Source organism: Aegilops tauschii, chromosome 5 (assembly GCF_002575655.3).
Source record: "Aegilops tauschii subsp. strangulata cultivar AL8/78 chromosome 5, Aet v6.0, whole genome shotgun sequence".
NCBI classification, from domain to species: domain Eukaryota; kingdom Viridiplantae; phylum Streptophyta; class Magnoliopsida; order Poales; family Poaceae; genus Aegilops; species Aegilops tauschii.
Genome location: NC_053039.3, coordinates 155,006,881 through 155,078,969, shown reverse-complemented (window position 1 = coordinate 155,078,969; position 72,089 = coordinate 155,006,881).

Genomic DNA, 72,089 nt, shown 5'->3' with positions numbered 1-72,089 from the left:
TATAGCCTAGTAAAAATAATTTTACACTAGAGTTGAACTAGCTCTATAGCCTAGTACAAATAATTGCAGAGTAGAGTTGAACTAGCTCTATAAGCTTGTACAAAAAAATTTGCACTAGAGCTGAACTAGCTCTATAAGCTAATTCAACTAAATTTACACTAGAGTTGAACTCGCTCTATAGCCTAGTACAAATATTTTTACACTAGAGTTGAACTAGCTCTATAAGCTTGTACGAATAATTTTACACAAGTGTTAAACTAGCTCTATAGCCTAGTACAATTTTTTTGCAATAGAGTTGAACTAGCTCTAAAAGCTAGTTCAAATAATTTTACAGTAGAGTTGAACTAGCTCTATAGCCTAGTACAAATAATTTTACACTAGAGTTAAACTAGCTCTATAGCCTAGTACAAATAATTTAACACTAGAGTTGAACTAGCTCTATAAGCTTGTAAGAATAATTTTACACAACTGTTGAACTAGCTCTATAGCCTAGTACAAATTTTTTTGCAATAGAGTTGAACTAGCTCTAAAAGCTAGTTCAAATAATTTTACAGTAGAGTTGAACTAGCTCTATAGCCTAGTACAATTATTTTACACTAGAGTTAAACTAGCTCTATAGCCTAGTACAAATAATTTTACACCAGAGTTGAACTATCTCTATAAGCTTGTAAAAATAATTTCACACTAGAGTAGAACTCGCTCTATAAGCTAGTTCAAATAATTTTACACTAGAGTGGAACTAGCTCTATAGCTTAGCACAAATATTTTTACACTAGAGTTGAACCAGCTCTATAAGCTTGTAAAAATAATTTCACACTAGAGTGGAACTCGCTCTATAAGCTAGTTCAAATAATTTTACACTAGAGTTGAACTAGCTCTATAGCCTAGTACAAATATTTTTACACTAGAGTTTAACTAGCACTATAAGCTAGTTAAAATAATTTTACCCTATATTCGAACTAACTCTATAGCCTAGTACAAATAATTTTACACTAGAGTGGAACTTGCTCTATAAGCTAGTTCAAATAATTTTACACTAGAGTTGAACTAGCTCTATAGCCTAGTACAAATAGTTTTACACTAGAGTTGAACTTGCTCTATAAGCTAGTTCAAATAATTTTACACTAGAGTTGAACTAGCTCTATTGCCTAGTACAAATAATTTTATACTAGAGTTGAACTAGCTCTATAAGCTAGTTCAAATAATTTTACACTAGAGTTAAACTAGCTCTATAGCCTAGTAGAAATAATCTTACACTAGAGTTGAACTAGCTCTATAGCCTAGTACAAATAATTGCAGAGTAGAGTTGAACTAGCTCTATAAGCTTGTACCAAAAAAATTGCACTAGAGTTGAACTAGCTCTATAAGCTAGTTCAACTAAATTTACACTACAGTTGAACTCGCTCTATAGCCTAGTACAAATATTTTTACACTAGAGTTGAACTAGCTCTATAAGCTTGTACGAATAATTTTACACAAGTGTTAAACTAGCTCTATAGCCTGGTACAATTTTTTTTGCAATAGAGTTGAACTAGCTCTAAAAGCTAGTTCAAATAATTTTACAGTAGAGTTGAACTAGCTCTATAGCCTAGTACAAATAATTTTACACTAGAGTTAAACTAGCTCTATAGCCTAGTACAAATAATTTTACACTAGAGTTGAACTAGCTCTATAAGCTTGTACGAATAATTTTACACAACTGTTGAACTAGCTCTATAGCCTAGTACAAATGTTTTTGCAATAGAGTTGAACTAGCTCTAAAAGCTAGTTCAAATAATTTTACAGTAGAGTTGAACTAGCTCTATGGGCTAGTACAAATAATTTTACACTAGAGTTGAACTAGCTCTATAAGCTAGTTCAAATAATTTTACACTAGAGTGGAACTAGCTCTATAGCTTAGTACAAATATTTTTACACTAGAGTTAAACTAGCTCTATAAGCTTGTAAAAATAATTTCACACTAGAGTTGAACTCGCTCTATAAGCTAGTTCAAATAATTTTACACTAGAGTTGAACTAGCTCTATAGCCTAGTACAAATATTTTTACACTAGAGTTTAACTAGCATTATAAGCTAGTTAAAATAATTTTATCCTAGATTCAAACTAGCTCTACGGCCTAGTACAAATAATTTTACACTAGAGTTGAACTTGCTCTATAAGCTAGTTCAAATAATTTTACTCTAGAGTGGAACTAGCTCTATAGCCTAGTAAAAATAATTTTTCACTAGAGTTGAACTAGCTCTATAGCCTAGTACAAATAATTGCAGAGTAGAGTTGAACTAGCTCTATAAGCTTGTACAAAAAAATTTGCACTAGAGTTGAACTAGCTCTATAAGCTAATTCAACTAAATTTACACTAGAGTTGAACTCGCTCTATAGCCTAGTACAAATATTTTTACACTAGATTTGAACTAGCTCTATAAGCTTGTACGAATAATTTTACACAAGTGTTAAACTAGCTCTATAGCCTAGTAGAAATAATTTTACACTAGAGTTGAACTAGCTCTATAGCCTAGTACAAATAATTGCAGAGTAGAGTTGAACTAGCTCTATAAGCTTGTACCAAAAAAATTGCACTAGAGTTGAACTAGCTCTATAAGCTAGTTCAACTAAATTTACACTAGAGTTGAACTCGCTCTATAGCCTAGTACAAATATTTTTACACTAGAGTTAAACTAGCTCTATAGCCTGGTACAATTTTTTTTGCAATAGAGTTGAACTAGCTCTAAAAGCTAGTTCAAATAATTTTACAGTAGAGTTGAACTAGCTCTATAGCCTAGTACAAATAATTTTACACTAGAGTTAAACTAGCTCTATAGCCTAGTACAAATAATTTTACACTAGAGTTGAACTAGCTCTATAAGCTTGTAAGAATAATTTTACACAACTGTTGAACTAGCTCTATAGCCTAGTACAATTTTTTTTGCAATAGAGTTGAACTAGCTCTAAAAGCTAGTTCAAATAATTTAAAGTAGAGTTGAACTAGCTCTATAGCCTAGTACAATTATTTTACACTAGAGTTAAACTAGCTCTATAGCCTAGTACAAATAATTTTACACTAGAGTTGAACTAGCTCTATAAGCTTGTAAAAATAATTTCACACTAGAGTTGAACTCGCTCTATAAGCTAGTTCAAATAATTTTACACTAGAGTGGAACTAGCTCTATAGCTTAGTACAAATATTCTTACACTAGAGTTGAACTATCTCTATAAGCTTGTAAAAATAATTTCTCACTAGAGTTGAACTCGCTCTATAAGCTAGTTCAAATAATTTTACACTAGAGTTGAACTAGCTCTATAGCCTAGTACAAATATTTTTACACTAGAGTTGAACTAGCTCTATAGCCTAGTACAAATAATTGCATACTAGAGTTGAACTAGCTCTATAAGCTTGTACAAATAATTTTGCACTAGAGTTGAACTAGCTCTATAAGCTAGTTCAACTACATTTACAGTACAGTTGAACTAGCTCTAAAAGCTAGTTAAAATAATTTTACCCTAGATTCGAACTAGCTCTATAGCCTAGTACAAATAATTGTACACTAGAGTTGAACTTGCTCTATAAGCTAGTTCAAATAATTTTACTTTAGAGTTGAACTAGCTCTATAGCGTAGTACAAATAATTTTACACTAGAGTTGAACTATCTCTATAGCCTAGTAAAAATAATTGCACACAAGAGTTAAACTAGCTCTATAAGCTTGTACAAACAATTTTGCACTAGACTTGAACTAGCTCTATAAGCTAGTTCAACTAAATTTACACTAGAGTTTAACTCCCTCTATAGCCTAGTACAAATATTTTTACACTAGAGTTGAACTAGCTCTATAAGCTTGTACGGATAATTTTACACAAGTGTTGAACTAGCTCTGTAGCCTAGTACAAATAATTTTGCAATAGAGTTGAACTAGCTCAAAAAGCTAGTTCAAATAATATTACAGTAGAGTTGAACTAGATCTATAGCCTAGTACAAATAATTTGACACTAGCGTTAAACTAGCTCTATAGCCTAGTACAAATAATTTTACACTAGAGTTGAACTAGCTCTATAAGCTAGTTCAAATAATTTTACACTAGAGTGGACCTAGCTCTATAGCTTAGTAAAAATATTTTTACACTAGAGTTGAACTAGCTCTATAAGCTTGTAAAAATAATTTCACAATAGAGTTGAACTCGCTCTATAAGCTAGTTCAAATAATTTTACACTAGAGTTGAACTAGCTCTATAGCCTAGTACAAATATTTTTACACTAGAGTTTAACTAGCTCTATAGCCTAGTACAAATAATTTTACACTAGAGTTGAAATAGCTCAATAGACTAGTACAAATATTTTTACACTAGAGTTGAACTAGCTCTATCAGCTTGTTGAAATAATTTTACACTAGAGTTGAACTAGCTCTATAGCCTAGTACAAATAATTTTACACTAGAGTTGAACTAGCTCCATAGCCTAGTACAAATAATTTTACACTAGAGTTGAACTAGCTCTATAGCCTAGTACAAATATTTTTACACTAGAGTTTAACTAGCTCTATAAGCTAGTTAAAATAATCTTACCCTAGATTCGCACTAGCTCTATAGCCTAGTAAAAATAATTTTACACTAGAGTTGAACTTGCTCTATAAGCTAGTTCAAATAATTTTACTCTAGAGTTGAACTAGCTCTATAGCCTAGTACAAATAATTTTACTCTAGAGCTGAACTAACTCTATAAGCTAGTTCAAATAATTTTACACTAGAGTTGAACTAGCTCTATTGCGTAGTACAAATAATTTTATACTAGAGTTAAACTAGCTCTATAAGCTAGTTCAAATAATTTTACACTAGAGTTGAACTAGCTCTATAGCCTAGTACAAACAATTTTACACTAGAGTTGAACTAGCTCTATAGCCTAGTACAAATAATTCCACACTAGAGTTGAACTTGCTCTATAATCTTGAACAAAAATTTTTGCACTAGAGTTGAACTAGCTCTATAAGCTAGTTCAACTAAATTTACACTAGAGTTGAACTCGCTCTATAGCCTAGTACAAATATTTTTACACTAGAGTTAAAGTAGCTCTATAGCCTAGTAGAAATAATTTTACACTAGAGTTGAACTAGCTCTATAAGCTTGTACGAATAATTTTACACAAGTGTTGAACTAGCTCTATAGCCTAGTACAAATAATTCCACACTAGAGTTGAACTAGCTCTATAAGCTAGTTCAAATAATTTTACACTAGAGTTGAACTAGCACTATAGCCTAGTACAAATAATTTTATACTAGAGTTGAACTAGCTCTATAAGCTAGTTCAAATAATTTTACACTAGAGTTAAACTAGCTCTATAGCCTAGTAGAAATAATTTTACACTAGAGTTGAACTAGCTCTATAGCCTAGTACAAATAATTGCATAGTAGAGTTGAACTAGCTCTATAAGCTTGTACCAAAAATATTGCACTAGAGTTGAACTAGCTCTATAAGCTAGTTCAACTAAATTTACACTAGAGTTGAACTCGCTCTATAGCCTAGTACAAATATTTTTACACTAGAGTTGAACTAGCTCTATAAGCTTGTACGAATAATTTTACACAAGTGTTAAACTAGCTCTATAGCCTGGTACAATTTTTTTGCAATAGAGTTGAACTAGCTCTAAAAGCTAGTTCAAATAATTTTACAGTAGAGTTGAACTAGCTCTATAGCCTAGTACAAATAATTTTACACTAGAGTTAAACTAGCTCTATAGCCTAGTACAAATAATTTTACACTAGAGTTGAACTAGCTCTATAAGCTTGTAAGAATAATTTTACACAACTGTTGAACTAGCTCTATAGCCTAGTACAATTTTTTTTGCAATAGAGTTGAACTAGCTCTAAAAGCTAGTTCAAATAATTTTACAGTAGAGTTGAACTAGCTCTATAGCCTAGTACAATTATTTTACACTAGAGTTAAACTAGCTCTATAGCCTAGTACAAATAATTTTACACCAGAGTTGAACTATCTCTATAAGCTTGTAAAAATAATTTCACACTAGAGTTGAACTCGCTCTATAAGCTAGTTCAAATAATTTTACACTAGAGTGGAACTAGCTCTATAGGTTAGCACAAATATTTTTACACTAGAGTTGAACCAGCTCTATAAGCTTGTAAAAATAATTTCACACTAGAGTGGAACTCGCTCTATAAGCTAGTTCAAATAATTTCACACTAGAGTTGAACTTTCTCTATAAGCTAGTTCAAATAATTTTACTCTAGAGTGGAACTAGCTCTATAGCCTAGTAAAAATAATTTTACACTAGAGTTGAACTAGCTCTATAGCCTAGTACAAATAATTGCAGAGTAGAGTTGAACTAGCTCTATAAGCTTGTACAAAAAAATTTGCACTAGAGCTGAACTAGCTCTATAAGCTAATTCAACTAAATTTACACTAGAGTTGAACTCGCTCTATAGCCTAGTACAAATATTTTTACACTAGAGTTGAACTAGCTCTATAAGCTTGTACGAATAATTTTACACAAGTGTTAAACTAGCTCTATAGCCTAGTACAATTTTTTTGCAATAGAGTTGAACTAGCTCTAAAAGCTAGTTCAAATAATTTTACAGTAGAGTTGAACTAGCTCTATAGCCTAGTACAAATAATTTTACACTAGAGTTAAACTAGCTCTATAGCCTAGTACAAATAATTTAACACTAGAGTTGAACTAGCTCTATAAGCTTGTAAGAATAATTTTACACAACTGTTGAACTAGCTCTATAGCCTAGTACAAATAATTTCACAATAGAGTTGAACTAGCTCTAAAAGCTAGTTCAAATAATTTTACAGTAGAGTTGAACTAGCTCTATAGCCTAGTACAATTATTTTACACTAGAGTTAAACTAGCTCTATAGCCTAGTACAAATAATTTTACACCAGAGTTGAACTATCTCTATAAGCTTGTAAAAATAATTTCACACTAGAGTAGAACTCGCTCTATAAGCTAGTTCAAATAATTTTACACTAGAGTGGAACTAGCTCTATAGCTTAGCACAAATATTTTTACACTAGAGTTGAACCAGCTCTATAAGCTTGTAAAAATAATTTCACACTAGAGTGGAACTCGCTCTATAAGCTAGTTCAAATAATTTTACACTAGAGTTGAACTAGCTCTATAGCCTAGTACAAATATTTTTACACTAGAGTTTAACTAGCACTATAAGCTAGTTAAAATAATTTTACCCTATATTCGAACTAGCTCTATAGCCTAGTACAAATAATTTTACACTAGAGTGGAACTTGCTCTATAAGCTAGTTCAAATAATTTTACACTAGAGTTGAACTAGCTCTATAGCCTAGTACAAATAGTTTTACACTAGCGTTAAACTAGCTCTATAGCCTAGTACAAATAATTTTACACTAGAGTTGAACTAGCTCTATAAGCTAGTTCAAATAATTTTACACTAGAGTGGACCTAGCTCTATAGCTTAGTAAAAATATTTTTACACTAGAGTTGAACTAGCTCTATAAGCTTGTAAAAATAATTTCACAATAGAGTTGAACTCGCTCTATAAGCTAGTTCAAATAATTTTACACTAGAGTTGAACTAGCTCTATAGCCTAGTACAAATATTTTTACAGTAGAGTTTAACTAGCTCTATAGCCTAGTACAAATAATTTTACACTAGAGTTGAAATAGCTCAATAGACTAGTACAAATATTTTTACACTAGAGTTGAACTAGCTCTATCAGCTTGTTGAAATAATTTTACACTAGAGTTGAACTAGCTCTATAGCCTAGTACAAATAATTTTACACTAGAGTTGAACTAGCTCCATAGCCTAGTACAAATAATTTTACACTAGAGTTGAACTAGCTCTATAGCCTAGTACAAATATTTTTACACTAGAGTTTAACTAGCTCTATAAGCTAGTTAAAATAATCTTACCCTAGATTCGCACTAGCTCTATAGCCTAGTAAAAATAATTTTACACTAGAGTTGAACTTGCTCTATAAGCTAGTTCAAATAATTTTACTCTAGAGTTGAACTAGCTCTATAGCCTAGTACAAATAATTTTACACTATAGCTGAACTAACTCTGTAAGCTAGTTCAAATAATTTTACACTAGAGTTGAACTAGCTCTATTGCGTAGTACAAATAATTTTATACTAGAGTTAAACTAGCTCTATAAGCTAGTTCAAATAATTTTACACTAGAGTTGAACTAGCTCTATAGCCTAGTACAAACAATTTTACACTAGAGTTGAACTAGCTCTATAGCCTAGTACAAATAATTCCACACTAGAGTTGAACTTGCTCTATAATCTTGAACAAAAAATTTTGCACTAGAGTTGAACTAGCTCTATAAGCTAGTTCAACTAAATTTACACTAGAGTTGAACTCGCTCTATAGCCTAGTACAAATATTTTTACACTAGAGTTAAACTAGCTCTATAGCCTAGTACAAATAATTTTACACTAGAGTTGAACTAGCTCTATAAGCTTGTACGAATAATTTTACACAAGTGTTGAACTAGCTCTATAGCCTAGTACAATTTTTTTTGCAATAGAGTTGAACTAGCTCGAAAAGCTAGTTCAAATAATTTTACAGTAGAGTTGAACTAGCTCTATAGCCTAGTACATATAATTTTACACTAGAGTTAAACTAGCTCTATAGTCTAGTACAAATAACTTTACACTAGAGTTGAACTCGCTCTAAAATCTAGTTCAAATAATTTTACACTAGAGTTGAACTAGCTCCATAGTCTAGTACAAATAATTTTACACTAGAGTTGAACTAGCTCTATAAGCTAGCTCAAATAATTTTACACTAGAGTGGAACTAGCTCTATAGCTTAGTACAAATATTTTTACACTAGAGTTGAACTAGCTCTATAAGCATGTAAAAATAATTTCACACTAGTGTTGAACTCGCTCTATAAGCTAGTTCAAATAATTTTACACTAGAGTTGAACTAGCTCTATAGCCTAGTACAAATATTTTTACACTAAAGTTTAACTAGCACTATAAGCTATTTAAAATAATTTTACCCTAGATTTGAACTAGCTCTATAGCCTAGTACAAATAATTTTACACTAGAGTTGAACTTGCTCTATAAGCTAGTTCAAATAATTTTCCTCTAGAGTTTAACTAGCTCTATAGCCTAGTACAAATATTTTTACACTAGAGTTTAACTAGCTCTATGGCCTAGTACAAATAATTTTACACTAGCGTTAAACTAGCTCTATAGCCTAGTACAAATAATTTTACACTAGAGTTGAACTAGCTCTATAAGCTAGTTCAAATAATTTTACACTAGAGTGGAATTAGCTCTATAGCTGAGTACAAATATTTTTACACTAGAGTTGAACTAGCTCTATAAGCTTGTAAAAATAATTTCACAATAGAGTTGAACTCGCTCTATAAGCTAGTTCAAATAATTTTACACTAGAGTTGAACTAGCTCTATAGCCTAGTACAAATATTTTTACACTAGAGTTTAACTAGCTCTATAGCCTAGTACAAATAATTTTACACTAGAGTTGAACTAGCTCTATAGACTAGTACAAATATTTTTACACTAGAGTTGAACTAGCTCTATCAGCTTGTTGAAATAATTTTACACTAGATTTGAACTAGCTCTATAGCCTAGTACAAATAATTTTACACTAGAGTTAAACTAGCTCTATAGCCTAGTACAAATAATTGCACACTAGAGTTGAACTAGCTCTATAAGCTTGTACAAACAATTTTGCACTAGAGTTGAACTAGCTCTATAAGCTAGTTCAACTAAATTTACACTAGAGTTGAACTAGCTCTATAAGCTTGTACAAATAATTTTGCACTAGAGTTGAACTAGCTCTATAAGCTAGTTCAACTACATTTACAGTACAGTTGAACTAGCTCTAAAAGCTAGTTAAAATAATTTTACCCTAGATTCGAACTAGCTCTATAGCCTAGTACAAATAATTTTACAGTACAGTTGAACTTGCTCTATAAGCTAGTTCAAATAATTTTACTTTAGAGTTGAACTAGCTCTATAGCGTAGTACAAATAATTTTACACTAGAGTTGAACTATCTCTATAGCCTAGTAAAAATAATTGCACACTAGAGTTCAACTAGCTCTATAAGCTTGTACAAACAATTTTGCACTAGAGTTGAACTAGCTCTATAAGCTAGTTCAACTAAATTTACACTAGAGTTTAACTCCCTCTATAGCCTAGTACAAATATTTTTACACTAGAGTTGAACTAGCTCTATAAGCTTGTACGGATAATTTTACACAAGTGTTGAACTAGCTCTGTAGCCTAGTACAAATAATTTTGCAATAGAGTTGAACTAGCTCAAAAAGCTAGTTCAAATAATATTACAGTAGAGTTGAACTAGATCTATAGCCTAGTACAAATAATTTGACACTAGCGTTAAACTAGCTCTATAGCCTAGTACAAATAATTTTACACTAGAGTTGAACTAGCTCTATAAGCTAGTTCAAATAATTTTACACTAGAGTGGACCTAGCTCTATAGCTTAGTAAAAATATTTTTACACTAGAGTTGAACTAGCTCTATAAGCTTGTAAAAATAATTTCACAATAGAGTTGAACTCGCTCTATAAGCTAGTTCAAATAATTTTACACTAGAGTTGAACTAGCTCTATAGCCTAGTACAAATATTTTTACACTAGAGTTTAACTAGCTCTATAGCCTAGTACAAATAATTTTACACTAGAGTTGAAATAGCTCAATAGACTAGTACAAATATTTTTACACTAGAGTTGAACTAGCTCTATCAGCTTGTTGAAATAATTTTACACTAGAGTTGAACTAGCTCTATAGCCTAGTACAAATAATTTTACACTAGAGTTGAACTAGCTCCATAGCCTAGTACAAATAATTTTACACTAGAGTTGAACTAGCTCTATAGCCTAGTACAAATATTTTTACACTAGAGTTTAACTAGCTCTATAAGCTAGTTAAAATAATCTTACCCTAGATTCGCACTAGCTCTATAGCCTAGTAAAAATAATTTTACACTAGAGTTGAACTTGCTCTATAAGCTAGTTCAAATAATTTTACTCTAGAGTTGAACTAGCTCTATAGCCTAGTACAAATAATTTTACACTATAGCTGAACTAACTCTATAAGCTAGTTCAAATAATTTTACACTAGAGTTGAACTAGCTCTATTGCGTAGTACAAATAATTTTATACTAGAGTTAAACTAGCTCTATAAGCTAGTTCAAATAATTTTACACTAGAGTTGAACTAGCTCTATAGCCTAGTACAAACAATTTTACACTAGAGTTGAACTAGCTCTATAGCCTAGTACAAATAATTCCACACTAGAGTTGAACTTGCTCTATAATCTTGAACAAAAAATTTTGCACTAGAGTTGAACTAGCTCTATAAGCTAGTTCAACTAAATTTACACTAGAGTTGAACTCGCTCTATAGCCTAGTACAAATATTTTTACACTAGAGTTAAACTAGCTCTATAGCCTAGTACAAATAATTTTACACTAGAGTTGAACTAGCTCTATAAGCTTGTACGAATAATTTTACACAAGTGTTGAACTAGCTCTATAGCCTAGTACAATTTTTTTTGCAATAGAGTTGAACTAGCTCGAAAAGCTAGTTCAAATAATTTTACAGTAGAGTTGAACTAGCTCTATAGCCTAGTACATATAATTTTACACTAGAGTTAAACTAGCTCTATAGTCTAGTACAAATAACTTTACACTAGAGTTGAACTCGCTCTAAAATCTAGTTCAAATAATTTTACACTAGAGTTGAACTAGCTCCATAGTCTAGTACAAATAATTTTACACTAGAGTTGAACTAGCTCTATAAGCTAGTTCAAATAATTTTACACTAGAGTGGAACTAGCTCTATAGCTTAGTACAAATATTTTTACACTAGAGTTGAACTAGCTCTATAAGCATGTAAAAATAATTTCACACTAGTGTTGAACTCGCTCTATAAGCTAGTTCAAATAATTTTACACTAGAGTTGAACTAGCTCTATAGCCTAGTACAAATATTTTTACAATAAAGTTTAACTAGCACTATAAGCTATTTAAAATAATTTTACCCTAGATTTGAACTAGCTCTATAGCCTAGTACAAATAATTTTACACTAGAGTTGAACTTGCTCTATAAGCTAGTTCAAATAATTTTCCTCTAGAGTTTAACTAGCTCTATAGCCTAGTACAAATATTTTTACACTAGAGTTTAACTAGCTCTATGGCCTAGTACAAATAATTTTACACTAGCGTTAAACTAGCTCTATAGCCTAGTACAAATAATTTTACACTAGAGTTGAACTAGCTCTATAAGCTAGTTCAAATAATTTTACACTAGAGTGGAACTAGCTCTATAGCTGAGTACAAATATTTTTACACTAGAGTTGAACTAGCTCTATAAGCTTGTAAAAATAATTTCACAATAGAGTTGAACTCGCTCTATAATCTAGTTCAAATAATTTTACACTAGAGTTGAACTAGCTCTATAGCCTAGTACAAATATTTTTACACTAGAGTTTAACTAGCTCTATAGCCTAGTACAAATAATTTTACACTAGAGTTGAACTAGCTCTATAGACTAGTACAAATATTTTTACACTAGAGTTGAACTAGCTCTATCAGCTTGTTGAAATAATTTTACACTAGATTTGAACTAGCTCTATAGCCTAGTACAAATAATTTTACACTAGAGTTAAACTAGCTCTATAGCCTAGTACAAATAATTGCACACTAGAGTTGAACTAGCTCTATAAGCTTGTACAAACAATTTTGCACTAGAGTTGAACTAGCTCTATAAGCTAGTTCAACTAAATTTACACTAGAGTTGAACTCGCTCTATAGCCTAGTACAAATATTTTTACACTAGAATTAAACTACCTCTCTAGCCTAGTACAAATAATTTTACACTAGAGTTGAACTAGCTCTATAAGCTTGTACGAATAATTTTACACAAGTGTTGAACTAGCTCTATAGCCTAGTACAATTTTTTTTGCAATAGACTTGAACTAGCTCTAAAAGCTAGTTCAAATAATTTTATAGTAGTGTTGAACTAGCTCTATAGCCTAGTACAAATAATTTTACACTAGAGTTAAACTAGCTCTATAGTCTAGTTCAAATAACTTTACACCAGAGTTGAACTCGCTCTATAATCTAGTTCAAATAATTTTACACTAGAGTTGAACTAGCTCCATAGTCTAGTACTAATAATTTTACACTAGAGTTGAACTAGCTCTATAAGCTAGTTCAAATAATTTTACACTAGAGTGGTACTAGCTCTATAGCTTAGTACAAATATTTTTACACTAGAGTTGAACTAGCTCTATAAGCTTGTAAAAATAATTTCACACTAGAGTTGAACTCGCTCCATAAGCTAGTTCAAATAATTTTACACTAGAGTTGAACTAGCTCTATAGCCTAGTACAAATATTTTTACACTAGAGTTTAACTAGCACTATAAGCTAGTTAAAATAATTTTACCCTAGATTTGAACTAGCTCTATAGCCTAGTACAAATAATTTTACACTAGAGTTGAACTTGCTCTATAAGCTAGTTCAAATAATTTTACTCTAGAGTTTAACTAGCTCTATAGCCTAGTACAAATAATTTTACACTAGAGTTGAACTTGCTCTATAAGCAAGTTCAAATAATTTTACACTAGAGTCGAACTAGCTCTATTGCCTAGTACAAATAATTTTATACTAGAGTTGAACTAGCTCTATAAGCTAGTTCAAATAATTTTACACTAGAGTTGAACTAGCTCTATAGCCTAGTACAAATAATTTTATAGTAGAGTTGAACTAGCTCTATAGCCTAGTACAAATAAGTTTACACCAGAGTTAAACTAGCTCTATGGTCTAGTACAAATAACTTTACACTATAGTTGAACTCGCTCTATAATCTAGTTCAAATAATTTTACAGTAGAGTTAAACTAGCTCTATAGTCTAGTACAAATAATTTTACACTAGAGTTGAACTAGCTCTATAAGCTAGTTCTAATAATTTTACACTAGAGTGGAACTAGCTCTATAGCTTAGTACAAATATTTTTACACTAGAGTTGAACTAGCTCTATAAGCTTGTAAAAATAATTTCACACTAGAGTTGAACTCGCTCTATAAGCTAGTTCAAATAATTTTACACTAGAGTTGAACTAGCTCTATAGCCTAGTACAAATGTTTTTACACTAGAGTTTAACTAGCTCTATAGCCTAGTACAAATAATTTTACACTAGCGTTAAACCAGCTCTATAGCCTAGTACAAATAATTTTACACTAGAGTTGAACTAGCTCTATAAGCTAGTTCAAATAATTTTACACTAGAGTGGAACTAGCTCTATAGCTTAGTACAAATATTTTTACACTAGAGTTGAACTAGCTCTATAAGCTTGTAAAAATAATTTCACAATAGAGTTGAACTCGCTCTATAAGCTAGTTCAAATAATTTTACACTAGAGTTGAACTAGCTCTATAGCCTAGTACAAATATTTTTACACTAGAGTTTAACTAGCTCTATAGCTTAGTACAAATAATTTTACACTAGAGTTGAACTAGCTCTATAGACTAGTACAAATATTTTTACACTAGAGTTGAACTAGCTCTATAGCCTAGTACAAATAATTTTACACTAGAGTTAAACTAGCTCTATAGCCTAGTACAAATAATTGCACACTAGAGTTGAACTAGCTCTATAAGCTTGTACAAACAATTTTGCACTAGAGTTGAACTAGCTCTATAAGCTAGTTCAACTAAATTTACACTAGAGTTGAACTCGCTCTATAGCCTAGTACAAATATTTTTACACTAGAATTAAACTACCTCTCTAGCCTAGTACAAATAATTTTACACTAGAGTTGAACTAGCTCTATAAGCTTGTACGAATAATTTTACACAAGTGTTGAACTAGCTCTATAGCCTAGTACAATTTTTTTTGCAATAGACTTGAACTAGCTCTAAAAGCTAGTTCAAATAATTTTATAGTAGTGTTGAACTAGCTCTATAGCCTAGTACAAATAATTTTACACTAGAGTTAAACTAGCTCTATAGTCTAGTTCAAATAACTTTACACCAGAGTTGAACTCGCTCTATAATCTAGTTCAAATAATTTTACACTAGAGTTAAACTAGCTCTATAGTCTAGTACAAATAATTTTACACTAGAGTTGAACTAGCTCTATAAGCTAGTTCTAATAATTTTACACTAGAGTGGAACTAGCTCTATAGCTTAGTACAAATATTTTTACACTAGAGTTGAACTAGCTCTATAAGCTTGTAAAAATAATTTCACACTAGAGTTGAACTCGCTCTATAAGCTAGTTCAAATAATTTTACACTAGAGTTGAACTAGCTCTATAGCCTAGTACAAATGTTTTTACACTAGAGTTTAACTAGCTCTATAGACTAGTACAAATATTTTTACACTAGCGTTAAACCAGCTCTATAGCCTAGTACAAATAATTTTACACTAGAGTTGAACTAGCTCTATAAGCTAGTTCAAATAATTTTACACTAGAGTGGAACTAGCTCTATAGCTTAGTACAAATATTTTTACACTAGAGTTGAACTAGCTCTATAAGCTTGTAAAAATAATTTCACAATAGAGTTGAACTCGCTCTATAAGCTAGTTCAAATAATTTTACACTAGAGTTGAACTAGCTCTATAGCCTAGTACAAATATTTTTACACTAGAGTTTAACTAGCTCTATAGCTTAGTACAAATAATTTTACACTAGAGTTGAACTAGCTCTATAGACTTGTACAAATATTTTTACACTAGAGTTGAACTAGCTCTATAGCCTAGTACAAATAATTTTACACTAGAGTTAAACTAGCTCTATAGCCTAGTACAAATAATTGCACACTAGAGTTGAACTAGCTCTATAAGCTTGTACAAACAATTTTGCACTAGAGTTGAACTAGCTCTATAAGCTAGTTCAACTAAATTTACACTAGAGTTGAACTCGCTCTATAGCCTAGTACAAATATTTTTACACTAGAATTAAACTACCTCTCTAGCCTAGTACAAATAATTTTACACTAGAGTTGAACTAGCTCTATAAGCTTGTACGAATAATTTTACACAAGTGTTGAACTAGCTCTATAGCCTAGTACAATTTTTTTTGCAATAGACTTGAACTAGCTCTAAAAGCTAGTTCAAATAATTTTATAGTAGTGTTGAACTAGCTCTATAGCCTAGTACAAATAATTTTACACTAGAGTTAAACTAGCTCTATAGTCTAGTTCAAATAACTTTACACCAGAGTTGAACTCGCTCTATAATCTAGTTCAAATAATTTTACACTAGAGTTGAACTAGCTCCATAGTCTAGTACTAATAATTTTACACTAGAGTTGAACTAGCTCTATAAGCTAGTTCAAATAATTTTACACTAGAGTGGTACTAGCTCTATAGCTTAGTACAAATATTTTTACACTAGAGTTGAACTAGCTCTATAAGCTTGTAAAAATAATTTCACACTAGAGTTGAACTCGCTCCATAAGCTAGTTCAAATAATTTTACACTAGAGTTGAACTAGCTCTATAGCCTAGTACAAATATTTTTACACTAGAGTTTAACTAGCACTATAAGCTAGTTAAAATAATTTTACCCTATATTTGAACTAGCTCTATAGCCTAGTACAAATAATTTTACACTAGAGTTGAACTTGCTCTATAAGCTAGTTCAAATAATTTTACTCTAGAGTTTAACTAGCTCTATAGCCTAGTACAAATAATTTTACACTAGAGTTGAACTTGCTCTATAAGCAAGTTCAAATAATTTTACACTAGAGTCGAACTAGCTCTATTGCCTAGTACAAATAATTTTATACTAGAGTTGAACTAGCTCTATAAGCTAGTTCAAATAATTTTACACTAGAGTTGAACTAGCTCTATAGCCTAGTACAAATAATTTTACAGTAGAGTTGAACTAGCTCTATAGCCTAGTACAAATAAGTTTACACCAGAGTTAAACTAGCTCTATGGTCTAGTACAAATAACTTTACACTATAGTTGAACTCGCTCTATAATCTGGTTCAAATAATTTTACAGTAGACTTAAACTAGCTCCATAGTCTAGTACAAATAATTTTACACTAGAGTTGAACTAGCTCTATAAGCTAGTTCTAATAATTTTACACTAGAGTGGAACTAGCTCTATAGCTTAGTACAAATATTTTTACACTAGAGTTGAACTAGCTCTATAAGCTTGTAAAAATAATTTCACACTAGAGTTGAACTCGCTCTATAAGCTAGTTCAAATAATTTTACACTAGAGTTGAACTAGCTCTATAGCCTAGTACAAATGTTTTTACACTAGAGTTTAACTAGCTCTATAGCCTAGTACAAATAATTTTACACTAGCGTTAAACCAGCTCTATAGCCTAGTACAAATAATTTTACACTAGAGTTGAACTAGCTCTATAAGCTAGTTCAAATAATTTTACACTAGAGTGGAACTAGCTCTATAGCTTAGTACAAATATTTTTACACTAGAGTTGAACTAGCTCTATAGCCTAGTACAAATAATTTTACACTAGAGTTAAACTAGCTCTATAGCCTAGTACAAATAATTGCACACTAGAGTTGAACTAGCTCTATAAGCTTGTACAAACAATTTTGCACTAGAGTTGAACTAGCTCTATAAGCTAGTTCAACTAAATTTACACTAGAGTTGAACTCGCTCTATAGCCTAGTACAAATATTTTTACACTAGAATTAAACTACCTCTCTAGCCTAGTACAAATAATTTTACACTAGAGTTGAACTAGCTCTATAAGCTTGTACGAATAATTTTACACAAGTGTTGAACTAGGTCTATAGCCTAGTACAATTTTTTTTGCAATAGACTTGAACTAGCTCTAAAAGCTAGTTCAAATAATTTTATAGTAGTGTTGAACTAGCTCTATAGCCTAGTACAAATAATTTTACACTAGAGTTAAACTAGCTCTATAGTCTAGTTCAAATAACTTTACACCAGAGTTGAACTCGCTCTATAATCTAGTTCAAATAATTTTACACTAGAGTTGAACTAGCTCCATAGTCTAGTACTAATAATTTTACACTAGAGTTGAACTAGCTCTATAAGCTAGTTCAAATAATTTTACACTAGAGTGGTACTAGCTCTATAGCTTAGTACAAATATTTTTACACTAGAGTTGAACTAGCTCTATAAGCTTGTAAAAATAATTTCACACTAGAGTTGAACTCGCTCCATAAGCTAGTTCAAATAATTTTACACTAGAGTTGAACTAGCTCTATAGCCTAGTACAAATATTTTTACACTAGAGTTTAACTAGCACTATAAGCTAGTTAAAATAATTTTACCCTATATTTGAACTAGCTCTATAGCCTAGTACAAATAATTTTACACTAGAGTTGAACTTGCTCTATAAGCTAGTTCAAATAATTTTACTCTAGAGTTTAACTAGCTCTATAGCCTAGTACAAATAATTTTACACTAGAGTTGAACTTGCTCTATAAGCAAGTTCAAATAATTTTACACTAGAGTCGAACTAGCTCTATTGCCTAGTACAAATAATTTTATACTAGAGTTGAACTAGCTCTATAAGCTAGTTCAAATAATTTTACACTAGAGTTGAACTAGCTCTATAGCCTAGTACAAATAATTTTACAGTAGAGTTGAACTAGCTCTATAGCCTAGTACAAATAAGTTTACACCAGAGTTAAACTAGCTCTATGGTCTAGTACAAATAACTTTACACTATAGTTGAACTCGCTCTATAATCTGGTTCAAATAATTTTACAGTAGACTTAAACTAGCTCCATAGTCTAGTACAAATAATTTTACACTAGAGTTGAACTAGCTCTATAAGCTAGTTCTAATAATTTTACACTAGAGTGGAACTAGCTCTATAGCTTAGTACAAATATTTTTACACTAGAGTTGAACTAGCTCTATAAGCTTGTAAAAATAATTTCACACTAGAGTTGAACTCGCTCTATAAGCTAGTTCAAATAATTTTACACTAGAGTTGAACTAGCTCTATAGCCTAGTACAAATAATAATTTTACACTAGAGTTTAACTAGCTCTATAGCTTAGTACAAATAATTTTACACTAGAGTTGAACTAGCTCTATAGACTAGTACAAATATTTTTACACTAGAGTTGAACTAGCTCTATAGCCTAGTACAAATGTTTTTACACTAGAGTTTAACTAGCTCTATAGCCTAGTACAAATAATTTTACACTAGCGTTAAACCAGCTCTATAGCCTAGTACAAATAATTTTACACTAGAGTTGAACTAGCTCTATAAGCTAGTTCAAATAATTTTACACTAGAGTGGAACTAGCTCTATAGCTTAGTACAAATATTTTTACACTAGAGTTGAACTAGCTCTATAAGCTTGTAAAAATAATTTCACAATAGAGTTGAACTCGCTCTATAAGCTAGTTCAAATAATTTTACACTAGAGTTGAACTAGCTCTATAGCCTAGTACAAATATTTTTACACTAGAGTTTAACTAGCTCTATAGCTTAGTACAAATAATTTTACACTAGAGTTGAACTAGCTCTATAGACTAGTACAAATATTTTTACACTAGAGTTGAACTAGCTCTATAGCCTAGTACAAATATTTTTACACTAGAGTTAAACTAGCTCTATAGCCTAGTACAAATAATTTTACACTAGAGTTTATAGAGCTAGTTCAAATAATTATTTGTACTAAGCTATAGAGCTAGTTCCACTCTAGTGTAAAATTATTTGTACTAGGCTATAGAGCTAGTTCAAATCTAGTGTAAAATTATTTGTACTAGGCACTAGAGTTGAACTAGCTCTATAAGCTAGTTCAAATAATTTTACACTAGAGTTGAACTAGCTCTATAGCCTAGTACAAATAATTTTACACTAGAGTTGAACTACCTCTATAGCCTAGTACAAATAATTGCACACTAGAGTTGAACTAGCTCTATAAGCTTGTACAATTTTTTTTGCACTAGCGTTGAACTAGCTCTATATGCTAGTTCAACTAAATTTACACTAGAGTTGAACTTGCTCTATAGCCTAGTAAGAATATTTTTACACTAGAGTTGAACTAGCTCTATAAGCTTGTACAAATAATTTTACACTAGAGTTGAACTAGCTCTATAGTCTAGTACAAATAATTTTACACTAGAGTTGAACTAGCTCTATAAGCTAGTTCAAATAATTTTACACTAGAGTGGAACTAGCTCTATAGCTTAGTACAAATATTTTTACACTAGAGTTGAACTAGCTCTATAAGCTAGTTCAAATAATTTTACACTAGAGTTGAACTATCTCTATAGCCTAGTACAAATATTTTTACACTAGAGTTTAACTAGCACTATAAGCTAGTTAAAATAATTTTACCCTAGATTTGCACTAGCTCTAGAGCCTAGTACAAATAATTTTAGACTAGAGTTGAACTTGCTCTATAAGCTAGTTCAAATAATTTTACTCTAGAGTTGAACTAGCTTTATAGCCTAGTACAAATAATTTTACACTAGAGTTGAACTTGCTCTATAAGCTAGTTCAAATAATTTTACACTAGAGTTGAACTAGCTCTATTCCCTAGTACAAATAATTTTATACTAGAGTTGAACTAGCTCTATAAGCTGGTTCAAATAATTTTACACTAGAGTTGAACTAGCTCTATAGCATAGTACAAACAATTTTACACTAGAGTTGAACTAGCTCTATAGCCTAGTACAAATAATTGCACACTAGAGTTGAACTAGCTCTATAAGCTTGTACAAAAAAACTTGCACTAGAGTTGAACTAGCTCTATAATCTAGTTCAACTAAATTTACACTAGACTTGAACTCGCTCTATAGCCTAATACAAATATTTTTACACTAGAGTTAAACTAGCTCTATAGCCTAGTACAAATAATTTTACACTAGAGTTGAACTAGCTCTATAAGCTTGTACGAATAATTTTACACAAGTATTGAACTAGCTCTATAGCCTAGTACAAATTTTTTTGCAATAGAGTTGAACTAGCTCTAAAAGCTAGTTCAAATAATTTTACAGTAGAGTTGAACTAGCTCTATAGCCTAGTACAAATAATTTTACACTAGAGTTAAACTAGCTCTATAGTCTAGTACAAATAACTTTACACTAGAGTTGAACTCGCTCTAGAATTTAGTTCAAATAATTTTACACTAGAGTTGAACTAGCTCCATACTCTAGTACAAATAATTTTACACTAGAGTTGAACTAGCTCTATAAGCTAGTTCAAATAATTTTACACTAGAGTGGAACTAGCTCTATAGCTTAGTACAAATATTTTTACACTAGAGTTGAACTAGCTCTATAAGCTTGTAAAAATAATTTCACACTAGAGTTGAAGTCGCTCTATAAGCTAGTTCAAATAGTTTTACACTAGAGTTGAACTAGCTCTATAGCCTAGTACAAATATTTTTACACTAGAGTTTAACTAGCACTATAAGCTAGTTAAAATAATTTTACCCTAGATTTGAACTAGCTCTATAGCCTAGTACAAATAATTTTACACTAGAGTTGAACTTGCTCTATAAGCTAGTTCAAATAATTTTACTCTAGAGTTTAACTAGCTCTATAGCCTAGTACAAATAATTTTACACTAGAGTTGAACTTGCTCTATAAGCTAGTTCAAATAATTTTACACTAGAGTTGAACTAGCTCTATAATCTAGTTCAAATAATTTTACACTTGAGTTGAACTACCTCTACAGTCTAGTACAAATAATTTTACACTAGAGTTGAACTAGCTCTATAAGCTAGTTCAAATAATTTTACACTAGAGTGGAACTAGCTCTATAGCTTAGTACAAATATTTTTACACTACAGTTTAACTAGCACTATAAGCTAGTTAAAATAATTTTACCCTAGATTTGCACTAGCTCTAGAGCCTAGTACAAATAATTTTACACTAGAGTTGAACTTGCTCTATAAGCTAGTTCAAATAATTTTACTCTAGAGTTGAAATAGCTTTATAGCCTAGTACAAATAATTTTACACTAGAGTTGAACTTGCTCTATAAGCTAGTTCAAATAATTTTACACTAGAGTTGAACTAGCTCTATTCCCTAGTACGAATAATTATATACTAGAGTTGAACTAGCTCTATAAGCTGGTTCAAATAATTTTACACTAGAGTTGAACTAGCTCTATAAGCTAGTTCAAATAATTTTACACTAGAGTGGTACTAGCTCTATAGCTTAGTACAAATATTTTAACACTAGAGTTGAACTAGCTCTATAAGCTTGTAAAAATAATTTCACACTAGAGTTGAACTCGCTCCATAAGCTAGTTCAAATAATTTTACACTAGAGTTGAACTAGCTCTATAGCCTAGTACAAATATTTTTACACTAGAGTTTAACTAGCACTATAAGCTAGTTAAAATAATTTTACCCTAGATTTGAACTAGCTCTATAGCCTAGTACAAATAATTTTACACTAGAGTTGAACTTGCTCTATAAGCTAGTTCAAATAATTTTACTCTAGAGTTTAACTAGCTCTATAGCCTAGTACAAATAATTTTACACTAGAGTTGAACTTGCTCTATAAGCAAGTTCAAATAATTTTACACTAGAGTCGAACTAGCTCTATTGCCTAGTACAAATAATTTTATACTAGAGTTGAACTAGCTCTATAAGCTAGTTCAAATAATTTTACACTAGAGTTGAACTAGCTCTATAGCCTAGTACAAATAATTTTACAGTAGAGTTGAACTAGCTCTATAGCCTAGTACAAATAAGTTTACACCAGAGTTAAACTAGCTCTATGGTCTAGTACAAATAACTTTACACTATAGTTGAACTCGCTCTATAATCTAGTTCAAATAATTTTACAGTAGAGTTAAACTAGCTCTATAGTCTAGTACAAATAATTTTACACTAGAGTTGAACTAGCTCTATAAGCTAGTTCTAATAATTTTACACTAGAGTGGAACTAGCTCTATAGCTTAGTACAAATATTTTTACACTAGAGTTGAACTAGCTCTATAAGCTTGTAAAAATAATTTCACACTAGAGTTGAACTCGCTCTATAAGCTAGTTCAAATAATTTTACACTAGAGTTGAACTAGCTCTATAGCCTAGTACAAATGTTTTTACACTAGAGTTTAACTAGCTCTATAGCCTAGTACAAATAATTTTACACTAGCGTTAAACCAGCTCTATAGCCTAGTACAAATAATTTTACACTAGAGTTGAACTAGCTCTATAAGCTAGTTCAAATAATTTTACACTAGAGTGGAACTAGCTCTATAGCTTAGTACAAATATTTTTACGCTAGAGTTGAACTAGCTCTATAAGCTTGTAAAAATAATTTCACAATAGAGTTGAACTCGCTCTATAAGCTAGTTCAAATAATTTTACACTAGAGTTGAACTAGCTCTATAGCCTAGTACAACTATTTTTACACTAGAGTTTAACTAGCTCTATAGCTTAGTACAAATAATTTTACACTAGAGTTGAACTAGCTCTATAGACTAGTACAAATATTTTTACACTAGAGTTGAACTAGCTCTATAGCCTAGTACAAATATTTTTACACTAGAGTTAAACTAGCTCTATAGCCTAGTACAAATAATTTTACACTAGAGTTTATAGAGCTAGTTCAAATAATTATTTGTACTAAGCTATAGAGCTAGTTCCACTCTAGTGTAAAATTATTTGTACTAGGCTATAGAGCTAGTTCAAATCTAGTGTAAAATTATTTGTACTAGGCACTAGAGTTGAACTAGCTCTATAAGCTAGTTCAAATAATTTTACACTAGAGTTGAACTAGCTCTATAGCCTAGTACAAATAATTTTACACTAGAGTTGAACTACCTCTATAGCCTAGTACAAATAATTGCACACTAGAGTTGAACTAGCTCTATAAGCTTGTACAATTTTTTTTGCACTAGCGTTGAACTAGCTCTATATGCTAGTTCAACTAAATTTACACTAGAGTTGAACTTGCTCTATAGCCTAGTACAAATATTTTTACACTAGAGTTGAACTAGCTCTATAAGCTTGTACAAATAATTTTACACTAGAGTTGAACTAGCTCTATAGTCTAGTACAAATAATTTTACACTAGAGTTGAACTAGCTCTATAAGCTAGTTCAAATAATTTTACACTAGAGTGGAACTAGCTCTATAGCTTAGTACAAATATTTTTACACTAGAGTTGAACTAGCTCTATAAGCTAGTTCAAATAATTTTACACTAGAGTTGAACTATCTCTATAGCCTAGTACAAATATTTTTACACTAGAGTTTAACTAGCACTATAAGCTAGTTAAAATAATTTTACCCTAGATTTGCACTAGCTCTAGAGCCTAGTACAAATAATTTTAGACTAGAGTTGAACTTGCTCTATAAGCTAGTTCAAATAATTTTACTCTAGAGTTGAACTAGCTTTATAGCCTAGTACAAATAATTTTACACTAGAGTTGAACTTGCTCTATAAGCTAGTTCAAATAATTTTACACTAGAGTTGAACTAGCTCTATTCCCTAGAACAAATAATTTTATACTAGAGTTGAACTAGCTCTATAAGCTGGTTCAAATAATTTTACACTAGAGTTGAACTAGCTCTATAGCCTAGTACAAACAATTTTACACTAGAGTTGAACTAGCTCTATAGCCTAGTACAAATAATTGCACACTAGAGTTGAACTAGCTCTATAAGCTTGTACAAAAAAACTTGCACTAGAGTTGAACTAGCTCTATAATCTAGTTCAACTAAATTTACACTAGACTTGAACTCGCTCTATAGCCTAATACAAATATTTTTACACTAGAGTTAAACTAGCTCTATAGCCTAGTACAAATAATTTTACACTAGAGTTGAACTAGCTCTATAAGCTTGTACGAATAATTTTACACAAGTATTGAACTAGCTCTATAGCCTAGTACAAATTTTTTTGCAATAGAGTTGAACTAGCTCTAAAAGCTAGTTCAAATAATTTTACAGTAGAGTTGAACTAGCTCTATAGCCTAGTACAAATAATTTTACACTAGAGTTAAACTAGCTCTATAGTCTAGTACAAATAACTTTACACTAGAGTTGAACTCGCTCTAGAATTTAGTTCAAATAATTTTACACTAGAGTTGAACTAGCTCCATACTCTAGTACAAATAATTTTACACTAGAGTTGAACTAGCTCTATAAGCTAGTTCAAATAATTTTACACTAGAGTGGAACTAGCTCTATAGCTTAGTACAAATATTTTTACACTAGAGTTGAACTAGCTCTATAAGCTTGTAAAAATAATTTCACACTAGAGTTGAAGTCGCTCTATAAGCTAGTTCAAATAGTTTTACACTAGAGTTGAACTAGCTCTATAGCCTAGTACAAATATTTTTACACTAGAGTTTAACTAGCACTATAAGCTAGTTAAAATAATTTTACCCTAGATTTGAACTAGCTCTATAGCCTAGTACAAATAATTTTACACTAGAGTTGAACTTGCTCTATAAGCTAGTTCAAATAATTTTACTCTAGAGTTTAACTAGCTCTATAGCCTAGTACAAATAATTTTACACTAGAGTTGAACTTGCTCTATAAGCTAGTTCAAATAATTTTACACTAGAGTTGAACTAGCTCTATAATCTAGTTCAAATAATTTTACACTTGAGTTGAACTACCTCTACAGTCTAGTACAAATAATTTTACACTAGAGTTGAACTAGCTCTATAAGCTAGTTCAAATAATTTTACACTAGAGTGGAACTAGCTCTATAGCTTAGTACAAATATTTTTACACTACAGTTTAACTAGCACTATAAGCTAGTTAAAATAATTTTACCCTAGATTTGCACTAGCTCTAGAGCCTAGTACAAATAATTTTACACTAGAGTTGAACTTGCTCTATAAGCTAGTTCAAATAATTTTACTCTAGAGTTGAACTAGCTTTATAGCCTAGTACAAATAATTTTACACTAGAGTTGAACTTGCTCTATAAGCTAGTTCAAATAATTTTACACTAGAGTTGAACTAGCTCTATTCCCTAGTACGAATAATTATATACTAGAGTTGAACTAGCTCTATAAGCTGGTTCAAATAATTTTACACTAGAGTTGAACTAGCTCTATAGCCTAGTACTAACAATTTTACACTAGAGTTGAACTAGCTCTATAGTCTAGTACAAATAATTGCACACTAGAGTTGAACTAGCTCTATAAGCTTGTACAAAAAAACTTGCACTAGAGTTGAACTAGCTCGATAATCTAGTTCAACTAAATTTACACTAGACTTGAACTCGCTCTATAGCCTAATACAAATATTTTTACACTAGAGTTAAACTAGCTCTATAGCCTAGTACAAATAATTTTACACTAGAGTTGAACTAGCTCTATAAACTTGTACGAATAATTTTACACAAGTATTGAACTAGCTTTATAGCCTAGTACAAATTTTTTTGCAATAGAGTTGAACTAGCTCTAAAAGCTAGTTCAAATAATTTTACAGTAGAGTTGAACTAGCTCTATAGCCTAGTACAAATAATTTTACACTAGAGTTAAACTAGCTCTATAGTCTAGTACAAATAACTTTACACTAGAGTTGAACTCGCTCTAGAATCTAGTTCAAATAATTTTACACTAGAGTTGAACTAGCTCCATACTCTAGTACAAATAATTTTACACTAGAGTTGAACTAGCTCTATAAGCTAGTTCAAATAATTTTACACTAGAGTGGAACTAGCTCTATAGCTTAGTACAAATATTTTTACACTAGAGTTGAACTAGCTCTATAAGCTTGTAAAAATAATTTCACACTAGAGTTGAACTCGCTCTATAAGCTTGTATAAACAATTTTGCACTAGAGTTGAACTAGCTCTATAAGCTAGTTCAACTAAATTTACACTAGAGTTGAACTCGCTCTATAGCCTAGTACAAATATTTTTACACTAGAATTAAACTACCTCTCTAGCCTAGTACAAATAATTTTACACTAGAGTTGAACTAGCTCTATAAGCTTGTACGAATAATTTTACACAAGTGTTGAACTAGCTCTATAGCCTAGTACAATTTTTTTTGCAATAGACTTGAACTAGCTCTAAAAGCTAGTTCAAATAATTTTACAGTAGTGTTGAACTAGCTCTATAGCCTAGTACAAATAATTTTACAATAGAGTTAAACTAGCTCTATAGTCTAGTTCAAATAACTTTACACCAGAGTTGAACTCGCTCTATAATCTAGTTCAAATAATTTTACACTAGAGTTGAACTAGCTCCATAGTCTAGTACTAATAATTTTACACTAGAGTTGAACTAGCTCTATAAGCTAGTTCAAATAATTTTACACTAGAGTGGTACTAGCTCTATAGCTTAGTACAAATATTTTTACACTAGAGTTGAACTCGCTCCATAAGCTAGTTCAAATAATTTTACACTAGAGTTGAACTAGCTCTATAACCTAGTACAAATATTTTTACACTAGAGTTTAACTAGCACTATAAGCTAGTTAAAATAATTTTACCCTAGATTTGAACTAGCTCTATAGCCTAGTACAAATAATTTTACACTAGAGTTGAACTTGCTCTATAAGCTAGTTCAAATAATTTTACTCTAGAGTTTAACTAGCTCTATAGCCTAGTACAAATAATTTTACACTAGAGTTGAACTTGCTCTATAAGCAAGTTCAAATAATTTTACACTAGAGTTGAACTAGCTCTATTGCCTAGTACAAATAATTTTATACTAGAGTTGAACTAGCTCTATAAGCTAGTTCAAATAATTTTACACTAGAGTTGAACTAGCTCTATAGCCTAGTACAAATAATTTTACAGTAGAGTTGAACTAGCTCTATAGCCTAGTACAAATAAGTTTACACCAGAGTTAAACTAGCTCTATGGTCTAGTACAAATAACTTTACACTATAGTTGAACTCGCTCTATAATCTAGTTCAAATAATTTTACAGTAGAGTTAAACTAGCTCTATAGTCTAGTACAAATAATTTTACACTAGAGTTGAACTAGCTCTATAAGCTAGTTCTAATAATTTTACACTAGAGTGGAACTAGCTCTATAGCTTAGTACAAATATTTTTACACTAGAGTTGAACTAGCTCTATAAGCTTGTAAAAATAATTTCACACTAGAGTTGAACTCGATCTATAAGCTAGTTCAAATAATTTTACATTAGAGTTGAACTAGCTCTATAGCCTAGTACAAATATTTTTACACTAGAGTTTAACTAGCTCTATAGAGTAGTACAAATAATTTTACACTAGCGTTAAACCAGCTCTATAGCCTAGTACAAATAATTTTACACTAGAGTTGAACTAGCTCTATAAGCTAGTTCAAATAATTTTACACTAGAGTGGAACTAGCTCTATAGCTTAGTACAAATATTTTTACACTAGAGTTGAACTAGCTCTATAAGCTTGTAAAAATAATTTCACAATAGAGTTGAACTCGCTCTATAAGCTAGTTCAAATAATTTTACACTAGAGTTGAACTAGCTCTATAGCCTAGTACAAATAATAATTTTACACTAGAGTTGAACTAGCTCTATAGCCTAGTACAAATATTTTTACACTAGAGTTGAACTTGCTCTATAAGCTAGTTAAAATGATTTTACACTAGAGTTTAACTAGCTCTATAGCTTAGTACAAATAATTTTACACTAGAGTTGAACTAGCTCTATAGACTAGTACAAACAATTTTACACTAGAGTTGAACTAGCTCTATAGCCTAGTACAAATAATTGCACACTAGAGTTGAACTAGCTCTATAAGCTTGTACAAAAAAACTTGCACTAGAGTTGAACTAGCTCTATAATCTAGTTCAACTAAATTTACACTAGACTTGAACTCGCTCTATAGCCTAATACAAATATTTTTACACTAGAGTTAAACTAGCTCTATAGCCTAGTACAAATAATTTTACACTAGAGTTGAACTAGCTCTATAAGCTTGTACGAATAATTTTACACAAGTATTGAACTAGCTCTATAGCCTAGTACAATTTTTTTTGCAATAGAGTTGAACTAGCTCTAAAAGCTAGTTCAAATAATTTTACAGTAGAGTTGAACTAGCTCTATAGCCTAGTACAAATAATTTTACACTAGAGTTAAACTAGCTCTATAGTCTAGTACAAATAACTTTACACTAGAGTTGAACTCGCTCTAGAATTTAGTTCAAATAATTTTACACTAGAGTTGAACTAGCTCCATACTCTAGTACAAATAATTTTACACTAGAGTTGAACTAGCTCTATAAGCTAGTTCAAATAATTTTACACTAGAGTGGAACTAGCTCTATAGCTTAGTACAAATATTTTTACACTAGAGTTGAACTAGCTCTATAAGCTTGTAAAAATAATTTCACACTAGAGTTGAAGTCGCTCTATAAGCTAGTTCAAATAGTTTTACACTAGAGTTGAACTAGCTCTATAGCCTAGTACAAATATTTTTACACTAGAGTTTAACTAGCACTATAAGCTAGTTAAAATAATTTTACCCTAGATTTGAACTAGCTCTATAGCCTAGTACAAATAATTTTACACTAGAGTTGAACTTGCTCTATAAGCTAGTTCAAATAATTTTACTCTAGAGTTTAACTAGCTCTATAGCCTAGTACAAATAATTTTACACTAGAGTTGAACTTGCTCTATAAGCTAGTTCAAATAATTTTACACTAGAGTTGAACTAGCTCTATAATCTAGTTCAAATAATTTTACACTTGAGTTGAACTACCTCTACAGTCTAGTACAAATAATTTTACACTAGAGTTGAACTAGCTCTATAAGCTAGTTCAAATAATTTTACACTAGAGTGGAACTAGCTCTATAGCTTAGTACAAATATTTTTACACTACAGTTTAACTAGCACTATAAGCTAGTTAAAATAATTTTACCCTAGATTTGCACTAGCTCTAGAGCCTAGTACAAATAATTTTACACTAGAGTTGAACTTGCTCTATAAGCTAGTTCAAATAATTTTACTCTAGAGTTGAACTAGCTTTATAGCCTAGTACAAATAATTTTACACTAGAGTTGAACTTGCTCTATAAGCTAGTTCAAATAATTTTACACTAGAGTTGAACTAGCTCTATTCCCTAGTACGAATAATTATATACTAGAGTTGAACTAGCTCTATAAGCTGGTTCAAATAATTTTACACTAGAGTTGAACTAGCTCTATAGACTAGTACAAACAATTTTACACTAGAGTTGAACTAGCTCTATAGCCTAGTACAAATAATTGCACACTAGAGTTGAACTAGCTCTATAAGCTTGTACAAAAAAACTTGCACTAGAGTTGAACTAGCTCTATAATCTAGTTCAACTAAATTTACACTAGACTTGAACTCGCTCTATAGCCTAATACAAATATTTTTACACTAGAGTTAAACTAGCTCTATAGCCTAGTACAAATAATTTTACACTAGAGTTGAACTAGCTCTATAAGCTTGTACGAATAATTTTACACAAGTATTGAACTAGCTCTATAGCCTAGTACAATTTTTTTTGCAATAGAGTTGAACTAGCTCTAAAAGCTAGTTCAAATAATTTTACAGTAGAGTTGAACTAGCTCTATAGCCTAGTACAAATAATTTTACACTAGAGTTAAACTAGCTCTATAGTCTAGTACAAATAACTTTACACTAGAGTTGAACTCGCTCTAGAATTTAGTTCAAATAATTTTACACTAGAGTTGAACTAGCTCCATACTCTAGTACAAATAATTTTACACTAGAGTTGAACTAGCTCTATAAGCTAGTTCAAATAATTTTACACTAGAGTGGAACTAGCTCTATAGCTTAGTACAAATATTTTTACACTAGAGTTGAACTAGCTCTATAAGCTTGTAAAAATAATTTCACACTAGAGTTGAAGTCGCTCTATAAGCTAGTTCAAATAGTTTTACACTAGAGTTGAACTAGCTCTATAGCCTAGTACAAATATTTTTACACTAGAGTTTAACTAGCACTATAAGCTAGTTAAAATAATTTTACCCTAGATTTGAACTAGCTCTATAGCCTAGTACAAATAATTTTACACTAGAGTTGAACTTGCTCTATAAGCTAGTTCAAATAATTTTACTCTAGAGTTTAACTAGCTCTATAGCCTAGTACAAATAATTTTACACTAGAGTTGAACTTGCTCTATAAGCTAGTTCAAATAATTTTACACTAGAGTTGAACTAGCTCTATAATCTAGTTCAAATAATTTTACACTTGAGTTGAACTACCTCTACAGTCTAGTACAAATAATTTTACACTAGAGTTGAACTAGCTCTATAAGCTAGTTCAAATAATTTTACACTAGAGTGGAACTAGCTCTATAGCTTAGTACAAATATTTTTACACTACAGTTTAACTAGCACTATAAGCTAGTTAAAATAATTTTACCCTAGATTTGCACTAGCTCTAGAGCCTAGTACAAATAATTTTACACTAGAGTTGAACTTGCTCTATAAGCTAGTTCAAATAATTTTACTCTAGAGTTGAACTAGCTTTATAGCCTAGTACAAATAATTTTACACTAGAGTTGAACTTGCTCTATAAGCTAGTTCAAATAATTTTACACTAGAGTTGAACTAGCTCTATTCCCTAGTACGAATAATTATATACTAGAGTTGAACTAGCTCTATAAGCTGGTTCAAATAATTTTACACTAGAGTTGAACTAGCTCTATAGCCTAGTACAAACAATTTTACACTAGAGTTGAACTAGCTCTATAGCCTAGTACAAATAATTGCACACTAGAGTTGAACTAGCTCTATAAGCTTGTACAAAAAAACTTGCACTAGAGTTGAACTAGCTCTATAATCTAGTTCAACTAAATTTACACTAGACTTGAACTCGCACTATAGCCTAATACAAATATTTTTACACTAGTGTTAAACTAGCTCTATAGCCTAGTACAAATAATTTTACACTAGAGTTGAACTAGCTCTATAAACTTGTACGAATAATTTTACACAAGTATTGAACTAGCTTTATAGCCTAGTACAAATTTTTTTGCAATAGAGTTGAACTAGCTCTAAAAGCTAGTTCAAATAATTTTACAGTAGAGTTGAACTAGCTCTATAGCCTAGTACAAATAATTTTACACTAGAGTTAAACTAGCTCTATAGTCTAGTACAAATAACTTTACACTAGAGTTGAACTCGCTCTAGAATCTAGTTCAAATAATTTTACACTAGAGTTGAACTAGCTCCATACTCTAGTACAAATAATTTTACACTAGAGTTGAACTAGCTCTATAAGCTAGTTCAAATAATTTTACACTAGAGTGGAACTAGCTCTATAGCTTAGTACAAATATTTTTACACTAGAGTTGAACTAGCTCTATAAGCTTGTAAAAATAATTTCACACTAGAGTTGAACTCGCTCTATAAGCTTGTACAAACAATTTTGCACTAGAGTTGAACTAGCTCTATAAGCTAGTTCAACTAAATTTACACTAGAGTTGAACTCGCTCTATAGCCTAGTACAAATATTTTTACACTAGAATTAAACTACCTCTCTAGCCTAGTACAAATAATTTTACACTAGAGTTGAACTAGCTCTATAAGCTTGTACGAATAATTTTACACAAGTGTTGAACTAGCTCTATAGCCTAGTACAATTTTTTTTGCAATAGACTTGAACTAGCTCTAAAAGCTAGTTCAAATAATTTTACAGTAGTGTTGAACTAGCTCTATAGCCTAGTACAAATAATTTTACAATAGAGTTAAACTAGCTCTATAGTCTAGTTCAAATAACTTTACACCAGAGTTGAACTCGCTCTATAATCTAGTTCAAATAATTTTACACTAGAGTTGAACTAGCTCCATAGTCTAGTACTAATAATTTTACACTAGAGTTGAACTAGCTCTATAAGCTAGTTCAAATAATTTTACACTAGAATGGTACTAGCTCTATAGCTTAGTACAAATATTTTTACACTAGAGTTCAACTAGCTCTATAAGCTTGTAAAAATAATTTCACACTAGAGTTGAACTCGCTCCATAAGCTAGTTCAAATAATTTTACACTAGAGTTGAACTAGCTCTATAGCCTAGTACAAATATTTTTACACTAGAGTTTAACTAGCACTATAAGCTAGTTAAAATAATTTTACCCTAGATTTGAACTAGCTCTATAGCCTAGTACAAATAATTTTACACTAGAGTTGAACTTGCTCTATAAGCTAGTTCAAATAATTTTACTCTAGAGTTTAACTAGCTCTATAGCCTAGTACAAATAATTTTACACTAGAGTTGAACTTGCTCTATAAGCAAGTTCAAATAATTTTACACTAGAGTTGAACTAGCTCTATTGCCTAGTACAAATAATTTTATACTAGAGTTGAACTAGCTCTATAAGCTAGTTCAAATAATTTTACACTAGAGTTGAACTAGCTCTATAGCCTAGTACAAATAATTTTACAGTAGAGTTGAACTAGCTCTATAGCCTAGTACAAATAAGTTTACACCAGAGTTAAACTAGCTCTATGGTCTAGTACAAATAACTTTACACTATAGTTGAACTCGCTCTATAATCTAGTTCAAATAATTTTACAGTAGAGTTAAACTAGCTCTATAGTCTAGTACAAATAATTTTACACTAGAGTTGAACTAGCTCTATAAGCTAGTTCTAATAATTTTACACTAGAGTGGAACTAGCTCTATAGCTTAGTACAAATATTTTTACACTAGAGTTGAACTAGGTCTATAAGCTTGTAAAAATAATTTCACACGAGAGTTGAACTCGATCTATAAGCTAGTTCAAATAATTTTACATTGGAGTTGAACTAGCTCTATAGCCTAGTACAAATATTTTTACACTAGAGTTTAACTAGCTCTATAGCCTAGTACAAATAATTTTACACTAGCGTTAAACCAGCTCTATAGCCTAGTACAAATAATTTTACACTAGAGTTGAACTAGCTCTATAAGCTAGTTCAAATAGTTTTACACTAGAGTGGAACTAGCTCTATAGCTTAGTACAAATATTTTTACACTAGAGTTGAACTAGCTCTATAAGCTTGTAAAAATAATTTCACAATAGAGTTGAACTCGCTCTATAAGCTAGTTCAAATAATTTTACACTAGAGTTGAACTAGCTCTATAGCCTAGTACAAATAATAATTTTACACTAGAGTTGAACTAGCTCTATAGCCTAGTACAAATATTTTTACACTAGAGTTAAACTAGCTCTATAGCCTAGTACAAATAATTTTACACTAGAGTTTATAGAGCTAGTTCAAATAATTATTTGTACTAAGCTATAGAGCTAGTTCCACTCTAGTGTAAAATTATTTGTACTAGGCTATAGAGCTAGTTCAAATCTAGTGTAAAATTATTTGTACTAGGCACTAGAGTTGAACTAGCTCTATAAGCTAGTTCAAATAATTTTACACTAGAGTTGAACTAGCTCTATAGCCTAGTACAAATAATTTTACACTAGAGTTGAACTACCTCTATAGCCTAGTACAAATAATTGCACACTAGAGTTGAACTAGCTCTATAAGCTTGTACAAATTTTTTTGCACTAGCGTTGAACTAGCTCTATATGCTAGTTCAACTAAATTTACACTAGAGTTGAACTTGCTCTATAGACTAGTACAAATATTTTTACACTAGAGTTGAACTAGCTCTATAGCCTAGTACAAATATTTTTACACTAGAGTTAAACTAGCTCTATAGCCTAGTACAAATAATTTTACACTAGAGTTTATAGAGCTAGTTCAAATAATTATTTGTACTAAGCTATAGAGCTAGTTCCACTCTAGTGTAAAATTATTTGTACTAGGCTATAGAGCTAGTTCAAATCTAGTGTAAAATTATTTGTACTAGGCACTAGAGTTGAACTAGCTCTATAAGCTAGTTCAAATAATTTTACACTAGAGTTGAACTAGCTCTATTGCCTAGTACAAATAATTTTACACTAGAGTTGAACTACCTCTATAGCCTAGTACAAATAATTGCACACTAGAGTTGAACTAGCTCTATAAGCTTGTACAAATTTTTTTGCACTAGCGTTGAACTAGCTCTATATGCTAGTTCAACTAAATTTACACTAGAGTTGAACTTGCTCTATAGCCTAGTACAAATATTTTTACACTAGAGTTGAACTAGCTCTATAAGCTTGTACAAATAATTTTACACTAGAGTTGAACTAGCTCTATAGTCTAGTACAAATAATTTTACACTAGAGTTGAACTAGCTCTATAAGCTAGTTCAAATAATTTTACACTAGAGTGGAACTAGCTCTATAGCTTAGTACAAATATTTTTACACTAGAGTTGAACTAGCTCTATAAGCTAGTTCAAATAATTTTACACTAGAGTTGAACTATCTCTATAGCCTAGTACAAATATTTTTACACTAGAGTTTAACTAGCACAATAAGCTGGTTAAAATAATTTTACCCTAGATTTGCACTAGCTCTAGAGCCTAGTACAAATAATTTTACACTAGAGTTGAACTTGCTCTATAAGCTAGTTCAAATAATTTTACTCTAGAGTTGAACTAGCTTTATAGCCTAGTACAAATAATTTTACACTAGAGTTGAACTTGCTCTATAAGCTAGTTCAAATAATTTTACACTAGAGTTGAACTAGCTCTATTCCCTAGTACAAATAATTTTATACTAGAGTTGAACTAGCTCTATAAGCTGGTTCAAATAATTTTACACTAGAGTTGAACTAGCTCTATAGCCTAGTACAAACAATTTTACACTAGAGTTGAACTAGCTCTATAGCCTAGTACAAATAATTGCACACTAGAGTTGAACTAGCTCTATAAGCTTGTACAAAAAAACTTGCACTAGAGTTGAACTAGCTCTATAATCTAGTTCAACTAAATTTACACTAGACTTGAACTCGCTCTATAGGCTAATTCAAATATTTTTACACTAGAGTTAAACTAGCTCTATAGCCTAGTACAAATAATTTTACACTAGAGTTGAACTAGCTCTATAAACTTGTACGAATAATTTTACACAAGTATTGAACTAGCTCTATAGCCTAGTACAAATTTTTTTGCAATAGAGTTGAACTAGCTCTAAAAGCTAGTTCAAATAATTTTACAGTAGAGTTGAACTAGCTCTATAGCCTAGTACAAATAATTTTACACTAGAGTTAAACTAGCTCTATAGTCTAGTACAAATAACTTTACACTAGAGTTGAACTCGCTCTAGAATTTAGTTCAAATAATTTTACACTAGAGTTGAACTAGCTCCATACTCTAGTACAAATAATTTTACACTAGAGTTGAACTAGCTCTATAAGCTAGTTCAAATAATTTTACACTAGAGTGGAACTAGCTCTATAGCTTAGTACAAATATTTTTACACTAGAGTTGAACTAGCTCTATAAGCTTGTAAAAATAATTTCACACTAGAGTTGAAGTCGCTCTATAAGCTAGTTCAAATAGTTTTACACTAGAGTTGAACTAGCTCTATAGCCTAGTACAAATAATTGCACACTAGAGATGAACTAGCTCTATAAGCTTGTACAAATTTTTTTGCACTAGCGTTGAACTAGCTCTATATGCTAGTTCAACTAAATTTACACTAGAGTTGAACTTGCTCTATAGCCTAGTACAAATATTTTTACACTAGAGTTGAACTAGCTCTATAAGCTTGTACAAATAATTTTACACTAGAGTTGAACTAGCTCTATAGTCTAGTACAAATAATTTTACACTAGAGTTGAACTAGCTCTATAAGCTAGTTCAAATAATTTTACACTAGAGTGGAACTAGCTCTATAGCTTAGTACAAATATTTTTACACTAGAGTTGAACTAGCTCTATAAGCTAGTTCAAATAATTTTACACTAGAGTTGAACTATCTCTATAGCCTAGTACAAATATTTTTACACTAGAGTTTAACTAGCACAATAAGCTGGTTAAAATAATTTTACCCTAGATTTGCACTAGCTCTAGAGCCTAGTACAAATAATTTTACACTAGAGTTGAACTTGCTCTATAAGCTAGTTCAAATAATTTTACTCTAGAGTTGACTAGCTTTATAGCCTAGTACAAATAATTTTACACTAGAGTTGAACTTGCTCTATAAGCTAGTTCAAATAATTTTACACTAGAGTTGAACTAGCTCTATTCCCTAGTACAAATAATTTTATACTAGAGTTGAACTAGCTCTATAAGCTGGTTCAAATAATTTTACACTAGAGTTGAACTAGCTCTATAGCCTAGTACAAACAATTTTACACTAGAGTTGAACTAGCTCTATAGCCTAGTACAAATAATTGCACACTAGAGTTGAACTAGCTCTATAAGCTTGTACAAAAAAACTTGCACTAGAGTTGAACTAGCTCTATAATCTAGTTCAACTAAATTTACACTAGACTTGAACTCGCTCTATAGGCTAATTCAAATATTTTTACACTAGAGTTAAACTAGCTCTATAGCCTAGTACAAATAATTTTACACTAGAGTTGAACTAGCTCTATAAACTTGTACGAATAATTTTACACAAGTATTGAACTAGCTCTATAGCCTAGTACAAATTTTTTTGCAATAGAGTTGAACTAGCTCTAAAAGCTAGTTCAAATAATTTTACAGTAGAGTTGAACTAGCTCTATAGCCTAGTACAAATAATTTTACACTAGAGTTAAACTAGCTCTATAGTCTAGTACAAATAACTTTACACTAGAGTTGAACTCGCTCTAGAATTTAGTTCAAATAATTTTACACTAGAGTTGAACTAGCTCCATACTCTAGTACAAATAATTTTACACTAGAGTTGAACTAGCTCTATAAGCTAGTTCAAATAATTTTACACTAGAGTGGAACTAGCTCTATAGCTTAGTACAAATATTTTTACACTAGAGTTGAACTAGCTCTATAAGCTTGTAAAAATAATTTCACACTAGAGTTGAAGTCGCTCTATAAGCTAGTTCAAATAGTTTTACACTAGAGTTGAACTAGCTCTATAGCCTAGTACAAATATTTTTACACTAGATTTTAACTAGCACTATAAGCTAGTTAAAATAATTTTACCCTAGATTTGAACTAGCTCTATAGCCTAGTACAAATAATTTTACACTAGAGTGGAACTTGCTCTATAAGCTAGTTCAAATAATTTTACTCTAGAGTTTAACTAGCTCTATAGTCTAGTACAAATAATTTTACACTAGAGTTGAACTTGCTCTATAAGCTAGTTCAAATAATTTTACACTAGAGTTGAACTAGCTCTATAATCTAGTTCAAATAATTTTACACTTGAGTTGAACTACCTCTACAGTCTAGTACAAATAATTTTACACTAGAGTTGAACTAGCTCTATAAGCTAGTTCAAATAATTTTACACTAGAGTGGAACTAGCTCTATAGCTTAGTACAAATATTTTTACACTACAGTTTAACAAGCACTATAAGCTAGTTAAAATAATTTTACCCTAGATTTGCACTAGCTCTAGAGCCTAGTACAAATAATTTTACACTAGAGTTGAACTTGCTCTATAAGCTAGTTCAAATAATTTTACTCTAGAGTTGAACTAGCTTTATAGCCTAGTACAAATAATTTTACACTAGAGTTGAACTTGCTCTATAAGCTAGTTCAAATAATTTTACACTAGAGTTGAACTAGCTCTATTCCCTAGTCCGAATAATTTTATACTAGAGTTGAACTAGCTCTATAAGCTGGTTCAAATAATTTTACACTAGAGTTGAACTAGCTCTATAGCCTAGTACAAACAATTTTACACTAGAGTTGAACTAGCTCTATAGCCTAGTACAAATAATTGCACACTAGAGTTGAACTAGCTCTATAAGCTTGTACAAAAAAACTTGCACTAGAGTTGAACTAGCTCTATAATCTAGTTCAACTAAATTTACACTAGACTTGAACTCGCACTATAGCCTAATACAAATATTTTTACACTAGTGTTAAACTAGCTCTATAGCCTAGTACAAATAATTTTACACTAGAGTTGAACTAGCTCTATAAACTTGTACGAATAATTTTACACAAGTATTGAACTAGCTTTATAGCCTAGTACAAATTTTTTTGCAATAGAGTTGAACTAGCTCTAAAAGCTAGTTCAAATAATTTTACAGTAGAGTTGAACTAGCTCTATAGCCTAGTACAAATAATTTTACACTAGAGTTAAACTAGCTCTATAGTCTAGTACAAATAACTTTACACTAGAGTTGAACTCGCTCTAGAATCTAGTTCAAATAATTTTACACTAGAGTTGAACTAGCTCCATACTCTAGTACAAATAATTTTACACTAGAGTTGAACTAGCTCTATAAGCTAGTTCAAATAATTTTACACTAGAGTGGAACTAGCTCTATAGCTTAGTACAAATATTTTTACACTAGAGTTGAACTAGCTCTATAAGCTTGTAAAAATAATTTCACACTTGAGTTGAACTCGCTCTATAAGCTAGTTCAAATAGTTTTACACTAGAGTTGAACTAGCTCTATAGCCTAGTACAAATATTTTTACACTAGATTTTAACTAGCACTATAAGCTAGTTAAAATAATTTTACCCTAGATTTGAACTAGCTCTATAGCCTAGTACAAATAATTTTACACTAGAGTGGAACTTGCTCTATAAGCTAGTTCAAATAATTTTACTCTAGAGTTTAACTAGCTCTATAGCCTAGTACAAATAATTTTACACTAGAGTTGAACTTGCTCTATAAGCTAGTTCAAATAATTTTACACTAGAGTTGAACTAGCTCTATAATCTAGTTCAAATAATTTTACACTTGAGTTGAACTACCTCTACAGTCTAGTACAAATAATTTTACACTAGAGTTGAACTAGCTCTATAAGCTAGTTCAAATAATTTTACACTAGAGTGGAACTAGCTCTATAGCTTAGTACAAATATTTTTACACTACAGTTTAACAAGCACTATAAGCTAGTTAAAATAATTTTACCCTAGATTTGCACTAGCTCTAGAGCCTAGTACAAATAATTTTACACTAGAGTTGAACTTGCTCTATAAGCTAGTTCAAATAATTTTACTCTAGAGTTGAACTAGCTTTATAGCCTAGTACAAATAATTTTACACTAGAGTTGAACTTGCTCTATAAGCTAGTTCAAATAATTTTACACTAGAGTTGAACTAGCTCTATTCCCTAGTACGAATAATTTTATACTAGAGTTGAACTAGCTCTATAAGCTGGTTCAAATAATTTTACACTAGAGTTGAACTAGCTCTATAGCCTAGTACAAACAATTTTACACTAGAGTTGAACTAGCTCTATAGCCTAGTACAAATAATTGCACACTAGAGTTGAACTAGCTCTATAAGCTTGTACAAAAAAACTTGCACTAGAGTTGAACTAGCTCTATAATCTAGTTCAACTAAATTTACACTAGACTTGAACTCGCACTATAGCCTAATACAAATATTTTTACACTAGAGTTAAACTAGCTCTATAGCCTAGTACAAATAATTTTACACTAGAGTTGAACTAGCTCTATAAACTTGTACGAATAATTTTACACAAGTATTGAACTAGCTTTATAGCCTAGTACAATTTTTTTTGCAATAGAGTTGAACTAGCTCTAAAAGCTAGTTCAAATAATTTTACAGTGGAGTTGAACTAGCTCTATAGCCTAGTACAAATAATTTTACACTAGAGTTAAACTAGCTCTATAGTCTAGTACAAATAACTTTACACTAGAGTTGAACTCGCTCTAGAATCTAGTTCAAATAATTTTACACTAGAGTTGAACTAGCTCCATACTCTAGTACAAATAATTTTACACTAGAGTTGAACTAGCTCTATAAGCTAGTTCAAATAATTTTACACTAGAGTGGAACTAGCTCTATAGCTTAGTACAAATATTTTTACACTAGAGTTGAACTAGCTCTATAAGCTTGTAAAAATAATTTCACACTTGAGTTGAACTCGCTCTATAAGCTAGTTCAAATAGTTTTACACTAGAGTTGAACTAGCTCTATAGCCTAGTACAAATATTTTTACACTAGAGTTTAACTAGCACTATAAGCTAGTTAAAATAATTTTACCCTAGATTTGAACTAGCTCTATAGCCTAGTACAAATAATTTTACACTAGAGTTGAACTTGCTCTATAAGCTAGTTCAAATAATTTTACTCTAGAGTTTAACTAGCTCTATAGCCTAGTACAAATAATTTTACACTAGAGTTGAACTTGCTCTATAAGCTAGTTCAAATAATTTTACACTAGAGTTGAACTAGCTCTATAATCTAGTTCAAATAATTTTACACTTGAGTTGAACTACCTCTACAGTCTAGTACAAATAATTTTGCACTAGAGTTGAACTAGCTCTATAAGCTAGTTCAAATAATTTTACACTAGAGTGGAACTAGCTCTATAGCTTAGTACAAATATTTTTACACTAGAGTTGAACTAGCTCTATAAGCTTGTAAAAATAATTTCACACTAGAGTTGAACTCGCTCTATAAGCTAGTTCAAATAGTTTTACACTAGAGTTGAACTAGCTCTATAGCCTAGTACAAATATTTTTACACTAGAGTTTAACTAGCACTATAAGCTAGTTAAAAAAATTTATCCTAGATTTGAACTAGCTCTATAGCCTAGTACAAATAATTTTACACTATAGTTGAACTTGCTCTATAAGCTAGTTCAAATAATTATACTCTAGAGTTTAACTAGCTCTATAGCCTAGTACAAATAATTTTACACTAGAGTTGAACTTGCTCTATAAGCTAGTTCAAATAATTTTACACTAGAGTTGAACTAGCTCTATTGCCTAGTACAACTAATTTTATACTAGAGTTGAACTAGCTCTATAAGCTAGTTCAAATAATTTTACACTAGAGTTGAACTAGCTCTATAGCATAGTACAAATAATTTTACACTAGAGTTGAACTAGCTCTATAGCCTAGTACAAATAATTGCACACTAGAGTTGAACTAGCTCTATAAGCTTGTACAAAATTTTTTGAACTAGAGTTGAACTAGCTCTATCTGCTAGTTCAACTAAATTTACACTAGAGTTGAACTCGCTCTATAGCCTAGTACAAATATTTTACACTAGAGTTGAACTAGCTCTATAAGCTTGTACGAATAATTTTACACAAGTATTGAACTAGCTCTATAGCCTAGTACAAATTTTTTTGCAATAGAGTTGAACTAGCTCTAAAAGCTAGTTCAAATAATTTTACAGTAGAGTTGAACTAGCTCTATAGCCTAGTACAAATAATTTTACACTAGAGTTAAACTAGCTCTATAGTCTAGTACAAATAACTTTACACTAGAGTTGAACTCGCTCTATAGCCTAGTACAAATAGTTGCACACTAGAGTTGAACTAGCTCTATAAGCTTGTACAAAAAAAATTTCACTAGAGTTGAACTAGCTCTAAAAGCTAGTTCAACTAAATTTACACTAGAGTTGAACTCGCTCTATAGCCTAGTACAAATAATTTTACACTAGAGTTAAACTTGCTCTATAAGCTAGTTCAAATAATTTTACTCTAGAGTTTAACTAGCTCTATAGCCTAGTACAAATAATTTTACACTAGAGTTGAACTTGCTCTATAAGCTAGTTCAAATAATTTTACACTAGAGTTGAACTAGCTCTATAAGCTTGTACAAAAAATTTTGCACTAGAGTTGAACTAGCTCTATATGCTAGTTCAACTAAATTTACACTAGAATTGAACTCGCTCTATAGCCTAGTACAAATATTTTACACTAGAGTTGAACTAGCTCTATAAGCTTGTACGAATAATTTTACACAAGTGTTGAACTAGCTCTATAGCCTAGTACAAATTTTTTTGCAATAGAGTTGAACTAGCTCTAAAAGCTAGTTCACATAATTTTACAATAGAGTTGAACTAGCTCTATAGGCTAGTACGAATAATTTTACACTAGAGTTGAACTAGCTCTATGGTCTAGTACAAATAACATTACACTAGAATTGAACTCGCTCTATCATCTAGTTCAAATAATTTTACACTAGAGTTGAACTAGCTCTATAGGCTAGTACAAATAATTTTACACTATAGTTGAACTAGCTCTATAAGCTAGTTCAAATAATTTTACACTAGAGTGGAACTAGCTCTATAGCTTAGTACAAATATTTTTACACTAGAGTTGAACTAGCTCTATAAGCTTGTAAAAATAATTTCACACTAGAGTTGAACTCACTCTATAAGCTAGTTCAAATAATTTTACACTAGAGTTGAACTAGCTCTATAGCCTAGTACAAATATTTTTACACTAGATTTTAACTAGAACTATAAGCTAGTTAAAATAATTTTACCCTATATTTGAACTAGCTCTATAGCCTAGTACAAATAATTTTACACTAGAGTTGAACTTGCTCTATAAGCTAGTTCAAATAATTTTACTCTAGAGTTGAACTAGCTCTATAGCCTAGTACAAATAATTTTACACTAGAGTTGAACTTGCTCTATAGCCTAGTTCAAATAATTTTACACTAGAGTTGAACTAGCTCTATTGCCTAGTACAAATAATTTTATACTAGAGTTGAACTTGCTCTATTGCCTAGTACAAATAATTTTATACTAGAGTTGAACTTGCTCTATAAGCTAGTTCAAATAATTTTACACTAGAGTTGAACTAGTTCTATAACCTAGTACAAATAATTTTACACTAGAGTTGAACTAGCTCTATAGCCTAGTACAAATAATTGCACACTAGAGTTGAACTCGCTCTATAAGCTTGTACAAAAAAATTTGCACTAGAGTTGAACTAGCTCAATAAGCTAGTTGAACTAAATTTACACTAGAGTTGAAATCGCTCTATAACCTAGTAAAATATTTTTACACTAGAGTTGAACTAGCTCTATAAGCTTGTACGAATAATTTTACACAAGTGTTGAACTAGCTCTATAGCCTAGTACAAACTTTTTTGCAATAGAGTTGAACTAGCTCTAAAAGCTGGTTCAAATAATTTTACATTAGAGTTGAACTAGCTCTATAGCCTAGTACAAATAATTTTACACTAAAGTTAAACTAGCTCTATACCGTAGTACAAATAATTTTACACTAGAGTTGAACTAGCTCTATAAGCTAGTTCAAATAATTTTACACTAGAGTGGAACTAGCTCTATAGCTTAGTACAAATATTTTTACACTAGAGTTGCACTAGCTCTATAATCTTGTAAAAATAATTTCACACTAGAGTTGAACTCGCTCTATAAGCTAGTTCGAATAATTTTACACTAGAGTTGAACTAGCTCTATAGCCTAGTACAAATATTTTTACACTAGAGTTTAACTAGCTCTATAGCCTAGTACAAATAATTGCACACTAGAGTTGAACTAGCTCTATAAGCTTGTACAAAATTTTTTGCACTAGAGTTGAACTAGCTCTATAAGCTAGTTCAACTAAATTTACACTAGAGTTGAACTCGCTCTATAGCCTAGTTCAAATATTTTTACACTAGTGTTGAACTAGCTCTATAGCCTAGTACAAATTTTTTTTGCAATAGAGTTGAACTAGCTCTAAAAGCTAGTTCAAATAATTTTACAGTAGAGTTGAACTAGCTCTATAGCCTAGTACAAATAATTTTACACTAGAGTTAAACTAGCTCTATACTCTAGTACAAATAACTTTACACTAGAGTTGAACTCTCTCTATAATCAAGTTCAAATAATTTTACACTAGAGTTGAACTAGCTCTATAGTCTAGTACAAATAATTTTACACTAGAGTTGAACTAGTTCTATAAGCTAGTTCAAATAATTTTACACTAGAGTGGAACTAGCTCTATAAGCTTGTAAAAATAATTTCACACTAGAGTTGAACTCACTCTATAAGCTAGTTCAAATAATTTTACACTAGAGTTGAACTAGCTCTATAGCCTAGTACAAATATTTTGACACTAGAGTTTAACTAGCACTATAAGCTAGTTAAAATAATTTTACCCTAGATTTGAACTAGCTCTATAGCCTAGTACAAATAATTTTACACTAGAGTTGAACTTGCTCTATAAGCTAGTTCAAATAATTTTACTCTAGAGTTGAACTAGCTCTATAGCCTAGTACAAATAATTTTACACTAGAGTTGAACTTGCTCTATAATCTTGTTCAAATAATTTTACACTAGAGTTGAACTAGCTCTATTGCCTAGTACAAATAATTTTATACTATAGTTGAACTAGCACTATAAGCTAGTTCAAATAATTTTACACTAGAGTTGAACTAGCTCTATAGCCTAGTACAAATAATTTTACACTAGAGTTGAACTAGCTCTATAGCCTAGTACAAATAATTGCACACTAGAGTTGAACTAGCTCTATAAGCTTGTACAAAAAAATTTGCACTAGAGTTGAACTAGCTCTATAAGCTAGTTCAACTAAATTTACACTAGAGTTGAACTCGCTCTATAGCCTAATACAAATATTTTTACACTAGTGTTGAACTAGCTCTATAGCCTAGTACAAATTTTTTTGCAATAGAGTTGAACTAGCTCTAAAAGCTAGTTCAAATAATTTTACAGTAGAGTTGAAATAGCTATATAGCCTAGTACAAATAATTTTACACTAGAGTTAAACTAGCTCTATACCCTAGTACAAATAATTTTACACTAGAGTTGAACTAGCTCTAGAAGCTAGTTCAAATAATTTTACACTAGAGTGGAACTAGCTCCATAAGCTTGTAAAAATAATTTCACACTAGAGTTGAACTCGCTCTATAAGCTAGTTCAAATAATTTTACACTAGAGTTGAACTAGCTCTATAGCCTAGTACAAATATTTTTACACTAGAGTTTAACTAGCTCTATAGCCTAGTACAAATAATTTTACACTAGAGTTAAACTAGCTCTATAGTCTAGTACAAATAACTTTACACTAGAGTTGAACTCGCTCTATAGCCTAGTACAAATAGTTGCACACTAGAGTTGAACTAGCTCTATAAGCTTGTACAAAAAAATTTGCACTAGAGTTGAACTAGCTCTATAAGCTAGTTGAACTAAATTTACACTAGAGTTGAAATCGCTCTATAGCCTAGTAAAATATTTTTACACTAGAGTTGAACTAGCTCTATAAGCTTGTACGAATAATTTTACACAAGTGTTGAACTAGCTCTATAGCCTAGTACAAACTTTTTTGCAATAGAGTTGAACTAGCTCTAAAAGCTAGTTCAAATAATTTTACATTAGAGTTGAACTAGCTCTATAGCCTAGTACAAATAATTTTACACTAGAGTTAAACTAGCTCTATACCGTAGTACAAATAATTTTACACTAGAGTTGAACTAGCTCTATAAGCTAGTTCAAATAATTTTACACTAGAGTGGAACTAGCTCTATAGCTTAGTACAAATATTTTTACACTAGAGTTGCACTAGCTCTATAAGCTTGTAAAAATAATTTCACACTAGAGTTGAACTCGCTCTATAAGCTAGTTCGAATAATTTTACACTAGAGTTGAACTAGCTCTATAGCCTAGTACAAATATTTTTACACTAGAGTTTAACTAGCTCTATAGCCTAGTACAAATAATTGCACACTAGAGTTGAACTAGCTCTATAAGCTTGTACAAAATTTTTTGCACTAGAGTTGAACTAGCTCTATAAGCTAGTTCAACTAAATTTACACTAGAGTTATACTCGCTCTATAGCCTAGTTCAAATATTTTTACACTAGTGTTGAACTAGCTCTATAGCCTAGTACAAATTTTTTTTGCAATAGAGTTGAACTAGCTCTAAAAGCTAGTTCAAATAATTTTACAGTAGAGTTGAACTAGCTCTATAGCCTAGTACAAATAATTTTACACTAGAGTTAAACTAGCTCTATACTCTAGTACAAATAACTTTACACTAGAGTTGAACTCTCTCTATAATCAAGTTCAAATAATTTTACACTAGAGTTGAACTAGCTCTATAGTCTAGTACAAATAATTTTACACTAGAGGTGAACTAGTTCTATAAGCTAGTTCAAATAATTTTACACTAGAGTGGAACTAGCTCTATAAGCTTGTAAAAATAATTTCACACTAGAGTTGAACTCACTCTATAAGCTAGTTCAAATAATTTTACACTAGAGTTGAACTAGCTCTATAGCCTAGTACAAATATTTTGACACTAGAGTTTAACTAGCACTATAAGCTAGTTAAAATAATTTTACCCTAGATTTGAACTAGCTCTATAGCCTAGTACAAATAATTTTACACTAGAGTTGAACTTGCTCTATAAGCTAGTTCAAATAATTTTACTCTAGAGTTGAACTAGCTCTATAGCCTAGTACAAATAATTTTACACTAGAGTTGAACTTGCTCTATAATCTTGTTCAAATAATTTTACACTAGAGTTGAACTAGCTCTATTGCCTAGTACAAATAATTTTATACTATAGTTGAACTAGCACTATAAGCTAGTTCAAATAATTTTACACTAGAGTTGAACTAGCTCTATAGCCTAGTACAAATAATTTTACACTAGAGTTGAACTTGCTCTATAAGCTAGTTCAAATAATTTTACTCTAGAGTTGAACTAGCTCTATAGCCTAGTACAAATAATTTTACACTAGAGTTGAACTTGCTCTATAATCTTGTTCAAATAATTTTACACTAGAGTTGAACTAGCTCTATTGCCTAGTACAAATAATTTTATACTATAGTTGAACTAGCACTATAAGCTAGTTCAAATAATTTTACACTAGAGTTGAACTAGCTCTATAGCCTAGTACAAATAATTGCACACTAGAGTTGAACTAGCTCTATAAGCTTGTACAAAAAAATTTGCACTAGCGTTGAACTAGCTCTATAAGCTAGTTCAACTAAATTTACACTAGAGTTGAACTCGCTCTATAGCCTAATACAAATATTTTTACACTAGTGTTGAACTAGCTCTATAGCCTAGTACAAATTTTTTTGCAATAGAGTTGAACTAGCTCTAAAAGCTAGTTCAAATAATTTTACAGTAGAGTTGAAATAGCTATATAGCCTAGTACAAATAATTTTACACTAGAGTTAAACTAGCTCTATACCCTAGTACAAATAATTTTACACTAGAGTTGAACTAGCTCTAGAAGCTAGTTCAAATAATTTTACACTAGAGTGGAACTAGCTCCATAAGCTTGTAAAAATAATTTCACACTAGAGTTGAACTCGCTCTATAAGCTAGTTCAAATAATTTTACACTAGAGTTGAACTAGCTCTATAGCCTAGTACAAATATTTTTACACTAGAGTTTAACTAGCTCTATAGCCTAGTACAAATAATTTTACACTAGAGTTAAACTAGCTCTATAGTCTAGTACAAATAACTTTACACTAGAGTTGAACTCGCTCTATAGCCTAGTACAAATATTTTACACTAGAGTTGAACTAGCTCTATAAGCTTGTACGAATAATTTTACACAAGTGTTGAACTAGCTCTATAGCCTAGTACAAACTTTTTTGCAATAGAGTTGAACTAGCTCTAAAAGCTAGTTCAAATAATTTTACATTAGAGTTGAACTAGCTCTATAGCCTAGTACAAATAATTTTACACTAGAGTTAAACTAGCTCTATACCGTAGTACAAATAATTTTACACTAGAGTTGAACTAGCTCTATAAGCTAGTTCAAATAATTTTACACTAGAGTGGAACTAGCTCTATAGCTTAGTACAAATATTTTTACACTAGAGTTGCACTAGCTCTATAAGCTTGTATAAATAATTTCACACTAGAGTTGAACTCGCTCTATAAGCTAGTTCAAATAACTTTACACTAGAGTTGAACTAGCTCTATAGCCTAGTACAAATATTTTTACACTAGAGTTTAACTAGCTCTATAGCCTAGTACAAATAATTGCACACTAGAGTTGAACTAGCTCTATAAGCTTGTACAAATTTTTTTGCACTAGAGTTGAACTAGCTCTATAAGCTAGTTCAACTAAATTTACACTAGAGTTGAACTCGCTCTATAGCCTAGTTCAAATATTTTTACACTAGTGTTGAACTAGCTCTATAGCCTAGTACAATTTTTTTTTGCAATAGAGTTGAACTAGCTCTAAAAGCTAGTTCAAATAATTTTACAGTAGAGTTGAACTAGCTCTATAGCCTAGTACAAATAATTTTACACTAGAGTTAAACTAGCTCTATACTCTAGTACAAATAACTTTACACTAGAGTTGAACTCTCTCTATAATCTAGTTCAAATAATTTTACACTAGAGTTGAACTAGCTCTATAGTCTAGTACAAATAATTTTACACTAGAGTTGAACTAGTTCTATAAGCTAGTTCAAATAATTTTACACTAGAGTGGAACTAGCTCTATAAGCTTGTAAAAATAATTTCACACTAGAGTTGAACTCACTCTATAAGCTAGTTCAAATAATTTTACACTAGAGTTGAACTAGCTCTATAGCCTAGTACAAATATTTTGACACTAGAGTTTAACTAGCACTATAAGCTAGTTAAAATAATTTTACCCTAGATTTGAACTAGCTCTATAGCCTAGTACAAATAATTTTACACTAGAGTTGAACTTGCTCTATAAGCTAGTTCAAATAATTTTACTCTAGAGTTGAACTTGCTCTATAGCCTAGTACAAATAATTTTACACTAGAGTTGAACTTGCTCTATAAGCTAGTTCAAATAAATTTACACTAGAGTTGAACTAGCTCTATTGCCTAGTACAAATAATTTTAAACTATAGTTGAACTAGCACTATAAGCTAGTTCAAATAATTTTACACTAGAGTTGAACTAGCTCTATAGCCTAGTACAAATAATTTTACACTAGAGTTGAACTAGCTCTATAGCCTAGTACAAATAATTGCACACTAGAGTTGAACAAGCTCTATAAGCTTGTACAAAAAAATTTGCACTAGAGTTGAACTAGCTCTATAAGCTAGTTCAACTAAATTTACACTAGAGTTGAACTCGCTCTATAGCCTAATACAAATATTTTTACACTAGTGTTGAACTAGCTCTATAGCCTAGTACAAATTTTTTTGCAATAGAGTTGAACTAGCTCTAAAAGCTAGTTCAAATAATTTTACGGTAGAGTTGAAATAGCTATATAGCCTAGTACAAATAATTTTACACTAGAGTTAAACTAGCTCTATACCCTAGTACAAATAATTTTACACTAGAGTTGAACTAGCTCTAGAAGCTAGTTCAAATAATTTTACACTAGAGTGGAACTAGCTCCATAAGCTTGTAAAAATAATTTCACACTAGAGTTGAACTCGCTCTATAAGCTAGTTCAAATAATTTTACACTAGAGTTGAACTAGCTCTATAGCCTAGTACAAATATTTTTACACTAGAGTTTAACTAGCTCTATAGCCTAGTACAAATAATTTTACACTAGAGTTGAACTAGCTCTATAGACTAGTACAAATATTTTTTCACTAGAGTTGAACTAGCTCTATCAGCTTGTTGAAATAATTTTACACTAGAGTTGAACTAGCTCTATAGCCTAGTACAAATAATTTTACACTAGAGTTGAACTAGCTTTATAGCCTAGTGCCAATAATTTTACAGTAGAGTTGACCTAGCTTTATAAGCTTGTAAAAATAATTTCACACTAGAGTTGAACTCGCTCTATAAGCTAGTTCAAATAATTTTACACTAGAGTGGAACTAGGTATATAGCTCAGTACAAATATTTTTACACTAGAGTTGAACTAGCTCTATAAACTTGTAAAAATAATTTCACACTAGAGTTGAACTCGCTCTATAAGCTAGTTCAAATAATTTTACCCTAGATTCGAACTAGCTCTATAGCCTTGTTAAAATAATTTTACACAAGAGATGAACTTCCTCTATGAGCTAGTTCAAATACTTTTACTCTAGAGTTGTCTAGCTCTATAGCCTAGTACAAATAATTTTACACTATAGCTGAACTAGCTCTATAAGCTAGTTCAAATAATTTTACACTAGAGTTGAACTAGCTCTATTGCCTAGTACAAATAATTTTATACTGGAGTTGAACTAGCTCTATAAGCTAGTTCAAATAATTTTACACTAGAGTTGAACTAGCTCTATAGCCTAGTACAAATAATTTTACACTAGAGTTGAACTAGCTCTATAGCCTAGTACAAATAATTGCACACTAGAGTTGAACTAGCTCTATAAGCTTGTACGAATAATTTTGCACTAGAGTTGAGCTAGCTCTACAAGCTAGTTCAACTAAATTTACACTAGAGTTGAACTCACTCTATAGCCTAGTACAAATATTTTTGCACTAGAGTTGAACTAGCTCTATAAGCATGTACGAATAATTTTACACAAGTGTTGAACTAGCTCTATAGCGTAGTACAAATTTTTTTGCAATAGAGTTGAACTAGCTCTAAAAGCTAGATCATATAATTTTACAGTAGAGTTGAACTAGCTCTATAGCCTAGTACAAATAGTTTTACACTAGCGTTAAACTAGCTCTATAGCCTAGTACAAATAATATTACACTAGAGTTGAACTAGCTCTGTAAGCTAGTTCAAATAATTTTACACTAGAGTTGAACTAGCTCTATAGCCTAGTACAAAATATTTTACACTAGAGTTGAACAAGCTCTATGAGCTAGTTCAAATATATTTACACTAGAGTTGAACTAGATCTATAGCCTAGTACAAATATTTTTACACTAGAGTTGAACCAGCTCTATAAGCTTGTAAAAATAATTTCACACTAGAGTTGAACTCGCTCTATAAGCTAGTTCAAATAACTTTACACTAGAGTTGAACTAGCTCTATAGCCTAGTACAAATATTTTTACACTAGAGTTTAACTAGCTCTATAGCCTAGTACAAATAATTTTACACTAGAGTTGAACTAGCTCTATAGACTAGTACAAATATTTTTACACTAGAGTTGAACTAGCTCTATCAGCTTGTTGAAATAATTTTACACTAGAGTTGAACTAGCTCTATAGCCTAGTACAAATAATTTTACACTAGAGTTGAACTAGATCTATAAGCTAGTTCAAATAATTTTGCACTAGAGTTGAACAAACTCTATAGCCTAGTACAAATAATTTTACACTAGAGTTGAACTAGCTCTATAAGCTTGTAAAAATAATTTCACACTAGAGTAGAACTCGCTCTATAAGCTAGTTCAAATAATTTTACAATAGTGTTGAACTAGCTTTATAGCCTAGAACAAATATTTTTACACTAGAGTTTAACTAGCTCTATAGCCAAGTACAAATAATTTTACACTGGAGTTGAACTAGCTCTATAGCCTAGTACAAATAATTTTACACTAGAGTTGAACTAGCTCTATAGCCTAGTGCAAATAATTTTACAGTAGAGTTGACCTAGCTTTTTAAGCTTGTAAAAATAATTTTACACTAGAGTTGAACTAGCTCTATAGCCTAGTACAAATATTTTTACACTAGAGTTTAACTAGCTCTATAGCCTAGTACAAATAATTTTCCACTAGAGTTGAACTAGCTCTATAAGCTAGTTCAAATAATTTTACACTAGAGTGGAACTAGCTATATAGCTTAGTACAAATATTTTTACACTAGAGTTGAACTAGCTCTATAAACTTGTAAAAATAATTTCACACTAGAGTTGAACTCGCTCTATAAGCTAGTTCAAATAATCTTACCCTAGATTCGAACTAGCTTTATAGCCTAGTACAAATAATTTTACCCTAGAGTTGAACTTGCTCTATAAGCTAGTTCAAATAATTTTACTCTAGAGTTGAACTAGCTCTATAGCCTAGTTCAAATAATTTTACATTATAGCTGAACTAGCTCTATAAGCTAGTTCAAATAATTTTACTCTAGAGTTGAACTAGCTCTATTGCCTAGTACAAATAATTTTATACTAGAGTTGAACTAGCTCTATAAGCTAGTTCAAATAATTTTACACTAGAGTTGAACTAGCTCTATAGCCTAGTACAAATAATTTTACACTAGAGTTGAACTAGCTCTATAGCCTAGTACAAATAATTGCACACTAGAGTTGAACTAGCTCTATAAAGTTATACAAATAATTTTGCACTAGAGTTGAACTAGCTCTATAAGCTAGTTCAACTAAATTTACACTAGAGTTGAAATCGCTCTATAGCCTAGTACAAATATTTTTACACTAGAGTTGAACTAGCTCTATAAGCTTGTACGAATAATTTTACACAAGTGTTGAACTAGCTCTATAGCGTAGTACAAATTTTTTTGCAATAGAGTTGAACTAGCTCTAAGAGCTAGATCATATAATTTTACAGTAGAGTTGAACTAGCTCTGTAGCCTAGTACAAATAGTTTTACACTAGCGTTAAACTAGCTCTATAGCCTAGTACAAATAATTTTACACTAGAGTTGAACTAGCTCTATAAGCTAGTTCATGTAATTTTACACTAGAGTGGAACTAGCTCTATAGCTTAGTACAAATATTTTTACACTAGAGTTGAACTAGCTCTATAAGCTTGTAAAAATAATTTCACAATAGAGTTGAACTCGCTCTATAAGCTAGTTCAAATAATTTTACACTAGAGTTGAACTAGCTCTATAGCCTAGTACAAATATTTTTACACTAGAGTTTAACTAGCTCTATAGCCTAGTATAAATAATTTTACACTAGAGTTGAACTAGCTCTATAGACTAGTACAAATATTTTTACACTAGAGTTGAACTAGCTCTATCAGCTTGTTGAAAGAATTTTACACTAGAGGTGAACAAGCTCTATAGCCGTACAAATAATTTTACACTAGAGTTGAACTAGCTCTATAGCCTAGTACAAATAATTTTACAGTAGAGTTGACCTAGCTTTATAAGCTTGTAAAAATAATTTCACACTAGAGGTGAACTCGCTCTATAAGCTAGTTCAAATAATTTTAAACTAGAGATGAACTAGCTCTATAAGCATGTACAAATAATTTTACACTAGAGTTGAACTAGCTCTATACCCTGGTACAAATAATTTTACACTAGAGTTGAAGTAGCTCTATAGCCTAGTACAAATAATTTTACACTAGAGTTTAACTAGCACTATAAGCTAGTTAAAATAATCTTACCCTAGATTCGAACTAGCTTTATAGCCTAGTACAAATAATTTTACACTAGAGTTGAACTTGCTCTATAAGCTAGTTCAAATAATTTTACTCTAGAGTTGAACTAGCTCTATTACCTAGTACAAATAATTTTATACTAGAGTTGAACTAGCGCTATAAGCTAGTTCAAATAATTTTACACTAGAGTTGAACTAGCTCTATAGCCTAGTACAAATAATTTTACACTAGAGTTGAACTAGCTCTATAGCCTAGTACAAATAATTGCACACTAGAGTTGAACTAGCTCTATAAAGTTGTACAAATAATTTTGCACTAGAGTTGAACTAGCTCTATAAGCTAGTTCAACTAAATTTACACTAGAGTTGAACTCGCTCTATAGCCTAGTACAAATATTTATACACTAGAGTTGAACTAGCTCTATAAGCTTGTACGAATAATTTTACACAAGTGTTGAACTAGTAAAAATTTTGCACTAGAGTTGAACTAGCTCTAAAAGCTAGTTCAAATAATTTTATAGTAGAGTTGAACCAGCTCTATAGCCTACTACAAATAATTTTAAACTAGAGTTAACTAGCTCTATAGCCTAGTACAAATAATTTTACACTAGAGTTGAACTAGATCTATAAGCTAGTTCAAATAATTTTACACTAGAGTTGAACAAACTCTATAGCCTAGTACAAATAATTTTACACTAGAGTTGAACTAGCTCTATAAGCTTGTAAAAATAATTTCACACTAGAGTAGAACTCGCTCTATAAGCTAGTTCAAATAATTTTACACTAGTGTTGAACTAGCTCTATAGCCTAGAACAAATATTTTTACACTAGAGTTTAACTAGCTCTATAGCCAAGTACAAAATTTTTACACTAGAGTTGAACTAGCTCTATAGCCTAGTACAAATATTTTTACACTAGAGTTGAAGTAGCTCTATCAGCTTGTTGAAATAATTTTACACTAGAGTTGAACTAGCTCTATAGCCAAGTACAAATAATTTTACACTAGAGTTGAACTAGCTCTATAGCCTAGTACAAATAATTTTACAGTAGAGTTGACATAGGTTTATAAGCTTGTGAAAATAATTTCACACTAGAGTTGAACTCGCTCTATAAGCTAGTTCAAATAATTTTACACTAGAGTGGAACTAGCTCTATAGCTTAGTACAAATATTTTTACACTAGAGTTGAACTAGCTCTATAAACTTGTAAAAATAATTTTACACTAGAGTTGAACTAGCTCTATAGCTTAGTACAAATATTTTTACACTAGAGTTGAACTAGCTCTATAAACTTGTAAAAATAATTTCACACTAGAGTTGAACTCGCTCTATAAGCTAGTTCAAATAATTTTACCCTAGATTCGAACTAGCTCTATAGCCTTGTTAAAATAATTTTACACAAGAGATGAACTTCCTTTATGAGCTAGTTCAAATAATTTTACTCTAGAGTTGACTAGCTCTATAGCCTAGTACAAATAATTTTACACTATAGCTGAACTAGCTCTATAAGCTAGTTCAAATAATTTTACACTAGAGTTGAACTAGCCCTATTGCCTAGTTGTAGCGACCAGACCTCAAATGGCCTGTGCTGCTGTGCACCAGTGTCATCCCTGGATCAGTAATGCTGACACGCACAGTACAAATGGAGGATTTATAACAGAGTAGCAATCACACACTTATTACATCGAATATCTTCGAAGGGATTAAGTATGATAAATATGGCTTAAGGCCATCTAAAAATGATAACAGCGGAAGACTTGGAAGATAAGTGAGTCCATCAACTCCAGCGGCATCACTGAGTATAAGACCACGACCTAAGGCACCTTACTCGTCGTCTGAAAAGTCTGCAACATGAAACGTTGCAGCCCGAAAACGGGTCAGCACATAGAATATGCTGGCAATGTAGCACATAGAGAGCAATGAACAGTAATAATGCTATACTACATGCATATGTGGCTGGTGGAAAGCTCTATGGTTACATTTTTGCGAAAAGCCAATTTTATCCTACTTCAAAGGAATAAATTTTATTTAACTATCATGGTGGTTGTGAAACATTGAGATGGTTGACAGCATCTCAATCCCAATTAAGAACGTGATTAAACCCAACAAAATTAATTATAAGTATCATGGTGATGAGATTCAAATGATAATCCAGGTACTAGATACTCAAGTTGTCCATAACCGGGGACACGGCTAATCATGATCAGTTTGTACACTCTGCAGAGGTTTGTGCACTTTTCCCACAAGACTCGATCGCCTCCGCTTGATTCTCGCACTGCATGATGTTTGAGAAACGGATGACCGAGACACAGTCTTTCAGAAACAGTCACGCTCTACTCTGGATGGACCGGTACACCTACTTTCCCCTACATCTCCTAGTCCACCTCTTCAAGAGATCCTGTAACCTACTCAGCTATGCTAGAGCCCATAATAGCTTGCGGCTGCACATGGAAGTTTCTAGCATGAAATATCTTATGATCCCTTTGAGCCTGGGTGGCGGACCTTATACATACAGACAACACTGGGTTCTCCAGGTGCCTCAATCCACCCAGATGTGAGTTTTAGTTGCCACCTTAAGTTGAACCATTATTAAGAATCTCACATCTGTCATGAATATCTCTCAAACCCAAACCACGTCTACGCATAGCACGGCGATATAATATCAACGTAGAAGTAACTCCCAAGGGTTTGATAAAAGAAACAGGTAATAGGTACTACCTCAACTACTTCCCAATACCCACAGTTTAATTAGATCCTAATCATGCAATGTGTTTGAGGAAATAGATCTAATTCAATAAAACTGGGTATGAACGGGGTATGATCAAAGTGTTACTTGCCTTGCTGATGATCCGCAAAACCTAGCGAGTCGAAGTAACAAGCGGCACACTCCGGGTACTCTATCGCAAACAAACAAGCATACAATCAGTACTCATCTAATGCACAGATAAAATTCGAATGAAAAATCCAACCAGAAAGTTCAACTTAAGAACACCGGTTTGCAAAAAGAATCAACTCGAAAGAAGCAATGAAAGTTAAACGGCGGAAGAAAGAAACTTCGTTTGCTAATCTGGGTCTAGGTCAAATTTTACTGTAGCAAAAACTTGTTTGAGTAGGTTAAACGGAAAGAGAATTTCGAGACGAAACTCTAGGCGCTTGAATCACCTGATTCCGATAAACGAGCGAGAAGTTAAACAGAAACGAAGATTCGATCAGAAATCGAATCTGAGAAAATAACGAGAAAAATCCGCCGAAAAAGAAAAACGGACGAACGGTTAAAGAACGGGCGTTCGTTAACAGAGAAAAACCGACGAACGCGTTCGTTGAAACGAACGGTTCGGTGAACGCTCGTAAAATAAGAAAACTGAGAAAAAAACCGATCTAGGGTTTTTTTTTAAACAAAAGGTTTTTTTTTAGAAAACCGGTCAACACGACGGGAACGGCGGCGGCAGTACCTCGACGGGGCTCGCTCCGGCGAGGGCTCCGGCGGGCGCGGCTCGGCGGCGGGGTGCGGGGCTCGGGGGCGGAGGCTCCGGCGGCGAGGGAGCTCCGGCGGCGGGCGGTGAGGCAAAAGGCGGGCGGCGGCGGGGCTAGATGCGGCGGCGGCGGCGGCTCCTCCGGCGATGGTGGCGGCGAAAACGGAGGGGGGGCTATATATAGCAAGGGGGGGTGCTAGGAGGCTTGGGGAAGGGGGCGGGCTCGGGAGGCGTGCGGGCGGCGGACTCCGGCGGCGCGTCGGCGTGCGGGAGGAGGAAGGCGACGGGGCAGGCCAGCCTGGCTTCGGCTGGGCCTCGGCCCAGTCGGGCAAGCGCGTTTTTTTTATAAATAAGTTCCGCGAAGAAAATTGCATAGAAAAATAAATAAAAATCAGAAAAATACGAAATAAATTTTCCCCGTCTAGTTAGAAAATCTAGAATAGGGTGAACATTTTTAAAATCAAAAATAAATATTTTCAAACATGCATATTTTTTAAATGCAATAAAAATTGCAAATAAATCGAAATAAATTCCAAATAATGTTTTTAACATTTTTCCTCCAGTATTTCAATTGTTTTGGAGAAGTCATATTTTCTCCTCTCGTTTATCTTAAAAATGAAATATTTTTCCGGAGAGAAAAATAATTAAAAATCCCAATCCTCGTTTGAAAAATCAAATAAGAAAATTCGAGAAAATCCCCAACTCTCTCCGAGGGTCCTTGAGTTGCTTAGGATTTATCGAGGATTTGTCAAAATGCAATAAAACATGATATGCAATGATGATCTATGTATAACATTCCAAATTGAAAATTTGGGATGTTACAAACCTACCCCCCTTAAGATGAATCTCGCCCTCGAGATTCGGGTTGGCTAGAAAACAGGTGGGAGTGGTTTTTCCGTAGATCTTCCTCTCGCTCCCAGGTGGCCTCATCTTCTGTGTGGTGACTCCACTGAACTTTGCAAAACTTGATAACCTTGCTGCGGGTAACTCAGCTGGCTTACTCGAGAATCTTAACAGGTTTCTCCTCATAAGTCAAATCACTTTCCAACTGAATCGCTTCCAGTGGCACAGTATCTCTCAGTGGTATCTCAGCCATCTCTGCGTGGCACTTCTTCAACTGTGAAACATGAAATACATCATGTACTTCAGACAATCCTTCGGGCAATTCCAGCTTGTAAGCAACTTCTCCCATACGTTCCAACACTCTGTATGGTCCGATAAAACGAGGCGCTAACTTTCCCTTAACTCCAAAGCGCTTCACTCCTCGAAGTGGTGATACTCGAAGATACACTCTGTCTCCGACTTCATGAACGGTGTCCTTGCGTTTAGAATCAGCATAGCTCTTCTGCCTGGACTGGGCTACCTTGAGCCTATCGCGAATCAACCTTACTTTGTGTTCAGACTCCTTAATCAAATCTGGTCCAAACAACTGACGGTCTCCAACTTCGTCCCATAACAACGGTGTTCTACACCTCCTTCCGTACAAAGCTTCGAAAGGGGCCATCTTCAAACTGGTTTGATAACTGTTGTTATATGAAAACTCTGCATATGGCAAATTGTCGTCCCAACTAGATCCATAATCTAGCGCACATGCTCTCAACATGTCCTCCAAAATCTGGTTGACTCTCTCGGTCTGTCCATCTGTCTGTGGGTGAAATGTTGTACTAAATTCCAGCCTGGTTCCCAATGTTTCATGTAACTTCTTCCAAAACTTCGAGGTAAATTGGGTTCCTCTGTCTGATACAATAGTCCTCGGAACTCCATGCAAACATACTATCCTGGTCATGTATATCTTTGCCAACTTAGCACTGGTGTAGGTGGTCTTCACTGGAATAAAATGAGCTACTTTCGTCAAACGGTCGACTACAACCCATATCGAGTCATAGCCTGAACGAGTCTTTGGTAATCCTGTGATAAAATCCATGCCTATTTTATCCCACTTCCATTCGGGTATCGGCAATGGTTGTAGCAATCCTGCTGGCTTCTGATGCTCTGCCTTCACTCTCTGACATACATCACAAACTGCTACATACTCCGCAATATCCTTCTTCATTCCGGTCCACCAGAAAAGATTCTTCAAATCCAAATACATCTTGGTATTCCCTGGGTGAATCGAGTACGGTGAATCATGGGCTTCTTGTAAAATCAACTTCCTGATCTCCGGATCATTTGGTACATATACACGGTCTTCAAACCATAAGGTATCGTGCTCATCTTCACGAAATCCCTTGGCTTTTCCTTTGCTCAACTTCTCCTTTATCTCTTCAATCTCCTTATCTGTCTTCTGAGCTTCTCTGATCTTTTCCATCAAGGTAGACTGAATCTCCAATGTCGCTAAATAGCCTCTAGGGACTATCTCCAAGCATAGCTCGTGAAGGTCCTCGGCTAACTCCTGAGGTAATTCTCCTGTCATGAGGGTGCTGATATGACTCTTGCGGCTCAACGCGTCTGCTACTACGTTAGCCTTTCCGGGGTGATAATGCAATCTCATATCATAGTCTTTGATGAGCTCCAACCATCTCCTCTGTCTGAGGTTTAACTCCTTCTGCGTGAAAATGTACTTCAAACTCTTGTGATCCGTGTACACCTCACAATGGTTTCCGATGAGAAAATGTCTCCATGTCTTCAATGCATGCACCACGGCTGCTAATTCCAAATCATGCGTAGCATAATTCTTCTCATGGGGTTTAAGTTGTCGTGAAGCATACGAAACAACTCTTCCTTCCTGCATAAGCACTGCTCCAAGTCCTCGACGAGAAGCGTCGCAATAAACTTCATAGTCCTTGCGTTGATCTAGCAGAATCCACACGGGTGAGGTAACCAATCGTTTCTTCAACTCCTGGAAACTAGCTTCACAATCCTCAGTCCAATTAAACTTGGTGTCCTTCTTCAATAGCTCAGTCATGGGCTTAGCAATCCTTGAGAAATTTTCGATAAATCTCCGGTAGTATCCTGCGAGTCCAAGAAAACTCCGGATTTCTCCAACTGTCGTGGGTGATTCCCAACTTGTCACTGTGTCAACCTTGGTAGGGTCTACTGCTATTCCTTCTCCAGAAATAACATGTCCAAGGAATCCAACTTCCTTCAACCAAAACTCACATTTGCTGAACTTGGCATATAGCTGATGTTCTCTGAGCTTCTCAAGTACCAATCGCAAATGCTCCTCATGCTCTTCTTCATCCTTGGAAAAGATTAAAATATCATCAATGAACACCATGACGAACTTATCCAAAAACTCCATAAACACTTTGTTCATCAGGTTCATGAAATAGGCCGGTGCGTTAGTCAGTCCAAATGACATAACGGTATACTCATACAATCCATATCTGGTGGTAAATGCTGTCTTGGGTATATCCTGCTCTCGAATCTTTAACTGATGGTATCCCGATCGTAGATCGATCTTGGAAAATACTTTAGCTCCTTGCAGGCGGTCAAACAAATCATTGATCATCTGCAGCGGGTACTTGTTTTTGATGGTCACTTCATTCAATCCTCGGTAATCAACAACCATCCTTAGTGATCCATCTTTCTTCTCCACTAGAAGTACTGGTGATCCCCAAGGTGACGAACTTGGGCGAATATAGCCTTTATCCAGTAACTCCTTGATCTGCTTCTTAATTTCCTCCAAATCCTTTGCGGGCATCCTGTACGGTCTCTTAGATATTGGCCCTGTGCCTGGCAAAAGTTCAATCAAGAACTCAATGTCTCTATCTGGTGGCATGCCTGGCAACTCTTCTGGAAATACATCCGGATAGTCCTTCACCGCTGGTACTTCCTCCTGTACAACTCCTGATAAGGAATTTACTTGAGTCCTCTTCGGCATATGCCTGGATATATACTTGATCCTTTTTCCTTCTGGGGTGGTAAGCAAAATCGTCTTGCTGGCACAATCGATGTTTCCTCCATACAACGATAGCCAATCCATTCCCAGAATCACATCCAAACCTTGCGATTCCAAAACAATGAGGTCTGAGGGGAAAACATGCCTTCCCATGGCCAATGGTATCTGAAAACATCCTTGGGTGGCCATATACTCTGCTCCTGGCGAGGTTACTAACATGGGGCTTTTGAGAACTTGGGTGGACATCTTAAACTTGTCTACGAATCCCCTTGATATGTATGAATGCGATGCACCAGTATCAAAAAGAACGGTTGCAGTAAATGACTTAACCAAAAACTTACCTATTACTGCATCAGGATGAGCTTCAATCTCCTCCACGCTCACGTGGTTCACATGTCCTTAGTTGAACGGGTTCGGCTTCTTCCCAGAGCTTCCATTGCCATTTCCATTTTGGGCTTCGGGACAATCAGTAGCATAATGTCCATTCTTCTGGCACTTAAAACAAGTAATGTGACTTAGATCTCTCTTGGTTGGGGTAGATGGGTTGGTGCGGTTCTGTCCGTTTCCTCCTCCATTCCCATTACCATTCTTGGAGCCATTATGGTTGTGCGAACTACCTCCTCCATGGGTATGCTGAAACTGTCCTCCCGACTTCGGGGTAAATCGTGGCTTCTGCTGGGCTCCAGAATTATACTTCCCTTGTCCATACTTCCTTTTGCGGTTTTCGATCTATTGTTGCTTCCCTTCTATCATGAGAGCTCTATCTACCAGCTCTTGGTAGTTGTTGAAGGTTGCTACCATCAACTGCATACTTAGCTCGTCATTCAATCCTTCCAGAAACTTCTCCTGCTTGGCTGCATCCGTAGCAACGTCATCTGGTGCATAACGTGCTAACTTACTGAAATCTTCCACATACTGGCCTACGGTGCGTCCTCCTTGGCGTAGGTTACGAAACTCACGTTTCTTCATAGCCATAGCTCCTGCTGAAACATGAGCTGTACGGAAAGCTTGCTGAAACTGGTCCCATGTGACAGTGTCAATGGGGTGCGTGGCTGTATAATTTTCCCACCATGATGCTGCGGGTCCATCAAGCTGATGTGCGGCAAAACGCACTCTTTCCGCATCTGTGCATCCTGCAGTGGTCAACTCCCTTCCAACTTTGCGGAGCCAATCATCTGCTACAATCGGCTCGGTGCTACTGGAAAACACCGGCGGGTTTAGCCTTAAGAAACGGGCTAGGTGATCAACAGGTTGTGGTGGCGGTGGGTTGTTGTTGTTGTTGCCTTGGTTCTGAACTAACACTTGCATCAAGGCATTCTGTTGCTGAATCAACTGGGTGATCTCTGGCGGGAAAACAAATCCGGTGTCGCGTCTCGGAGGCATCTGATGAGTTTAGAAAAGATGAGAATTAGGAATAGAATGAGGTCTAGAGAGAAAACACTACCAATATGCTCATGAGGCAAATTCAATCAATATCACTCAATCAATCCAAACAAGGCAAAAGAATCGATCTAACTAGCGTTACAAAGTGCTTGAACTATACTATTCAATGGGGGAAAACTACTACTGATATGGGGGTCTACTAAAAATTCTGATCCGTTGAAGACTCCATGATGTCTGCTCCAGCTTCATCAATCCATTCGTCTTCACTTGGTTCCGAGTCGGTGTCGTCAATGATGATGTAGTTATTCGGACAAGTGCATTCGTCGACTTTTGCTTTTGGCACTGGATTTCCCATGAATGCTCCAATCTTATTCTCCAGGTCGTCAATCTTCCCTACTAGTGCGTTGATTTCCTCCAAATAATCTTCGTGTGTAGTCTTGAGTTCTTCTTGGAGTTCCTTGATCTTCGTGAATGCCTTCTTCAGTTCTTCCTTGTCCGTGCATATCTGGTTCTCCTGGCGTCGAATATGTTGGTTCTGCTCCTGGATGAAAGCTGCAATTGATCCATCCTTCTTGGTCTTGATCATCTCCCATTGCGTGTCTCGACGTCCACAAATTTGATAAATTGTATCCTTAAGCTCCTGGTGGTAGACTTCTCCAATGCGTCCCATGGCGATATGTGCGGCCATGCTCTTCCCTAAACTCCAAGTTGGTGCTTCGAAAACCAATCTTATGGGTTCCGTAATTGGCGCAAACGTCCTTCCTGGAATGATAACTTGAATCTTCCAGCTCTCCTCTTCAGGTAAGGTAGCGTTGCAGGTTCCGGTGACGCTTGGTATTCCTATGTTCAAGTACTTGGTGACTTCCTTCAGGTGTCGTCCAAATGGCGTGTCTTCGTCGGGTTGCATGAACTTGCTCCTTGCATTCGCCATTCCTAAAAGAGTAGAAAGTGGAGAGGAGTCAGAAATGAGAAGAGAGAAGTTTTCTAGGGCTTTAAGCTTAGTGGTCGTGTCCTACAGTCAGCGTGTGCTCTGATACCAACTTTGTAGCGACCAGACCTCAAATGGCCTGTGCTGCTGTGCACCAGTGTCATCCCTGGATCAGTAATGCTGACACGCACAGTACAAATGGAGGATTTATAACAGAGTAGCAATCACACACTTATTACATCGAATATCTCCGAAGAGATTAAGTATGATAAATATGGCTTAAGGCCATCTAAAAACGATAACAGCGGAAGACTTGGAAGATAAGTGAGTCCATCAACTCCAGCGGCATCACTGAGTATAAGACCACGACCTAAGGCACCTTACTCGTCGTCTGAAAAGTCTGCAACATGAAACGTTGCAGCCCGAAAACGGGTCAGCACATAGAATATGCTGGCAATGTAGCACATAGAGAGCAATGAACAGTAATAATGCTATACTACATGCATATGTGGCTGGTGGAAAGCTCCATGGTTACATTTTTGCGAAAAGCCAATTTTATCCTACTTCAAAGGAATAAATTTTATTTAACTATCATGGTGGTTGTGAAACATTGAGATGGTTGACAGCATCTCAATCCCAATTAAGAACGTGATTAAACCCAACAAAATTAATTATAAGTATCATGGTGATGAGATTCAAATGATAATCCAAGTACTAGATACTCAAGTTGTCCATAACCGGGGACACGGCTAATCATGATCAGTTTGTACACTCTGCAGAGGTTTGTGCACTTTTCCCACAAGACTCGATCGCCTCCGCTTGATTCTCGCACTGCATGATGTTTGAGAAACGGATGACCGAGACACAGTCTTTCAGAAACAGTCACTCTCTACTCTGGATGGACCGGTACACCTACTTTCCCCTACATCTCCTAGTCCACCTCTTCAAGAGATCCTGTAACCTACTCAGCTATGCTAGAGCCCATAATAGCTTGCGGCTGCACACGGAAGTTTCTAGCATGAAATATCTTATGATCCCTTTGAGCCTGGGTGGCGGACCTTATACATACAGACAACACTGGGTTCTCCAGGTGCCTCAATCCACCCAGATGTGAGTTTTAGTTGCCACCTTAAGTTGAACCATTATTAAGAATCTCACATCTGTCATGAATATCTCTCAAACCCAAACCACGTCTACGCATAGCACGGCGATATAATATCAACGTAGAAGTAACTCCCAAGGGTTTGATAAAAGAAACAGGTAATAGGTACTACCTCAACTACTTCCCAATACCCACAGTTTAATTAGATCCTAATCATGCAATGTGTTTGATGAAATAGATCTAATGCAATAAAACTGGGTATGAACGGGGTATGATCAAAGTGTTACTTGCCTTGCTGATGATCCGCAAAACCTAGCGAGTCGAAGTAACAAGCGGCACACTCCGGGTACTCTATCGCAAACAAACAAGCATACAATCAGTACTCATCTAATGCACAGATAAAATTCGAATGAAAAATCCAACCAGAAAGTTCAACTTAAGAACTCCGGTTTGCAAAAAGAATCAACTCGAAAGAAGCAACGAAAGTTAAACGGCGGAAGAAAGAAACTTCGTTTGCTAATCTGGGTCTAGGTCAAATTTTACTGTAGCAAAAACTTGTTTGAGTAGGTTAAACGGAAAGAGAATTTCGAGACGAAACTCTAGGCGCTTGAATCACCTGATTCCGATAAACGAGCGAGAAGTTAAACAGAAACGAAGATTCGATCAGAAATCAAATCTGAGAAAATAACGAGAAAAATCCGGTGTAAAAGAAAAACGGACGAACGGTTAAAGAATGGATGTTAGTTAACAGAGAAAAACCGACGAACGCGTTCGTTGAAACGAACGGTTCGGTGAACGCTCGTAAAATAAGAAAACCGAGAAAAAAACCGATCTAGGGTCTTTTTTTAAACAAAAGGTTTTTTTTTAGAAAACCGGTCAACACGACGGGAATGGCGGCGGCAGTACCTCGATGGGGCTCGCTCCGGCGAGGGCTCCGGCGGGCGCGGCTCGGCGGCGGGGTGCGGGGCTCGAGGGCGGAGGCTCCGGCGGCGAGGGGGCTCCGGCTCGGGGGCTCCCGGCGACGGGCGGCGAGGCAAAAGGCGGGCGGCGGCGGGGCTAGATGCGGCGGCGGCGGCTCCTCCGGCGATGGTGGCGGCGAAAACGGAGGGGGGGCTATATATAGCAAGGGGGGTGCTAGGAGGCTTGGGGAAGGGGTCGGGCTCGGGAGGCGTGCGGGCGGCGGACTCCGGCGGCGCGTCGGCGTGCGGGAGGAGGAAGGCGACGGGGCGGGCCGGCCTGGCTTCGGCTGGGCCTCGGCCCAGTCGGGCAAGCGCGTTTTTTTATTTAAATAAGTTCCGCGAAGAAAATTGCATAGAAAAATAAATAAAAATCAGAAAAATACGAAATAAATTTTCCCCGTCTAGTTAGAAAATCTAGAATAGGGTGAACATTTTTAAAATCAAAAATAAATATTTGGAAACATGCATATTTTTTAAATGCAATAAAAATTGCAAATAAATCCAAATAAATTCCAAATAATGTTTTTAACATTTTTCCTCCAGTATTTCAATTGTTTTGGAGAAGTCATATTTTCTCCTCTCGTTTATCTTAAAAATGAAATATTTTTCCGGAGGGAAAAATAATTAAAAATCCCAATCCTTGTTTGAAAAATCAAATAAGAAAATTCGAGAAAATCCCCAACTCTCTCCGAGGGTCCTTGAGTTGCTTAGGATTTATCGAGGATTTGTCAAAATGCAATAAAACATGATATGCAATGATGATCTATGTAAAACATTCCAAATTGAAAATTTGGGATGTTACACTAGTACAAATAATTTTATACTAGAGTTGAACTAGCTCTATAAGCTAGTTCAAATAATTTTACACTACAGTTGAACTAGCTCTATAGCCTAGTACAAATAATTTTACACTAGAGTTGAACTAGCTCTATAGCCTAGTACAAATAATTGCACACTAGAGTTGAACTAGCTCTATAAGCTTGTACGAATAATTTTGCACTAGAGATGAACTAGCTCTATAAGGTAGTTCAACTAAATTTACAATAGAGTTGAACTCGCTCTATAGCCTAGTACAAATATTTTTACACTAGAGTTGAACTAGCTCTATAAGCTTGTACGAATAATTTTACACAAGTGTTGAACTAGCTCTATAGCGTAGTACAATTTTTTTTGCAATAGAGTTGAACTAGCTCTAAGAGCTAGATCATATAATTTTACAGTAGAGTTGAACTAGCTCTATAGCCTAGTACAAATAGTTTTACACTAGCGTTAAACTAGCTCTATAGCCTAGTACAAATAATTTTACACTAAAGTTGAACTAGCTCTATAAGCTAGTTCATGTAATTTTACAATAGAGTGGAACTAGCTCTATAGCTTAGTACAAATATTTTTACACTAGAGTTGAACTAGCTCTATAAGCTTGTAAAAATAATTTCACAATAGAGTTGAACTCGGTCTATAAGCTAGTTCAAATAATTTTACACTAGAGTTGAACTAGCTCTATAGCCTAGTACAAATATTTTTACACTAGAGTTTAACTAGCTCTATAGCCTAGTATAAATAATTTTACACTCGAGTTGAACTAGCTCTATAGACTATTACAAATATTTTTACACTAGAGTTGGACTAGCTCTATCAGCTTGTTGAAAGAATTTTACACTAGCGTTGAACTAGCTCTATAGCCGTACAAATAATTTTACACTAGAGTTGAACTAGCTCTATAGCCTAGTACAAATAATTTTACAGTAGAGTTGACCTAGCTTTATAAGCATGTAAAAATAATTTCACACTAGAGGTGAACTCGCTCTATAAGCTAGTTCAAATAATTTTAAACTAGAGATGAACTAGATCTATAAGCATGTACAAATAATTTTACACTAGAGTTGAACTAGCTCTATAGCATAGTACAAATAATTTTACACTAGAGTTGAAGTAGCTCTATAGCATAGTACAAATAATTTTACACTAGAGTTTAGCTAGCACTATAAGCTAGTTAAAATAATCTTACCCTAGATTCGAACTAGCTTTATAGCCTAGTACAAATAATTTTACACTAGAGTTGAACTTGCTCTATAAGCTAGTTCAAATAATTTTACTCTAGAGTTGAACTAGCTCTATAGCCTAGTTCAAATAATTTTACACTATAGCTGAACTAGCTCTATAAGCTAGTTCAAATAATTTTACTCTAGAGTTGAACTAGCTCTATTGCCTAGTACAAATAATTTTATACTAGAGTTGAACTAGCTCTATAAGCTAGTTCAAATAATTTTACACTAGAGTTGAACTAGCTCTATAGCCTAGTACAAATAATTTTACACTAGAGTTGAACTAGCTCTATAGACTAGTACAAATAATTGCACACTAGAGTTGAACTAGCTCTATAAGCGGGTACAAATAATATTGCACTAGAGTTGAACTAGCTCTATAAGCTAGTTCAACTAAATTTACACTAGAGTTGAACTTGCTCTATAGCCAAGTACAAATATTTTTATACTAGAGTTGAACTAGCTCTATAAGCTTGTGCGAAAATTTTACACAAGTGTTGAACTAGCTCAATAGCCTAGTACAATTTTTTTGCAATAGAGTTGAACTAGCTCTAAAAGCTAGTTCAAATAATTTTACAGTAGAGTTGAACTAGCTCTATAGCCTAGTACAAATAATTTTACACTAGCGTTAAACTAGCGCTACAGCCTAGTACAAATAATTTTACACTAGAGTTGAGCTAGCTCTATAAGCTAGTTCAACTAAATTTACAATAGAGTTGAACTCGCTCTATAGCCTAGTACAAATATTTTTACACTAGAGTTGAACTAGCTCTATAAGCTTGTACGAATAATTTTACACAAGCGTTGAACTAGCTGTATAGCGTAGTACAATTTTTTTTGCAATAGAGTTGAACTAGCTCTAAGAGCTAGATCATATAATTTTACAGTAGAGTTGAACTAGCTCTATAGCCTAGTACAAATAGTTTTACACTAGCGTTAAACTAGAGTTGAACTAGTACTATAGCCTAGTACGAATAATTTTACACTAGAGTTGAAGTAGCTCTATAGCATAGTACAAATAATTTTACACTAGAGTTTAACTAGCACTATAAGCTAGTTAAAATAATCTTACCCTAGATTCGAACTAGCTTTATAGCCTAGTATAAATAATTTTACACTAGAGTTGAACTTGCTCTATAAGCTAGTTCAAATAATTTTACTCTAGAGTTCAACTAGCTCTATAGCCTAGTTCAAATAATTTTACACTATAGCTGAACTAGCTCTATAAGCTAGTTCAAATAATTTTACTCTAGAGTTGAACTAGCTCTATTGCCTAGTACAAATAATTTTATACTAGAGTTGAACTAGCTCTATAAGCTAGTTCAAATAATTTTACACTAGAGTTGAACTAGCTCTATAGCCTAGTACAAATAATTTTACACTAGAGTTGAACTAGCTCTATAGCCTAGTACAAATAATTGCACACTAGAGTTGAACTAGCTCTATAAGCTTGTACAAATAATTTTGCACTAGAGTTGAACTAGCTCTATAAGCTAGTTCAACTAAATTTACACTAGAGTTGAACTCGCACTATAGCCTAGTACAAATATTTATAAACTAGAGTTGAACTAGCTCTATAAGCTTGTACGAATAATTTTACACAAGTGTTGAACTAGCTCTATAGCCTAGTACAAAAAATTTTGCACTAGAGTTGAACTAGCTCTAAAAGCTAGTTTAAATAATATTACAGTAGAGTTGAACCAGCTCTATAGCCTACTACAAATAATTTTAAACTAGAGTTAACTAGCTCTATAGCCTAGTACAAATAATTTTACACTAGAGTTGAACTAGATCTATAAGCTAGTTCAAATAATTTTACACTACAGTTGAACAAACTCTATAGCCTAGTACAAATAATTTTACACTAGAGTTGAACTAGCTCTATAAGCTTGTAAAAATAATTTCACACTAGAGTAGAACTCGCTCTATAAGCTAGTTCAAATAATTTTACACTAGTGTTCAACTAGCTCTATAGCCTAGAACAAATATTTTTACACTAGAGTTTAACCAGCTCTATAGCCAAGTACAAATAATTTTACACTAGAGTTGAACTAGCTCTATAGCCTAGTACAAATATTTTTACAGTAGAGTTGACATTGGTTTATAAGCTTGTAAAAATAATTTCACACTAGAGTTGAACTCGCTCTATAAGCTAGTTCAAATAATTTTACACTAGAGTGGAACTAGCTCTATAGCTTAGTACAAATATTTTTACACTAGAGTTGAACTAGCTCTATAAACTTGTAAAAATAATTTTACACTAGAGTTGAACTCGCTCTATAAGCTAGTTCAAATAATTTTACTCTAGAGTTGAACTAGCTCTATAGCCTAGTACAAATAATTTTACACTATAGCTGAACTACCTCTATAAGCTAGTTTAAATAATTTTACACTATAGCTGAACTAGCTCTATTGCCTAGTACAAATAATTCTATACTAGAGTTGAACTAGCTCTATAAGCTAGTTCAAATAATTTTACACTAGAGTTGAACTAGCTCTATAGCCTAGTACAAATAATTTTACACTAGAGTTGAACTAGCTCTATAGCCTAGTACAAATAATTGCACACTAGAGTTGAACTAGCTCTATAAGCGGGTACAAATAATATTGCACTAGAGTTGAACTAGCTCTATAAGCTAGTTCAACTAAATTTACACTAGAGTTGAACTTGCTCTATAGCCAAGTACAAATATTTTTATACTAGAGTTGAACTAGCTCTATAAGCTTGTGCGAATAATTTTACACAAGTGTTGAACTAGCTCAATAGCCTAGTACAATTTTTTTGCAATAGAGTTGAACTAGCTCTAAAAGCTAGTTCAAATAATTTTACAGTAGAGTTGAACTAGCTCTATAGCCTAGTACAAATAATTTTACACTAGCGTTAAACTAGCGCTACAGCCTAGTACAAATAATTTTACACTAGAGTTGAGCTAGCTCTATAAGCTAGTTCAACTAAATTTACAATAGATTTGAACTCGCTCTATAGCCTAGTACAAATATTTTTACACTAGAGTTGAACTAGCTCTATAAGCTTGTACGAATAATTTTACACAAGCGTTGAACTAGCTGTATAGCGTAGTACAATTTTTTTTGCAATAGAGTTGAACTAGCTCTAAGAGCTAGATCATATAATTTTACAGTAGAGTTGAACTAGCTCTATAGCCTAGTACAAATAGTTTTACACTAGCGTTAAACTAGAGTTGAACTAGTACTATAGCCTAGTACGAATAATTTTACACTAGAGTTGAAGTAGCTCTATAGCATAGTACAAATAATTTTACACTAGAGTTTAACTAGCACTATAAGCTAGTTAAAATAATCTTACCCTAGATTCGAACTAGCTTTATAGCCTAGTATAAATAATTTTACACTAGAGTTGAACTTGCTCTATAAGCTAGTTCAAATAATTTTACTCTAGAGTTCAACTAGCTCTATAGCCTAGTTCAAATAATTTTACACTATAGCTGAACTAGCTCTATAAGCTAGTTCAAATAATTTTACTCTAGAGTTGAACTAGCTCTATTGCCTAGTACAAATAATTTTATACTAGAGTTGAACTAGCTCTATAAGCTAGTTCAAATAATTTTACACTAGAGTTGAACTAGCTCTATAGCCTAGTACAAATAATTTTACACTAGAGTTGAACTAGCTCTATAGCCTAGTACAAATAATTGCACACTAGAGTTGAACTAGCTCTATAAGCTTGTACAAATAATTTTGCACTAGAGTTGAACTAGCTCTATAAGCTAGTTCAACTAAATTTACACTAGATTTGAACTCGCACTATAGCCTAGTACAAATATTTATAAACTAGAGTTGAACTAGCTCTATAAGCTTGTACGAATAATTTTACACAAGTGTTGAACTAGCTCTATAGCCTAGTACAAAAATTTTTGCACTAGAGTTGAACTAGCTCTAAAAGCTAGTTTAAATAATATGACAGTAGAGTTGAACCAGCTCTATAGCCTACTACAAATAATTTTAAACTAGAGTTAACTAGCTCTATAGCCTAGTACAAATACTTTTACACTAGAGTTGAACTAGATCTATAAGCTAGTTCAAATAATTTTACACTACAGTTGAACAAACTCTATAGCCTAGTACAAATAATTTTACACTAGAGTTGAACTAGCTCTATAAGCTTGTAAAAATAATTTCACACTAGAGTAGAACTCGCTCTATAAGCTAGTTCAAATAATTTTACACTAGTGTTCAACTAGCTCTATAGCCTAGAACAAATATTTTTACACTAGAGTTTAACTAGCTCTATAGCCAAGTACAAATAATTTTACACTAGAGTTGAACTAGCTCTATAGCCTAGTACAAATATTTTTACAGTAGAGTTGACATTGGTTTATAAGCTTGTAAAAATAATTTCACACTAGAGTTGAACTCGCTCTATAAGCTAGTTCAAATAATTTTACACTAGAGTGGAACTAGCTCTATAGCTTAGTACAAATATTTTTACACTAGAGTTGAACTAGCTCTATAAACTTGTAAAAATAATTTTACACTAGAGTTGAACTCGCTCTATAAGCTAGTTCAAATAATTTTACTCTAGAGTTGAACTAGCTCTATAGCCTAGTACAAATAATTTTACACTATAGCTGAACTACCTCTATA